This window comes from Coenobita brevimanus, chromosome 54 (assembly GCF_032717465.1).
Source record: "Coenobita brevimanus isolate Jiangsu-jjx chromosome 54, ASM3271746v2, whole genome shotgun sequence".
NCBI lineage: Eukaryota > Metazoa > Arthropoda > Malacostraca > Decapoda > Coenobitidae > Coenobita > Coenobita brevimanus.
The window spans coordinates 16,552,444-16,624,532 of NC_137007.1; the positions used below are offsets into that span (position 1 = coordinate 16,552,444).

The 72,089-nt window shown below is 44.5% G+C and overlaps 1 protein-coding gene and 1 non-coding gene across 2 annotated transcripts; one reads left to right on the forward strand and one right to left on the reverse strand.

Annotated features, from left to right (window-relative positions):
• Positions 1-13,823: 13,823 nt before the first annotated feature.
• LOC145401042 (protein FAM200C-like) lies at positions 13,824-15,875 on the forward strand. Its single transcript, XM_080273419.1, has 3 exons — positions 13,824-14,195; positions 14,283-15,068; positions 15,702-15,875. Exons 1-3 carry the CDS (start codon positions 13,824-13,826, stop codon positions 15,873-15,875), a joined length of 1,332 nt encoding a protein of 443 aa, XP_080129545.1.
• A 5,387-nt stretch (positions 15,876-21,262) lies between these two features.
• LOC145401146 (5S ribosomal RNA) lies at positions 21,263-21,381 on the reverse strand. The gene has a single exon (XR_013897558.1). It is a non-coding gene; the product is annotated as a 5S ribosomal RNA (ribosomal RNA).
• Positions 21,382-72,089: the final 50,708 nt, after the last annotated feature.

Consider the following 72,089-nt stretch of genomic DNA (forward strand, 5'->3'; position numbering starts at 1 on the left):
TTGGTAGGTAAATTGTCTAGGATGGATTTTACGAATCTTGTCTGTATTTTAAGTGGGGCAATTTCGGGAGAATCAAGTTCCAGTACTGAGACATTCTGGCTGGTATCATCTATGGTAGAGTTTCTTGCAAAGGTACTAGCAAAGATATCTGCTTTCCCACGTGGGTCATTTGTAATATTGCCATCTGAAGATTTTAGTGGGGGAATGGAAGATGACTTGTTAAAGTTATTATTGAAAGAATTAAGAGTTGACCAGAATATTCTATTGTCATTAGGGTTGTTAAGTAGTTTTGATGCTTGCTTTTGAAGAAAGTTTGATTTAGATAGATTTAATACAGCTTTTGCATGATTTCTAGCAATTTTAAATTGGGAGAGTGATTCAGATGTTTTTGATTTTAAGTAAGAGTTATATGCTAATGACTTTTGGGCTGTTGATTTGGCACAATTGCCATCAAACCATTTTGGAGAGTTTGATCTTTTAGTGAATTGTTGACTTAGTATGAATAAATCCATACCAGCTAGTATTAAGTCGCAAATGTGGGAATGGGTAGAATTGGGATCACTAGAGAAGAAAGACTGCCATGGAACATCAGCAAGATAATTTCTAAATCCATCCCAGTCTGCCCTGTCAAAGTGCCATCGGGTCACCCTGACAGGTTCGGAATGGGGAGGTGTAGGAGGGTTAACTAATGAGGCTTTGATGAGATTGTGGTCAGAGGATCCAAGTGGTGACAGTACCTCTATCCTGTATTGATCTGGATTATTTGTCAAGAATAAATCCAAGAGATGGGCATTATGGTCAGGATTATCAGGTATTCTGGTTGGTTGCTTTACCAACTGGGTGAGATTAAATGATTCCGCAAACAGCTCGCACTCTAGACCAGCGTCGTCAGTCCGGGCAGAATGCAATAACCATTCAACATTGTGTATGTTAAAATCACCCAAAATGGTAATTTCATTGTCAAGGGCAAGGTCAAGGTTACTCAACTGAGTGGATATGGAATCAAATACACTGGGTTCCAAAGAAGCATTGGGGGAACGATAAACTACACACATATATTTTGCAATGTTTTGGCAATTTAATTTATATAATGAGTAATCAAAACTGGATGAAGTGAAGTTTAAAATAGTATCAACTGCATATTGGGATTTGATATAACAACAAGTGCCGCCCTTGTTTCGAAAGTTTGTAAGGAGATGGTAACCGGGAAAACAAAATGGAGATATATCGGTAGAGGGTGAGATTTGTGGTTCTGTGAGGAAAAGGGCCAAAGGGGATATGGACTGAAGGAAAAAATTAACTGGACTGAAGGAAAAAAATTCTGGAAAAAGGCAGGGAAATGTAGAAGTGACACTGGAAAGAAATGTGAAAGTGTGAAGGATGTAAGTGGGAGATTATTAACCCATGGGGATGAAGTAAGAATCAGATGGAAAGAATGTTTTGAAGGCCTGATGAATGGGAATAGAGAGCAGAGCCATTGTAAACCTGATTGGTTTGGGGGGGAGGGTGCAGAGAAGGAATGCAGTGCCAGGAAACGTGACACTCGCACAGGTAAAGAACACTGTGAAGCGGCTGAAAAATGCGAAAGCAGCTGGGGTTAATGAGGTGTATGCAGAGATGATTAAGTGTAGTGGAGAGAGCGGAATGAAGTGCTTGTTGGAGATGTGTAAGAAGGCATGGATGAGTGAAACTGTGCCAGTAGAGTGGAAAAAGGCTATGACTGTACCCCTGCACAAAAATAAAGCTGAGCGAAAGTGAGTCAAGAATTATCGTGGCATAAGTTTATTGAGTGTTCTGGGGAAGCTATATGGAAGAATTATTATAGATAAAACAAGAGAGATATCAGAAATCTTAGTGAGTGATGAACAGGGTGGCTCTAGGAGTGGCAGAGGATGTGTGGATCAAATATTTGCAGTGAGTCACATGGTGGAGAAGACTTGTGAGAAGGGCTATAAGGTGTTCATGGCATTTATAGATCTGGAAATGCATACAACGAAGTTAACAGAGAAGGATTGTGGAAGGTTTTGCGCATGTCCGGTGTAGATGGTAAGCTGCAAGGTTCTGTGAAGAGCTTTTATGATGGCAGTGAGGCATGTGTAAGGGTAAATGGGCATCTAAGTGAACGGTTCACGATCAATGTGGGCGTGTGGTTGTTAAAAATATATATATATATATATATATATATATATATATATATATATTTATTCATTTATATATGGATGGGGTGACGAAAGAAATTTAAAAAAAAAAAGTAATGGAGAGAGGGATGGGGTTGGTAATGAATGGTGATGGATGGACTATCTGAATTTTATAGTATGCTGATGAGGCAGTGCAACTTGCAAATACAGAACAAGAACTTGGTAGACTAGTGCAGAGTTTTGCTGATGTCGGTGAGCGTCGTGCCTTGAGAGTCAATGCAGAAAAGAGTAAAGTGATATTAATCAAGAAAGGTGACTCCCAGTATGATGTTACAGTGAATGGGAACAGACTGGAATTGGTGAGAGAGTTCAAATACCTGAGTACAGTGATAAAAAAGAGAGGAAATGTGCAAAAGAAGTTGAATGTAGAGTGACACAAGGAAGGAAAGTAGTTGGTGCTATGACGCCTTAATAAGAAACAAAGGCTTGAATGTTGCAGCTGCGCATGGCTTACATGAAGGAGTGTTGAGTGTTAGTGCCAACTTTAACGTGTGGAGGTGAGACTATGGTGTGGCATGAAAATGAAGGAAACATGAGAGCAGTGGAGATGGGGCTATTGACGATTTTATGGGGAGTACAGAGAGTGAATAGGATACGAAATAATGTGATTTGTGACAGATGAAGAGTGGGGAAATCTGTGGACACCAGAGTCTAAGAGAGTATACTGAGATGGTATGGTCATGTGGAGAGAGTGGATAACAGCAGAGTGGTGAAAAAGGTATATCTTAGCAAATATGAAAGAGGGAGGAGGCGGGGTAGACCAAGGAGAAGGCGGAGAGATATGGTGGATGAGTGTGTGAGGAAGAGAGGTATGAAAGTCGGTGGGGCTTGGGAACTGACAAGAGATTGAGCTGGCTGCATGAATGTTGTGAGAAGTACATGATCAGGGATTTGGCACCCCTTTTTAACATGATAGTTTTCGGATTTACTCTATCAGATACGTTTATGTGAAGCTACAGAACGTGGTGAAAGTTTTTGGCGTGTTAGATAGCACCAGGATTCCGAGGGCTTGAATGATGAGTGAATGAAGGCATGGCCCATTGATTTGGGCAAGCTTGGGTTGTCTGGACGTTGCTACTCCCCACCCTGCCCTAGGGTGGGAATGGAGGTCCGGATGTGTGTGTTTGTGTGTGTGTGTGTGTGTGTGTGTGTGTGTGTGTGTGTGTGTGTGTGTGTGTGTGTGTGTGTGTGTGTGTGTATGTGTGTGTGTGTGTGTCTGCTGCTGTCTTTTTTCAGTTTGTTTTGGCTACCAATTTCCACCTTTTCTCTCTCTCTCTCTCTCTCTGTACTTCCCCTCCTGTTTCCATCACCATATCACCATCCTTGTTATTCTTTTCCCTCAATGCAGCAATCTCGTGTCAGATTCCTGCAGTCTTGTTTTTGGCTCATGTTTGGCCTAGTAGGAGGGTGCTGGAAACCTTCACATGGTGGCACCTTTATGATTGGGTAGTGGACCTGCCCGGTTATGGAAACTTCCCTTAGCTCACATATTATCACACTAAAGCCGTGTTGTCGTCCAGGCTGGAGCTTGGGATTCGAAGCGCGTCTTGGGGCACTTGGTTTCTGTCTGCAAAAACAGTCCAGGATACGTAGAACCGAAAAAGTACATGCCGATCACAAAGTAAACAGAGGGATTCGCCGAAGACGATCATCTGACGAACATGCAACTTACACATAGCCGTTATTTGTGCTGAACTGGCTTTATATGTCGTTAATATTAGATCGATCTTCTGACGAACATGCAACTTACACATAGCCGTTATTTGCGTTGAACTGGCCCTGTATGTCGTTAATATTAGCCACCTGCATCCTAATTTTATGCATATCGTGCTAATTTCATGATACTTATCATTTACGTGTCCTTGCTGGCCAATCTCACTCGCCCCATGCTACACTAACACTGCTCCCGACCACTCTTGGGTGATATACGAAGACGGTCTTGGTTTCGATGACAAACGCTTGGGCCGGCTTCGTATCACTTTGACCGACAAAAACGGGGCAGCTTGGTTCACCGAAGATGGCCTCGAATCCTATCCGTCAGCTTGAACGACAAAAACGCAGCTTAAAAGGGTATAGTGAACTGCAGGAGGAGAGCAACTTCAACCAGCAGTCCACGGGGTTCAGTTTCAGATGAACCTGAGACTACAACAGCAACAATAATCACTACTACTACTACTACTGCTACTATGGCTGTTAGTATTATTAATACTACTACTGCTGCTACTACTACTACTACCACTACTGCTGTTGCTCCTGCTGCTGTTACTACTACCACTACTACTACCATCAGTTGGCAGTGGCGATTTGCAGGTTTTTATCTTATTCTAGCTACCGCAAGACATCTGGAGATAGCAAGAACAAGTTGAAAAGGCATCATGGTTTTGAAGGGGCAAACTCATTCAACCTAGACGATTTATTCTACTTAGGAGAGATTTGGAGGGGTTTAGTAGAGCATCCCTTGACCCCTTCAACAAGAGATCATATATCAATATGACTCTTGCTCCTGCCAGACGATTTTACTCATTTATGGAGAGGCACTGTGAACTGAAGTTGGATACTAAAATGCAGTATGGTCCCACAGAAGGTGACCGGACACCCCCAGAAGGGGCCCACAGAGGAGCACCGACAGTGTGCCGGGACTCAGGGTGACAATGACACAAGTCCGCCCAGTCCATGCGCCCCTATGACCCGGAGCTTGCCTGCTGCCACCATAGCAGGAATACAAGACTACCTTCCAGGCGAACCATCCCCAACAACATCGGGGTGGAGCTGTTACTCCAGCTCCAGTCAGCATCCCTGAGACGGCCGGTAGCCGCTCAACCCTCCTACAGGAGATGGCCGGCAGCCGCTCTGGAGAAAAACAGGAGATGGCCTGTAGCCGCTCCCGCCTTCGTCAGGAGACGGTCTGTAGTCGCCTGAAGGCGCCCCTAACGAAACGGCCTGTAGCTGCTCAACCCTCCTGAAGGACGGCCTGTAGCCGCTCAACCCTCCTGAAGGACGGCCTGTAGCCGCTCCCGAGGGAATCAGGAAACGGCCTGTAGCTGTTCCCTCCTTCGTCAGGAAACAGCTTGCAGCCGCTCTGAAGGTGCCACTAACGAGACGGCCTATAGCCGCTCGACCCTCCTATAGGAGACGGCCTGTAGCCACTCCAGAGACAAACAGGAGATGGCCTGTAACCGCTCCTGCCTTTGTCAGGAGACGGCCTGTAGCCTCTCTGAAGGTGCCCCTCGAGAGACGGCCTGTAGGTGCTCAATCCTTCTGCAGGAGACGGCCTGTAGCCGCTCCAGAGGGAATCAGGAGACAGCCGGTAGCCACTCTGAAGGTGCCCTTGAGTCAGCCTGTAGCCGCTCCTCTCCCAAGGCCACAGCCAGTAGCCAGGCCTTAGCAACGGCCTCCAGCCGAGCCCCCAGAAGGCAATGGCCAGTGGCTGGGCCCTATGGCAGGAGACAGCCGGTAGCTGCTCCTCCATCAGGTGCTGACTCCTGCTCATCAACCTATGACCCAGAGGGAGCTCCCAGCCTGGAGTACTGGAGAGGCCCTGTGACTTCCACTGGGCTCTTCTCCCTCCAGCCGGATCAAGAGAGGACCCACCTGAAGGACCCCGACGTAAGCCGATGCCGCAGTCCCCTCCTGACGGCGTCTCTGAACACCGGGGACAGCAGCCCTCGGGACCTCTCGACCACCCCCAGGACCCCCAGGCGGGACCTCCCTACACTCAGACGCCGGGGATCTTTGTCCTCCTTCAGGCGTCTGAGCGAGAAATTCAGGCAGTTATTCGGCCTTAGCCCTGAGGGCTGTACTCCTGCCCCAAGCCCCGAAAGCTCAGGGCCCTTCACCACCCACAGCCCCGGACTAAAGAGGATGCCCCTACGCATGATCCCATTGTCCCTGAACACAAAGGCCCCCGGCAGTACCCAGCCGTATCAGTAGAGAGACTGGGCCACTTCCGCTGCCCTTGTACCTGACCACCATGATGCCCAGACCCGAAAGGAGTGACAGTGAAAGCACAGTGTCCGTTACTTAGTGACATGAAGGCAGAGCAGTGAATTAACCATATAAAGGCAGTCATTTAGAGAAACCACCAGTGACAATATAAAAGTGGTGGAGTACATAAAACAAGAGTGAACCCATGAACACGGCCAAACAGTGAAATACGGGTCGATTACAGTGAATACGCTACCGTCTAGTAACGCCGCATCATGCTAAGATCATACCAGACCCCAGTGTTAGAGTAATAGTTACCAACAGTGAAACAGTGCCGCCCACTCCACAAATATCTAACCTGGACCTCCTGCAATAATAATATATAAACCTCTGCCCTAAGTGCTGTTCACCCTACCCGACCTTGACCTAAGTAGTATCCTGCGCGATACTAATAACCCATATCTAGGTCTAAGAATTATAATTGTCTAGTGTATCTGTATTCGTGACATCTACTCGTTCCATTGTAGAATTTAGTAATACACATGTAAGATTGTTGCCTTGAGTGTATGTTTCCTGCCTCTCTCCTATATGTCTAAACTCCGGTCTAGAAAGAGAACCCAGCTACACACTAGGCGTTACAGTGATGGGAAGCGGACCCTAAAACCTAGCATTACAATCGTGGACAGCGGTGGTTCTTGATCCAGGCATACGAGAGAGGTAATCAGGAAATACCGGCAAAATGGCAACCAAACTGCATGTGCAATTGCCTAAATTCAACCCTGAACAGTATGATGTGCACATATACCTGGCAATTATTAAATCTTTGCTAGATATCGATTTGAGGATGACAAGCAGAAAATTGCAGTCACATTCCCCCTACTGAGCAAAGCGGCAGCTAATATAGCACCCAAGATCGTTTTGGGGCTCGCCTGGCAGAATTTCACGAAACTCATGATTCAAGCCATCACCCCATCACTAGGTAAAGTGGTGGTGCTTTCCACACTGGATAGCTTAACCTTCGATGGCAACTTGGATGATACTCTAATCCAGGCCAGACGCCTGGTCACTGCTGCCTACCCGGAGGCAGATGATGAAACACGGGAGCAACACACCTTTAATACTCTTCTGAGAGTGCTCCCCAGCATGGTCAAGGAGCACTTTACAATCCATGACCCGAAGGGAGACATGAATAAGGATGTCCAACTGATATGCCGCCTCTTGACCTCCCACCCTGCACCCCAGCAAATCAACGTGGTAAAAAAGTTTCCCACAAGTATTCCGGCTCCCCCAGTCAAGCCACGTCCACCTATACCCCGAACCAGCTCCAATGTAGCACCTAGTCCACCAAGGGCACACCCCACCCACCGGTGCCTCAGTCACAGGGAGAACCCCAAACTCATCCTGGTGAATCCCTGGGAGTTCTCCGCTTGCAGCCCCAGGTGCCCACTGCACGATATCAGAGATCAATTGAAAGCTGCCAGACAGAAAACCACCCCCCCAGGCCAATGTAAAATTTCCTTTCTAGAGAATGAGGAAATGGAGGACGGACCCGCACCTGCAGAGGAGACCGGACCCGGGGAACAGGAGCTGGAAGAAGGAGAAGGAGGCCCCAAACAGTTGGATTTTTAAGGACCACCCCCGCACCTTCCCATGGTGACTAGGGCTACTTCCCCCAAATGCTGCCCCCCAGTTTACCACAAGATGAAGCTGAACGGGGTGAATGCCAGACTTCTGGCTGATTAGGGAGCGGTCAGGTCCTGCCTGTATAGCCACTACTTCTCCCGCTACAAATCGACCTTTGGCCTGTTATTCCCAACAGCTACTCACCTTGTGGACCTGGGGGATGGCCCCCCTGCCGATCCTTGGGGAAACACGGGCCCTGCGCATCGACACCCATCAGCTGGTGTTGACCCAGCATAAGTTCATAGTATTCGACTCTTCCTGCCACAATTACGACGGATACCTGGGGTTGGACATGTTGCAGAAGTTAGCAGCCACCATTGATTGCCGCAACAGACAGCTCAGTTTCAAAAATCACCCGACCCCCCCCTCCCCCTCGGGCTGTCTGCACCTGCACGCCATGGCCCAGGCCGGAAGACTCCTACCACCCAGAATCCTCTCGGCCTGCCTTCTGTCCCCAACCTTCCTTCCCCATCACACAGCAGTCCGGATTGCCAACCTTGCCCCCTTGCCCATCACTCTCCTTAAAGGGCTCATAATCAGAGAGATGGAGGAAGCCGAGCCTTGTGTCCCCTCCCCCTCCTGCTCCCCCGCCCCTCTGCCCCCCATCCCCGACCATTTCTCCACTCACCAATCAGACACCCCCCTGCCACCTACTCCTGGATTTCCAGGATCTGTTCGCTGAAGGACCCGCCAACATTGGACACACCACCTACCTGGCTCATGAGATTTACACGACGGGTCCACCGATCCGACAGTCATCCCGGTGGAAGAATCCCAAACAGCGGGAAGAGGAAGACCAACAAGTACATGAAATGATCGAAGCCAGAGTCGTCTCCCCCTCCATCAGCCCCTGGTCCTCCCCCGTCGTCCTCGTGAAGAAAAAGGATAGCACAATGCGGTTCTGCATCGATTACCGAGGCTTAATGACGTGACCACCAAGGATACCACTCCACTCTTGCGCATAGACAACTCCCTGGATTCCTTATACAGTGCCTCCTGGTTCTCTACCCTTGACCTCCAATCAGGGTATTGGCAGGTCCCGGTGCGCCCAGAGGACAGAGGGAAAACCGCCTTCTCGATCAGCAACAGGAAACATTATGAATTTAATGTTTTGCCCTTCGGCCTCTGTAATGCCCCCGCCACCTTCTCCAGATTAATGGAATCCGTCCTCAGTGGCCTCACATGGGAGATCTGTCTCATGTACTTGGATGACGTCATAGTCTTCAGCCAGACCTGGGCCGACCACCTGCAGCACCTCTGCTGGGTTTTCACCAGGATCAGACAGGCTGGCCTCAAACTCTGGCCCACCAAGTATGTCCTGGCCGCCAGAACCGTCTCATTCCTGGGGCATGTCATCTCCCAGGCTGGCATATCTCCCGACCCAGACAAACTCCGTGCCATCGTGGACATACCCCCACCACAAGACATTCATAGGATTCAAGCCTTCCTCGGCCTGATGTCCTATTACAGCCGTTTCATGAAGGGGTTCGCCCACATTGCCAAGCCACTCCACGACGTGACCCGTAAGGGAGAACCGTTCATCTGGATGGATGAGAGATGAGCCGCCTTCCAACAACTTAAGGATAAGCTCGTTTCTGCCCCCATCGTGGCCTTTCCCGATTATGCCCTCCCATTCCGGCTCTACACGGACGTCTCCCTAATTGCAATCGGTGCAGTGCTGGCACAAGTCCAAGAGGGCCACGAGCACATAATCGCCTGCACCAGCCATACCCTTAATCAGGCAGAGAAAAATTATGCTGCCACCAAGAGGGAGTGCCTAAGCATCATCTGGGCACTTGAACACTTTCGGGCATATCTGTTAGGGACCCAAGTTACCATCATCACTGACCACCAGTCCCTTCAATGGCTGTGGCAGTCTGACACCCACAATGCCCAGCTCATACAATGGCACGAAACCCTGGAGGAGTTCAACTATAAAATCTTGTACCACCCCAGCAAACTCCACACCAACTCAGATGCTCTCTCTCGGCTCCCCATCAACGCTGCCCAGACAGAAACAGATCTCCTCCAGCAGTGGCATCACAAGGAGTGACCCCCCTGGATCCTCCTGCATCTTTTCAAGAATCTGTATCGCCAGGACGACCACCTGCTTACCCTGTCTGGGCATATCATCCTAGCTCCTGATGCCGCCCTCGACACCCTCCGCCACCTGCACACCCACGACGGCATTCACCTGGGCATAAAAAATCTCCAGCAGGTCTTTCATGACACCTACTAGGCACCCAATCCTTTCACCCTCGCCAAGGAGATTATCCAATCCTGCTGAGCATGCACCCTCGGTAAAGACATCACCCGTACCGCTGGTCCATCAGGCCATATTACCTCACACAAACCTTGGCAGCTGTTGGTGATCAACATAGTGGGACCCTTACCCCTGAAATGAGGCTATAGGTATGTGATCACTTTCGTCGACACGTACTCCAAATTCATCGTAGCCTGCCCAGCGAAGGAACATCATGCTATTGCAGTGGCTGACGCCCTGATTCGGCACGTATTCCCATACTTTGGTATCCCTCAAGCGATCCACTCAGATCATGCAACCGAGTTCACTAGTAAAATCTGGGAGGAGCTGGCCCACATATTTGGCTAAAACATCTCACACTCATCCCCTTACTGGGCCCAAGGAAATGCCATATGCAGGCAAAGCCATCGTACGCTGATGAATCAACTCCACACCTGGATAGAAGCCACCAAAGATGACGACTGGCCAGCCCATGTAAAAATCGTGCAGTGAGGCATCAACTCCTGCCCCCGAGAGGACGGAATTTCACCATACAAACGAGTGTTTGAGATAACACCCCTCCTTCTGCCCCTTTGGCAGCATTTGCAACCCCCCACTTTGATCCCCACATCGGACCCATTACACCATCTCAAACGTCAGCTAACCCACCTCCAAAATAACCTGGATCTCCACCTTGATACCGCCTCCAACCCCAACAAACCAGGCAACACTGTTATGATAACGCAGCTCCTCACCCCACACAAGCTTGCACCGCGCTTCATGGGGCCTCACACCATCATCCCCGTCCCTAACCCCTATCAGGTGACCATTGAGTACCACAGCACTCCCTGCACTCTCCGAAACCGGCATGTACGCCCTTTTCACACTCCTGTCTCCACCGCCCTGGCCCTGCGCCCCACCCCACCCACTGCCCCTGTGACACTTCCCTCTGCCTCCTATGACTGCTACATCTCCCCCTCCCCATCTCTCTCTCCCTCCCCCTCCCTGCCGTCTCTACCTCACCTCCCGTCATGCCGCATCATACCTCACCTTACAACCCACCAACACCACCAACTCCCCGCCACTCCCCCACCTCCTCACCACCTGCCGCCTCCTCTCCCACACCCAGCATCGTGTGCCCTGCCCACACCCCAGCACCTCCTCCTCCCACCACACCCCCACCCCAGCCATCACCCACCACTGCCACTGCTTCTCCCAGCCCGCCACTAGCACATGCCCCCTCGACCCCGCCTGCCCTGTCCTCCACCCCTAACTCCACCTGCACTGCCCATGCCCCCACGATGCCACCACCCACTAACCCTACACGCCTCTCCCTGCGCCGTGCCGCCCACGCTCTTACCACCCCACAGCCACCCTCGCGTGTCCTGTGCACCTCACATGCGCTCCGACACTGCACACCTACATCACTGCTCACACACACCCTTAAAACAACCATCACATGCTCCGGTTGCCTCTCCTGCCCACCCACCCGATACACCCATTCTCCCACCCCATCCACCTCACTGCAAAATCACACCCCTACCCCTGCCCTAAATCATATCACACTCATGATATACCAAGCCCAAATCCCGGCCACCTACACTCCCCAGAGACGCCACGCCACATTACTCTGGCATAAAACCCCACACTCACCGTCCATCTCCAGCATTCAGCACAGGCCTGACAGAAGATAACACCTAGCACCACGAGAATTTGACGAGTCATATGGGTGCCGCCCTTTGGACGAAAACAACGAGTCCGAGGACCTCACCACCTCCTACGATTCCTCTGCTCCTCCACCTACCCATCCACCCTCTCAACCACCTGCGATGAAAAGCTAGACAAGAACTCAGCCACCACAGTCTGGCAAGCCCTCCTCCAACACCTACAGCCAGTCTACCACACCTACGACACCAAAGTTTACCACCTACAGTCACAGGGACATGTCTTTTTCCTAGCAGACGGTGATAAAATGCAGCATAGTGCCACTGAGGGCGACCTAACACCCCAAGAAGGAGCCCACAGAGGAGCACCAACAGCGTGCCGGGACTCAGGGCGACAATGTTATAAAGTCCACCCAGGCGGCGCGCCCCTATGACCTGGAGCTCGCCCGCCGCCACCATAGCAGGAATACAAGACTACCTTCCAGGTGAACCATCGCCAACCAACATCGGGGTGGAGCTGTTACTCCAGCTCCAGTCAGCACCCCTGAGATGGCCCGTAGCCGCTCAACCCTCCTACAGGAGATGGCCTGCAGCTGCTCTAGAGCAGGGGTTCCCAACCCGGGGTAAATTACCCCAAGTGGGGTAATTTGGCCATTTCTGTGGGGTAATGGGTGACAAGGCGGCCAAAAAAAAAAAAAAAAAGTAAAACCGTGCCCATTGTGTTACGTTATGTAATATAGAGTGATAAAGACAAGCTGAAGCTGTCCTGTTTATTCAAAAGTTATTTACTTCTCTGCAAAATATAAATAATATAAATGTATTGATGAATGGTAAAAGTATGGGTGATACCGTGATAGCGTGTTAGACGTGTGAGGGACCGTCCGCTGATTTGTCTCGTACAAGTATTGGACAGGTCACAGGGAGTGGGAACTCCAGAGATGCGAGCTCTTGTCTGCCTGTCTGCTACTGTGTGCCAGTAGCAGTCAGTGTTGGTGAGGGTGAGGTTGTGTGTTCAACTTGGATGCGGAAGGTAAGTTTGGTCACTTTGTGGTTACTTTCTTTTCTGAAATATTAAATAGTGAATGCTGTGTCGATTTGATTAACATTATTAATACAAAATGCGCGGCATTACTAAGGACAAAGACAGATAAATGGCCCAGAATCATTCTTAAAGGAAAAATTTGATGTAATAGAACATTATCGGCACCTGTATGTGTAAATTGGTGGTATATGTAAGTGTTTATTACTACACTACATCTAGAGATGACATATGTCTGGTAAGGTGTAACACGGCGTAGTGTAGTGTGATTGAGTTTAATGTAGTGCAGTGTGGCTGTCTGTTGTGTGGTGTGGCTGGGTGTGATGTGTAGTGTGGTGTGGCTGGGTATGATGTGTGGCATGGTGTGATGTGGTGTAAGGCAAGGCTGGGTGTGATTTGTGGTGTGGTTGGTCAGGTTCGTTGTGGCTAGGTGTTATGTGGGATGTGGTGTAGCTTGATGTGATATGTCTTGTATTGTGGTTGGGTGATGTGTGGTATGGTGTGACCTTTTGCATTATCTTAAGTTCTAATTTTATGTGTAGCTTAGTGTGGCGCAGTTTTTTTGTGTCCATTTCGTTAGCTGATGAGTGATTTTAAGGTAGAGTTGTGAAATTTGTCTACTATGTGAATGATTGGCCAATTTACAATGGTGTGGTGTGTATGTGTGTCTGAAAAAAAAAAAAACTTTTCTTTTCAGATCGATGATGTCTTCTCGTAAGCGGCCTTACAGTGTTGCTTTTCTGCAATATGGCTTCACAAAGTTTGTAGGCAGAGATGGGACAGACAAGCCTCAGTGTGTTATCTGCCAGAAAATATTAGGTAATGAAAGTTTGAAGCCTGGAAAACTGTCTGCTCACCTACAAACTCAGCATGCTGAATTTAAGGATAAAGATTTATCTTTCTTCAAGCAAAAGGAAGCCATATTGCAAGGTTCTAGGATTGACAGTAGTGGTCACTTTGCTAGGCGGACTGAAGCGGCTGTGAGGGCTTCTTTCCAGGTAGCCTATCGAATCGCTCAAACAAAGAAACCACACACAATTGCAGAAAACCTCATAATGCCCTGTGCTTTAGACATGGTATCGACCATGTGTGGTTCAAGTGTGGCTGAAAAATTGAAGATGGTGTCAGTTTCAAATAATACAGTCAAACGACGCATCACTGATATGTCAAAGAATATATTAGATCAGGTTATAAGTGAGACTACTCAAAGCAAATTTAAATTTGCACTGCAACTGGATGAATCATTAGATGTTTCTGGATATCCCCAGTTACTTGTGTATGTCAGATATGTTGCAGACACTGATGTTAAGGAAGAGTTTCTGTTTTGTGAGGCTCTTAGCACAACTGCAAAGGCTAAGGATATATTTGAAAAAGTGGATGCATTCTTCAGTGCAAGTGGATTGGAATGGGAGCAACTTCTGGCTGTATGCACTGACGGTGCACCAGTAATGACTGGTATTCGTTCAGGATTTCTGATGCTTGTCAAAGAAAAATGTCCTCATGTAATCAAAACACACTGTATGATTCATTAGCAAGCTCTGGCAGCCAAGACCCTTCCAGCATCTCTTAACTCTGTGCTCAATGACATAATTAGGATAGTGAATTACATAAGAGGCAATGCTGTTAACCACAGAATTTTCCAAGCTTTCTGTGAAGAAGTTGGGTCTGAGTTTTCCATACTTCTGTATCACACAGAAATTAGATGGCTGTCCAAAGGGAATGTGTTGGAAAGAGTGGCAGCGATGAGGATGGAAATAGAAGTGATGTTGCAACAACAGCAGAAAAATGACCTTGCAGAAAAGTTTAGCAATGAAGAGTGGGTACTTTCTTTGCTCTACCTTAGTGACATCTTTTCAAAGCTGAACCAGCTGAATCGAAATCTACAGGGACAATTTATGACAGTCATACAGGCAAATGATCAGATTGTGGCTTTTCGAACTAAGCTTGAATTGTGGAAAAGGTTGCTGGCAAAGAAGAATGTGTCAATGTTTACTCAACTTCAAGAACATTACCAGTTAAGCTCGAGTGTCCCACAAACTGAATTTTGTGATTTGATGATTCAACACTTGGATGCACTCCATGGTTCTTTCAATAACTACTTTCCACCTGAAGTCGAGGGTAATGCATGGGTGTTGAATCCATTTGGAATGGTAGGAGATGTAATCCAAGACGAAGATTTGGCTGCAAAAAGTGAGTTCATTGATCTTCAAAGTGATTCAGTTTTGAAGACACAATGGGGAGAAACCACACCTAGCAAATTCTGGATTTCTCAGTTTGAAATTTATCCAGTTCTTTCCAAAAGAGCATTGAGTATGATTGTACCATTTGCAACTACATACCGTTGTAAGTCTGGCTTTTCTACTCTAGTTTCCATTAAGACTAAGAGCAAAAATCGTCTTGATGTCACACATGAAATGCGTTGTGCTTTATCAATTACCTCACCAAGAATTGATTTGTTGGTAACCCAGAAACACTGTCAGCTGTCCCACTGAGCAGTGACAGGGGCAAATAGTGCTACAACATTTAATTTTTTTTATAACCAATACACGTTATTGTAACATGACAATTTTCTTTTCATAATTATATACAATAAATATTTCAGGATGCTACATCTTGCTATATTTTTTTTCCTAATCTGAGGGGTAATGAGTGAAGGTAGGTGTGGAAAATGGGGTAATGGGTAAATAATTGTTGGGAACCCCTGCTCTAGAGGAAAACAGGAGACGGCCTGTAGCCACTCCCGCCTTCATCAGGAGACAGCTTGTAGCTGCTCTGAAGGTGCCCCTAATGAGACGGCCTGTAGCTGCTCAACCCTCCTGCAGGAGATGGCCTGTAGCCACTCCCGAGGGAATCAGGAGACAGCCTGTAGCCACTCCTGCCTTCATCAGGAGACGGACGGTAGCCGCTCTGAAGGTGCCCCTGAGTCAGCCTGTAGCCGCTCCTCTCCCCAGGCCACGGCCAGTAGTCGGGCCTTAGTGACAGCCTGCAGCCATGCCCCCAGAAGGCCACGGACAGTAGCCAGGCCCTACGGCAGGAGACGGACGGTAGCTGCTCTTCCGTCAGGTGCTGACTCCTGTTTATCAACCTACAACCCAGAGGGAGCTCCGAGTCTGGATGAGTACTAGAGAGGCCCCGTGACTTCCACCGGACTCTTCTCCCTGCAGCCGGATCCAGAGAGGACCCACCTGATGGACCCCAACGTAGGCCGACACCGCATCCCCCTCCTGACAGCGTCTCTGAACACCGGGGACCGCAGCCCTCAGGACCTCCAGACCGCCCCCAGGACCCCCGGGTGGGACCTCCCTACACCCAGACGCTGGGGATCATTGTCCTCCATCATGCACCTGAGTGAGAAGTTCAGGCAGTAATTTGGCCTCAGCCCCGAGGGCCGTACTCCTGCCCCAAGCCCCGAAACCGTGGGGCCCTTCATCCACAGCCCCAGACGAGAGAGGACGCCCCTACTCGTGAACCCGTGCCCCCTGAGCACAGAGGCCCCCGGCAATACCCAGCCCTATCAGTAGGGAGACTGGGCCACTTCCGCCGCTCTTGTACCTGACCGCTCCGATACCCAGACCCGAATGGAGTGATAGTGAAAGCACAGTGTCCGTGACTTAGTGACATGAAGGCAGAGCAGTGAATTAACCATATAAAGTAGTCAGTGTGAGAAAACACCAGTGACAATATAATAGTGGTGGAGTACATAAAAACAATGGTGAAACCGTGAACACGGCCAAACAGTGAAATGCGGGCTGATTATAGTGAATATGCTACCATCTAGTAACGCCGCATCAAGCTAAGATCATACCCAGACCCAAGTGTTAGAGTAATAGTTACCAACAGTGAAACAGTGCCACCCACTCCACAAATATCTAACCTGGACCTCTTGCAATAATAATATATAAACCTCTGCCCTAAGTGCTATTCACCCTATCCGACCTTGACCTAAGTAGTATCCTGCGCGATACTAATAACCCATATCTAGGCCTAAGAATTATAATTGTCTAGTGTATCTGTATTCGTGACATCTACTCGTTCCACTGAAGACTTTAGTAATACACATGTAAGGTTGTTGCCTTGAGTTTTTGTGTCCTGCCTCTCTCCTATTTATCTAAGCTCCGGTCTAGAAAGAGATCCTAGCTACACACTAGGCGTTACAGGGACGGAAAGCCGACGCTAAAACACCTAGCATTACAGATACATTGCCGTGTTCTAAGCGGCAATGGAGGCTTCATTGCACTTCTTCCACTATGATTTATTTGGCATATTACACCTTATCATTCTCCTTTATGTTGCCTGTGTCGTTTAATCATGTACAAACACCCAAAGATGACCCGATTCCCGGTGCCTTTCGCTCAGAAAGTGGTATCTGGCAGCTGCCGCAGCCTAGCTATATTTCCTTTATTCCACACCGGAATGAGCTGCATTTTAGTAAACAACAACAAAAAGCAATATATAAGCATTATTACCATGTATATCTCGCATTACGGAAAAGGAAACCACAATATACTAAAGTTGAGGCTTAGCAAGTCGAAAGAATGTGAAACGCACTGCCTATCGCTCAACGGTTTCATGATTAAAATGCGGGGAAACTCTCGTAATATTCATTTTAGATCCTGAATCAACAATACTGAAGGAAAAACGTTTCATAAAAATAAATCATTTAGATAACGGTAATGTCGAAATCACGAACACCAACTCAGAAAAGTAAACATCTAAAAAGATATTATTATCCACATTTCATTCTCTATGTAGGGTGTTGTTTACGCAGGAAAACCCATGAAAACTCCTGTAGCAAGATGGATCGTCAACACGATACTATGACCTGTCAGTTCAAGCAGATTATTGCTCTTTACTTAGCAAATATTCCAGCAAGACAGATATCCCAGCAACTTAACATAGAGGAGGACAGTAAACGGATAGATAAGTGATATAGAAAGAGGCAGAACAGAAAATATGCCAAATGGAGCCCCTCCCAGCACAAGACCAAGACAGACAAATTATTGAATGTGCCCAAGAATAACCCCTACCCACTTGTGTTGGTATCAAGAAGCAAAGTAATCTGCTGGTATTCAGTTAGTGAAACCAATGCAATTACTTGGGAGAAATTGGTCAATGATTCACACGATGAAAATCCAACACGTAATTAAATACGTAGAACAGTTTCATGAAAGAACTAAACAGGGAGAGGATGACAGTCGAAAGTAAGACTGCAACAATGAACAAAACTTCAGACAAAAAGGATTATATAAATAAAAGGGGGGGGGAAAGGGGATAGTGACAAAGATCGAGTTATCCACCCACTCCCAAGACGTAACACTGACTGTCTAAGACTAACGTAAGGCTTTCCGGGCAGTGTTGCCAAAGGAAAATCATAGAAATCCGCTAGATTGGTGTCAAACGTAGTAAAATCCCACCAGACTGAAGGAAAACAACGTTAGACATGGCTTTAAAAGAGCGCTAGATAAACGGAATATATTAAAAATTATTTAACCACCTAGATTGGTCTTAAAACCTTTAAATTCAGCGGGAAAATTGCTACATTGGTAACACTGGTGGCATGAATCGTGACGGAGTGTAAACGTGCCAGATGTCGCTTTTTACTTAATTATTTTTATTGGCCTTAGAAGAAATAAACGCTAAACTTAACCAATATTTTCGCATGATTAGCTTTTTTTACACCATAATGTTTGCAGGGAAGGCAAAGATTGTTTCCGTCTCCTAACTCGCATTCAGGTGAACATTGCCAGACCCAGGGAGTTTGTCCGAAACTTAAAGAAAGCGAGTCATCACTTATTTGGGCGATTGTACATAAAATAAATCATTTGTATATGTGAGGAAACTGAAAAAGTTTATGTGCAGAGGGAACCACTGAGGAAGACATGATATAAAACAAAAGGAAACTGAGGTGTTATGGGCAGTGTAAATCGCTAAAGAACAGGTGCTACAAAATAAAAGGAAACATGTTTTAGGTATAATATAAATCGTTAAGGAATAGGTGTTAAGAAATGTGCAAATCGCTTAAACATGACCAGCTGTCCTCCTTAAATCGTTGACCACCAGGGGACTTTCTTTAGCTGAATATAATCGTCTGATGGCAGCAGGCATCAACAATTAGGAAAAAGTAGTAACGCAATAAAATTCGTAAATAAATAGCAGAAGTACATCACTGTTGAGAAGCGGCGGGAATAGATGCAACACCACGTTCATTTGAACGTGATCCCAGTGAATGGCAGGCTGAACTTACCCGTCTGCAGTTCATTATCCTCCTTTAGGGGGATAGAGGAGATACTTAAGGACGGTTCACGGTCGTGTACAAGTTACATAAAGTAATAAAATACTCATAATCATGGGAATATCATTATTTTTTCTCTTTAATTTAATATTTATGAAAAAAAAAAAAGTCAATCAAATTTGGAGATTGTCATACCTCGCGCGAAACATGCACCCTCCCTGTGACATCGCGACCCATACCAGGGCCACAGCTGACTGCCGCTCACAACAATGTCTGGGAATCATACTCCAGTACAGGTAAGATATCTGTGATATTCAGCTGTTATAATCATGCTAGGTATATAAGACTTTGTGTGATAGCTCTCTTAAAGATGCAGTATGCTGTACTTGTACTTTAGTGAAGAGTTTTGTTGTTTTAGGGAAACTAGTAATGATGGCGAACCTTGCGACAACCAGGGTACCTGTGGGACAACTCGGTAGCACAAAGATTTCATTTGATAAAGTTATAATGTAATGATTTATGAACCATATCAGTATATATATTGCTCGGCCCTGACTCCAGGTGCATATAGACCTGAAACTGTGCAGTAATACATTGGGAAGATGTCACAGAGACCGAAATATTTCAATGTTTTTTCCTCCTAGAGAGGTCTGACTCACTGAGCTCTATAGTATGGAGGGGCTATCTCCACAGCGAGCATTTGACTTTGGCCGCCACATTGAGACACCCACACTCGTCGCTTCCACCATGGTAATGCAATTGGAACACTGTTCTGAGCTTGCTGTTTCAGTTTCCCTGCTGCTTACATAAGCTGGGCAGTAACACATGGCAATATATTTTAGCTGCACAGTGGACTATGGCACTATATTTTCTGAATTCATTGGCTGATTTCAAAAGGCGAGGGCGTAGTGTACAAACATCATTAGCTCCACCCTGGGCCCATGGCGGTGGGCACGCAAACTACGCGGCTTTACTTATGAGAAAGCCTCTGTATACTCTAGAGCTCATTGGTCTGACAGCTAGACCTCTGTGGAGTATTTGGTTATCTGATTTCTTGGTCTTATGTATTGGTAACAGCCAGTCTAATCTGGAGAATAAGATTTTCACATCCCTGCTATAGTGACTTAAGCCAAGTTACAGTAGGGTTGGTTTTGTGTGACAAGTGACTGTTAGGTTTAGCTGTATATGTTAGGCCATAACAATTTTTTCACCATATAGCTTCACACATACCTAATTATCTGAAATCTGATAAAAAAAAAATTTGTGTTAATTGACGTAAAAAAAAAAAATCAGCATTCAAAGCAAACATTTGCTAAAGTTAGTGGGTGTTTCACTTCTAGCTTGACAACTTGACTTCTGTTTTGTCTAAATGTTGATTTACAGTGCACATGTGCTTTAAATCAATATTTGTGAAAAACAGAAGTCTGTCAATGCGTGTTGACAATCTCAAGGGTAACTATCCCTAACTTTAGCATGTTTTAACTCTGAGACCTGGGGCCGGATACTCAAAAAGGCCCTAACTTAGGTCAGCCAATCCGCCCTATCTGACTTAGGGCGTCCTAAGATAGGAACTGGCTAGGACATCCTATCTCGTGGCTTAAGATGGTATACAAAAACTTTTTTAGGGCGCCCTAACCTGTTCCTAAATAGTTAGGGCGTCCTAAATCATCTCTGACGTCATATACCCCTCAGCCAATCAGGTTGAGTCTTTCAAGTTATTCCAGCCAATAAGAAGGAAGAATCCGTGAATCCGTGTTTAGCTGTATGAACGTCAACATAGGAACGTGGGACGCACGCTGTGGAAGAAAGAGGCACGATTAAAGTTTGTTGTTTCATCCTGTTACACTTGCGAAGTCATGGCTGACATGCCACCACCAGAAAAGAAAAGACGAGCAGCAAATTTCAGTGAGGAGGAACTAATAACACTCAACCGAAGTTGCACAAAAACGTGAAGTGATACTAGGAACACTGTCAACAGAAGTGACGGCCAAAGCAAAAGACAGTGCAGGGAGACAAGTAACGGATGCTGTTATTATTCACCTGTACCATGCTGGTAAAAGAAAAAAAAAAAAAGACGCCTTTATGCCGGCCAATTTTGGATTTATTTTTTCTAGCTAAATGGGCGTAATACATCAATATAAGATCCTTGGCTGTAATCATTCATTCATTCATTGCCAGACACCATGTATCCCAAACGGGGTGGCCAAGGGCTTAGAGTTAATTGTTTTACAGGTACAGGAAGGGGCACTAATCCTCCACCAACCCCACTTGACGTAGGGATGCCAACAGCATCTGGTGTTCCCAGGCGGTCACCCATCCAAGTACTAACCAGACCCAACGTTGTTTAACTTCGCTGATCGAACGGGAAGCGGTGTACTCGACGTGGTATGGCCGTTTGCTAGGTGAAAAAGGCCCAACTTCTCGGTACTAGAAAACCTAACGTGTAGCGGGGTCCTCTTTCGAGACCAGGGCTTAGTGCAATGAAGAGAGGCAGGACACAAAAACTCCAGGCAATAACCTTCACACGTATATTACCACAGACACAGGACAAAGACAGCAGATATTACAACACAATATATGGCAAAGAAATAAAACCTTAACTAGGATATTAGTATCTCGCAGGACACTGGCTTAACTGATACTGATGCCAACACAATTAATTCTAGTGCACAGGTGTATAGGGAATACAGGCACGCATGGAGGAGCGGGGAGTGAGGCTCACAAGCGGGGGGGGGGGAGGGCGAGGGGAGTGACTCACGGCGGGTCAAATAGTAATACTGGGAGAGAGTAAGTATTATTAATTCAAACTTAATATTTCTAATAGCAAAGGGGTTTTGACAATTGATTCTATTTCTCGTTTACGTTCACGCTAGCTGCTGGGAGGAGATTTGTAAAGAGAGGGAATGACACTGGGAATTCACTGTGTTTACGATAATACAAGTGGCAAAATATTATTAACACTTTCTCTACTGTTTTCTTACAACAAGAGGCATTGGAGTATTTCGCTGCAGATGATTTCTCGGGAGGAATAGTCTTACTGGTTTTCTGCAAGGGCGTCACTCGTGAGTCTGATCCACCAGAACATAGTTTCTGCACTCGTCCTTACTCATTCACCCGTGATTTCACTTGCCCCGATATTCAACACACACATGAAGTCACTGTATCATTATTGCACCAGTTTGGGCAATGTCACACTTAACCTAAGTCGATTCACCAGTTCTGGGGCAACACCACACTTATCATGAGTCTCTCACATCGTGGGGGGATGGCGGGGTGACACGCCGGTGACAACTCGGCCGGGATGGGGGCACTGCCAAGGGGGGGTGTGCCGAGAGGGCACAGGACGACTAGCAGGGGCGTCCTCTCGCTTCCAGGGCAGCAGGTGGTGAAGGGGCCTGCAGTCTCCGGGCTAGGCTCAGGGATGTGGCCCTCAGGACTGGGGCTGAACAGGTCCAGAAATCTCTGGCTCAGGTCTCGGCCGGAGGTGGAGGCCTTACGCCGCCTCATGGGCGTGGAGACATCACGCCCGGGCGTCCTGGGGAGGGTCCGGAGTGACTGAGGACTGTGGTCCCCAGGGTCGAGGGGTGCCTTCAGGGAGGGGCTGCGGCACCGACCTGAACTAGGGTCCATCAGGTGGGCCTTCTCCAGAGCCAGGCGTAGGAAGCGGAGGCCAGGGGAGACCGTAAGGTCTTGCTGGGGCACTTCGGTACTGAAGGTCCTGGCTCTTGTCTCCTGCTGGGGCGATGACTCTATCAACACCTCCCTTTGGCTGTGGGGCCTGGCAATTGGCCGTGGGTGCCCAGGGGCGCAACTATAAGGCGCCAAGGCCCGGCAATTGGCCGTGGCCTGAGTTGGGGAGTCAGTGTGCCTCTGGACACCTTCGGAGCGGCAATCGGCCATCTGATGAAGGTTGGAGCGGTAGTAGGCCATCTTCTGCCAGAGGGAGGAGCGGCAATAGGCCGACTTGGGGGCAACACCTTCGGAGTGGCAATCGGCCGTCTGACGAAGGCAGGAGCGGCAGTAGGCCGTCTCCTGCCGGAGGGAGGAGCGGCAATAGGCCGACTCTAGGGCAACACCTTCAGAGCGGCAATAGGCCGTCTGGCGAAGGTGGGAGCGGAAGTAGGCCGTCTCCTTCTGCCGGAGGACAGAGCAGCAATAGGCCGACTCGGGGGAAACACCTTCGGAGCGGCAATAGGCCATCTGGCGAAGGCAGGAGCGGTAGTAGGCCGTCTCCTGAGTGGCGCTGTCTGGAGCTGTATGAGCAGCTCCACCCATAGCTGATCTGGCAGTCCCACTCCCCGAAGGTAGTGTCCTCCTCCTGCTATGGTGACGGTGCGACGGATGGGTGTTATAGGGGCGCACGGCCCGAGCTGACTTATGCTGTTGTCGCACGGCATCCCATAGTTTGGCTGCGGCTGCTCTGTGGGGTCTGGGTGGGGGTGTCGGTACGTTCCCGAGGGCACTGGGCTGTACGCCACTCGTCTCGTTTTCGGGGGTACTATGCTGTTCCTCACTTGTCTTGTTTTCAGGGGCACCATGTTGTATGCCACGCATTTCACCACTCTCTCCCTGGGAAAAGTCATGTCCCTGTGGCAGGAGGTGGTATACGTGCATGTCGTGTGTGGCGTTTGCAGGCTGGAGGTGTTGTAGCATGGCCTGCCAGGCAGAGGGGTAGGGGTTTTCTTCCTGGTCCGCGTTGCAGGTGAGGAAGAGCGTGGAGGTGGTGGGGGTGGAACGGAGGAGGGTTAGCAGGTGGTGTGGTCCGCGGAGCCGGCGGTTCTTGCCGAGGGTAGGTGCCCATATGGCCCGTCTCACCTTCATCTTGCTCGATGTTGTTGCTGGTGTGGTAGGGAGCTGAATGCTGGACACCGAGGGACGGGGTCGGGTTTTGTGCCGTGGTAATGCGGCATTGAGTCTCTGGGAAGTGTAGGTGGAGGGGATTTGGGTCTGGTGTATCATGATACTGTGAAGTTGTGGGGAGGCGGGTGGTGTAGGAGTGTGGGTGTATTGGGCAGGTGGGCATGAGAGACGGCCTGAGCGGGTGGTGGTGGTTCTGAGGGTGGGGGTAGGTGGGGAAGCGGGCATGTGGGGTGGGCGGGGTTGGGTAGTATGGGCTGCTGTGTGCATTGGGGGGCAGTGGGGGGTGAGGCCGTCGGAGTGTGTGTAAGCAAGGGTGGTGGGTGGAGGGTGTTGGCAGCGGGTTGTGGTGAGGGTGTTGCGGTGTGGACGGGGCACGCGGTGAGGGGGGGGGCAGCGGAGGGAAGGGGTGAGGGTGAGCGAGGGTAGGTTGGTGTGGCGGGGGAGATGCCAGGTGAGGTGCAGGGGATGGTGGCGGCCGGGGAGGCTGAGGTGGTAGGGGGGGTGGAGAGGGAGGGCGAGGAGGAAATGTAGCTTTCGTATGTGGAAGTGGAGGGCGGCGTGGGAGCAGTGGGGGGGGTTGGGGTATGGGGTCGGGGTGGCTGAGGCAGGCGTGCGGAAAGGGTGCATGTGGCAGTTTCAGAGGGTGCGTGGGGTGCCGTGATAATCTACGACAATCTGGTAAGGGTTGGGGACGTGGGTGATTGTGTGGGGTTCCGTGAAGCGGGGGGCGAGTTTGTGGGGGGTAGGGAGCAGGGCGATGACGACAGTGTCGCCTGGGCTGAAGGGGTTGGATGCTGTGTTGGGGCTAAGGTCTAGATTTCTTTGTAGGTGGTGCAGTTGGCCTTTCAGAAGGTGTAACGGGTCTATAGTGGGAGTGGAGGCGGGTGGTTGCAGGTGTTGGTGTAGTTGTAGTAGGAGGGGGGCTTCGCCGAATATCCTTTCATGCAGGGAAACCCCGTCCTCTCGAGGGCAGGAATTCATGCCCCACTGATCGATTTTCACATGAGCCGGCCAGTCGTCGTTTTTCGTAGCCTCGATGCGTGTGCGTAATTGATTCATAAGGGTACGATGGCTAAGTTCACATACTGAGTTCCCCTGTGGCCAGTAAGGTGACGAGTGGGAGATTTTATACCCAAAGATTCTGGCGAGATCCTCCCAGATCTTTCCAGAGAATTCAGGGGTATTATCAGAATGGATGGCTTGTGGGACACCAAAATAAGGGAACACGTGTCGGAGAAGGGCATGGGCGATGGCGACGGCATGATGTTCTCTCGCCGGACAGGCTACTACAAATTTCGAATACGTGTCCACAAAGGTGATCACATATTTATATCTAGATCTGGGAGGGAGGGGGCCTACTACTTCTATCGCCAGGAGTTCCCAGGGCTTTTGGGCGGTGATGTGGCCCGAGGGTCCAGCAGTCCAGGTGGCATCTTTTCCCAGTGCACAGGTGCGGCAAGTTTGAATGATCACCTTCACCAGGGTGGAGGGGTTTGGCACCCAGTGTCGTTAAACACTTGCAATAACTTCTTAATGCCCAGGTGGATGCCGTTATGGGCATGAAGGTGGCACAGGTGTCACGCACCACATTGGGGGTCAGGAGGATATGCCCGGATGGGGTTAGGAGGTGGTCACCCTGTCGGCATAGTTTGGAGAACAGGTGGGTGGGAATCCAGGAGGGCTGTTCCTTGTGGTGCCAAAGTTGTAGGAGGTCTGGATCGGATCTGGCTGTACCGCACGGATGGGGAGGTGAGAGAGGGCATCTGCATTGGTGTGGAGCTTTCCAGGCCTGTAGGAAATTTCATACTGAAACTCCTCCAGGGTTTCGCGCCACCTGACGAGTTGGGCGATATGTGAGTCAGACTGGCGTAACCACTGGAGTGACTGGTGGTCAGTGATGATCGTGACCTGGGTCCCGGAAATGTAAGCCCTAAAATGTTGGAGGGCCCAGATTATGCCGAGGCATTCTCGCTTGGTCGCGGCATAATTCTTCTCGGCTGGATTTAAAGTGTGGCTGGCACATGCAATAATGAGCTTCCGGCCGGCTTGTACCTGGGCTAGTACGGCACCTATTGCGGTGAGGGAAACATCGGTGTAGAGGCGAAAAGGGAGGGCATAAATGGGAAAGGCCACGATGGGGGCAGAGATGAGCTTGTCTTTTAGCTGTTGGAAGGCTGCTTGCCTTTCTTCGGTCCAGATAAATGGTTCCCCCTTCCTGGTCAGATCGTGAAGAGGCTTTGCAATTTGCGCGAACCCCTTCATGAAGCAACAATAGTAGGACGTGAGTCCTAGGAAGGCGCGGACGCCGTGGACGTCCTGTGGTGGCGGTATGTCCTCTATGGCACAGAGCTTGTCGGGATCCGGGGAGATTCCTGCCTGGGAGATAACATGTCCCAGAAACGAGACAGACCTGGTGGCCAGGACACATTTAGAGGGGTGCAGCTTGAGACCTGCATGGGGAATTCTAGTGAAGACTCGGCGGAGGTGCTTCAAGTGGTCAGCCCAGGTCTGGCTAAAAATGATGACGTCATCCAAATAGGCCAGACATATCTCCCAAGTGAGGCCGCTCAGGACAGATTCCATTAGCCTGGAGAAGGTGGCAGGGGTGTTGCAGAGGCCGAATGGCAGGACATTGAATTCGTAATGTGTGTCATTGCTCATGGAAAAGGCCGTCTTGCCTCGGTGTTCTGGATGTACAGGGACCTGCCAGTACCCAGACTGGAGTTCAAGGGTGAAAAACCAGGACGCCCCGTAAAGGGAATCTAAGGAATCGTCAATTCGTGGGAGGGGAGTGGCATCTTTGATGGTGACGTTGTTCAGGCGGCGGTAATCGATACAAAATCACATTGTGCCATCTTTCTTCTTTACTAGAACGATGGGGGAGGACCAAGGGCTGGTGGAGGGGGAAATGATGCCGGCCTCTATCATTTCACGTACCTGGCGGTCCTATTCCTCCCTTTGTTGGGGGTTCTTCCGTTGGGAAGGCTGTCTAATGGATAGGCCTGTCATGTGAATTTCATGAGACAGATACATGGTGTGCCCTGTGTCTGCCGGTCCTGTCACAAACAGATCCTGTAAATCCAGGAGGAGGCAACATAGGGTCTGACTGCTGGTCAGAGAGATGGTCGGGAATGGGGGGTAGGGGGGCAGGGAAGTGGGAGGAGGATGGGGCACAGGGCTCAGCTTCTTCCATCTCTCCAATAACGAGCCCTTTGGGGAGGGTAAGGGGGGATGGAGCGAGGTTGGCTATGCGGACGGCGACGTGGTGTGGAGGGAGAAAAGTGGGAGACAAAAGGCATGCAGAAAGGGCTCCCGATGGGAGGAGGGGGGAGAATAAAACAGAGGGGCCGTAGGGCCTGTTAAGGGGCACCCAAGCCTTCTGGTGGGAGGGAATGGTAACAGTGGCGGAGACGGTGGCAGGGAAGAAAGGAGCAGGGGTGGTGGGAGGGGCACTGGAGGAGGAGGTGGGAAGGGGGGCGAGGGAGGGGGGGAGGGGACGAATCCTCCGGCCGGGGCCGGGGCGTACAGGTGCAAACGGCCTGGGTGGGGTGGGGTGGGGGACGGAACTGGAGCTGTCGGTGGCGGCAGTCATTTGTAGCTCTGAGTTTTTGGAGCAAGTCCAGTCCTAAATACCCGTCGTAGCTCTGGCAGGAGGAGTCAGAGATAATGAATTGATGTTGGGTGGACACCGGCTGGTGGGTGTCGACCCGTAGGGCCTGAGTCTCCCCACGGATGGGCAGGGGGCCATCTCCCGCATCCACAAGGTGACTGGCAGTAGGGTGGAGTGGGCCAAAAAGCGATCTGTGGTGGGAGATATAGTGGCTGTAAAGGCAGGACCTGGCTGCTCCCGTACTGACTAGCAGTCTGGCCTTCACGCCGTTTAATTGCATCTTGTGGTGCACTGGGGGGCGATACTTAGGGGTAATGGCCCCCGCCACCGTGGGTTGGTGCGGGGGCGGGCCTAAAAATCCAGCTTCTGGGGCTTTCATTCTCCTGTTCCTGCTCCTGTTCTCCCGGATGGGGCTCGTCCATGTGTACCAGTTCGTCTTCTGGGGCCTCGCCTTCTAACAAGGACATGTTACGTGAACCCAGGGCTGTGGTTCTGCGGCAAGCAGCTTTAAGCTGGTCCAATATGTCATGAAGGGGACAGCGGGAGCTGCAGGCTGTGAATTCCCATGGATTCACAAGAATCAGATTCGGGTTTCCCCGCGGGACGGGATGCTGGCGGGAGGGGTGTGCCCTAGGCGGACTGGGTGCCGGGGTAGGGTTGGTGTGAGAAAATGCAGTCGTGGCATGGTTGGCGGAGCCGAGGGTTGAGTGGGAAATTTCTTTACCACATTAATTTGCTGGGGAGAAGGGCAGGCGGTCAGGAGGCATCGTATGAGCTGGATATCTCTATCCATGTCTCCTGTTGGGTCATGAATAGTGAAGTGTTGTCTGACAACACTCGGAAGCCCTCTGAGCAGAGTGTTAAACGTGTGCTGATCCCGGGTTTCCTCATCTGCCTCTGGGTAGGCAGCAGTAACTAGGCGTCTTGCCTGTATCAGGGTATTATCTAAATCCCCCTCAAATGAACAACCATCCAATTGGAATAGAGCCACCACTCTCCCTAATGATGGAGTGATGGCTTGAACAGCGAACTTTGTAAAGTTCTGCCAGGTGAGCTCCGGGACGATTTTCGGTGCTATGTTCGCTGCAGCTTTGCCCAATAGTGGGAGTGTGACTGCAATTTTCTGCTGGTCATTTTCAAAGCCAATATCCAGTAAGGGTTTAATTATTGCCAGATACGTGTGTATATCGTACTGGTCAGGGTCAAACTTGAGTAACTGTACATACGGTTTAGTTGCCATGTTGCTAAATATTTCCCCACTACCTCTCTTCAACACCCGGGTCAAGAACCACCGTTGGCCACCAGTGTAATGCTAGGTGAAAAAGACCCGACTTCTCAGGCCTAGAATACCTAATGTGTAGCGGGGTCCTCTTTCGAGACCGGTGCTTAGTGCAATGAAGAGAGGCAGGACGCAAAAACTCCAGGCAATAACCTTCACACGTATATTACCACAGTCAGACACAGGACAAAGACAGCAGATATTACAACACAATATATGGCAAAGAAATAAAACCTTAACTAGGATATTAGTATCTCGCAGGATACTGGCTTAACTGATACTGATGCCAACACAATTAATTCAAGTGCACAGGTGTATAGGGAATACAGGCGCGTGTGGGGACGTGGGGAGTGAGGCTCACAAGGGAGGGGGAGGGCGAGGGGAGTGACTCGTGGTGGGTTAGAACAGAGTTATAGTAATACTGGGAAGGAGTAAGTATTATTAATTCAAACTTAATATTTCTAATAGCAAAGGGGTTTTGACAATTGATTCTATTTCTCATTTACGTTCACGCTAGCTGCTGGGAGGAGATTTGTAAAGAGAGGGAATGACAATGGGAATTCACTGTGTTTACAATAATACAAGTGGGAAATATTATTAACACACTCTCTACTGTTTTCTTACAACAAGAGGCATTGGAGTATTTCGCTGCAGAGGATTTTTCGGGAGGAATAGTCTTACTGGTTTTCTGCAAGGGCGTCACTCGTGAGTCTGATTCACCAGAACATAGTTTCTGCACTCGTCCTTACTCATCCACCCGTGATTTCACTTGCCCTGATAACACAAACATTAAGTCACTGTATCATTATTGCACCAGTCTGGGCAACGTCACACTTAACCTAAGTTGATTCACTAGTTCTGGGGCAACACCACACTTATCATGAGTCACTCACATCGTGGAGGGGCGGCGGGGAGACACGCCGGCGACAACTCGGCCGGGATAGGGGCACCGCCAAGGGGGGGTGTGCCGAGAGGGCACAGGACGACTAGCAGGGGCGTCCTCTCGCTTCCAGGGCTGCAGGTGGCGAAGGGGCCCGCAGTCTCCGGGCTAGGTTCAGGGGTGTGGCCCTCGGGACTGGGGCCAAACAGGTCCAGAAATCTCTGGCTCAGGTCTCGGTCGGAGGTGGAGGTCTTACACCGCCTCATGGGCATGGAGAGATCACACCTGGGCATCCTGGGGAGGGTCCGGAGTGACTGAGGACTGCGGTTTCCAGAGTCGAGGGGCGCCATCAGGGAGGGGCTGCGGCACCGACTTGAACTAGGGTCCGTTAGGTGGGTCTTCTCCAGAGCCAGGCATAGGAAGCGGAGGCCAGGGGAGACCGTAAGGTCTTGCTGGGGCGCTCCGGTACTGGAGGTCCGGGCTCTTGTCTCCTGCTGGGGCGAATACTCTATCAACACCTCCCTTTGGCCGTGGGGCCCGGCAATTGGCTGTGGCTGCCCACGGGCACAACTATAAGGCGCCAAGGCCCGGCAATTGGCCGTGGCCTGAGTGGGGGAGTCAGCGCGCCTCTGGACACCTTCGGAGCGGCAATTGGCCATCTGACGAAGGTGGGAGCGGTAGTAGGCAGCCTCCATCTGGTGGAGGGAGGAGCAGCAGTAGGCCATCTCATGGGCAACACCTTTGGAGCGGCAATCGGCCGTTTGGCGAAGGTGGGAGCGGCAGTAGGCCGTCTCCTTCTGCCGGAGGGAGGAGCAGCAATAAGCCGACTCAAGGGCAACATCTTCGGAGTGGCAATAGGCCGACTCGAGGGCAACACCTTCGGAGCGGCAATCGGTCGTCTGATGAAGAAGGGAGCGACAGTAGGCCGTCTCCTTCTGCCAGAGGGAGGAGCAGCAATGGGCCAACTTGGGGGCAACACCTTTGGAGCGGCAATCGGCCATCTTACGAAGGTGAGAGCGGCAGTAGGCCGTCTCCTTCTGCCGGAAGGAGGAGCGGCAATAGGCCGACTCGGGGGCAACACCTTCAGAGCGGCAATAGGCCGTCTGGCAAAGGCAGGAGCGGCAGTAGGCCTTCTCCTTCTGCCGGAGGATGAAGTGGCAGTAGGCCGACTCAGGGGAAACATCTTCGGAGCGGCAATCGGCCGTCTGACGATGGCGGGAGCGGCAGTAGGCTGTTTTCTTCTGTCAGAGGGAGGAGTGGCAATAGGCCGACTCTAGGGCAACACCTTCAGAGCAGCAATAGGCCGTCTGGCAAAGGCAGGAGCGGCAGTAGGCCATCTCCTTTTGCCGGAGGATGGAGCGGCAATAGGGTGACTTAGGGGAAACACCTTCGGAGTGGCAATAGGCCGTCTGGTGAAGGCGGGAGCGGCAGTAGTCCGTCTCCTGAAGGGCGCTGTCTGGAGCTGTATGAGCAGCTCCACCCCTAGCTGATCCGGCAGTCCCACTCCCCGAAGGTAGTGTCCTCCTCCTGCTATGGTAACAGTGTAATGGCCAGGTGTTATAGGGGCGTACGGCCTGAGCTGACTTATGCCGTTGTTGCACGGCATCCCATAGTTTGGCTGCGGCTACTCCTTGGGGTCCGGGTGGGGGTGTCGGTACGTTCCTGGGGGCACTGGGCTGTATGCCACTAGTCTCGTTTTCGGGGGCACTATGCTGTTCCTCACTCGTCTCGTTTTCGGGGGCACTATGTTGTATGCCACGCATTTCACTGGCACTAATAAAAGTGATCACTAAAGCCACATAGTTGGTTGAATCGAGCCAGATTGGTGCCACTCTACCTCTGAAATCTTCAAGGTTACTGAGATGGCAGAGCAACTGTGAGCTTGTAAATCGATTTTGGATAATTTTTTCTGGCTAAATGGGCTTAATACATCAATGTAAGATCCCTGGAAGTAATAAAAGTAATCGCCAAAGTCAGAATTTTGGTTGAATCGTCAGGTTGGAGCCACTCTGCCTCTGAAATCTTTGAAATTACTGAGAGAGCAGAGCGTCTGTGAGCTTATGAACTGATTTTGGATTTTTTTTTTTTTATAGGTAAGTGGGCTTATTACATCAATATAAGATCCCTGGCACTAATAAAAGTAATCACCAAAGCCAGGAAGTAGGTTGAATCGAGTCAGGTTGGTGCCACTCAACCTCTAAAATCTTCAGGGTAACAGACAGAGCAGAGCGGCTGTGAGCCTTGAAGACTCACTCACCTCCCGTGCTCCTAAATCAGTTCATTCGTTCGTTGAAAGATCCCCTGCACATATAGTGCAGGCCGGGCCATACATTAGCCAGGTCAGTGGTGTATGGGCTGATTAAAAAACAGTAAGTGGGGAGGACAGGACCTGGGGATTGCCCAGCACACACGTCCTGTCTCCTGACTGGCTTTGTGGTGTGTGTTCCTAAATCAGTGTTGCAAACGTAGCAGAGATATGTCTGAAGTTAGCGAGATACGTTATTACCTTCCATTTTACTTTGGTTGCTTGCAATGATTTCTCAGTGCTGCGGGATGTAGATTTACATCACTGGCATTTTTGAAGGGGACATAGATCTACGTAGCTAGCGTGATATGGGTTAATATTCACAGTAAGCACCAATTTTTGACCTGATTTCAGATAATTAGGCATGCATGTATCTATATGGTGATAGTTATAATATTTTCCATTTTAAAGTACCGATTCAGTAAATGACTGCCATTTCGGTATTCCCTGGCACCGCTTCATAACAGCAAGAGTTGCCAGTTGTGATGGGGTACTCTCAATGCACTGCACGCCACCACTTGTTCATGGTTTTCATCTCTTGAAACAGCAATGAATCTTTTTTCTGGTGTGATAGTAATTGTGTTCTTGCACAGTGGAACAAATCACCAATGGTGGTTTTTTGCTGACTGAGTCTTGACGAAGCAAAGCTTGACTGATCAGCAGAACCACAGTCTTACAATTTAGATAAGGATCAGTCTTGTTTTGTCTCCCAGCTTGGCGGGTTTATGACATCACAGTCACTCAAGGCTCGTCTGCCATCAACCTCTTTTTATGCAACAAAGAAGACTTATATCTCCAAATTTTTACTTTGGTCTCTTAAACTAAATATATAATGGAATAATTATTCAACACAATTATCACCCAAATAAATTATTTACTTAAAAAAAAATCCACCGTCAATCCGTCCATTGTGTAGCCTACATCGGGGCATCTCCACCAGCCTGTCGTATCAGTGCCACAACATTAACCCGAGACGTCCCGTCGACATATGGGTACGTTGCAACATTTTGCATTTGCCAGTCCCGTCGACGTACTGGTACGTTTTGCAATTGCAAGGTCCCTAATTTGCACAATTTTCAATTTTCGCGTGTGATTTGTCGTACGTATACACCGGACACCTTCCTCTATTCCTCTACAAGATGCCAAGCAGGGACAATGCCTTACACCGCATAACCTCCCCCCCCCTCGCACGCCATTGTCTCGGCAATTCACCTGTTACCAGTGACCTGGCCAATAAAGACATTCAGGGCCAGAGTGATTCCCCAATCGATGACAATGTGGAGGACAAAGTTCACATAGCATTAAAGGAAGAAACAGTCAGAAATGATGATCAGATAATGTGGCAACAGAAGGTCATGAATGGTGATGAGTTAGTGAGTGAAACAATGCTTATAATGCCTATATTACTGTTTGATAACCAATATACTCTCATACTACATATAAATTCGTATCAAATAAATAAATAAATACCGTTTAGGAGTGGTGTGAAATAGTTATCCTCCCATAGAACTCATTTTCCTTGCAGCCAGCCTGATAGAAAACCCCGTGAGGTAAGGAGGTACTCCTACCTCACAGGTAGGAGTATTTTAAATCTCAGGTGAGCGATTTCTCTATGAATTTTCGATGTTTCTCACCAAAAGCGGAGGTTTTAGCCAAAAAAAAAAAAAATCCAAAAATGGTCGGGACTGGGGGGGTGTCGGAGGTGCGAAAGTGGTCGGGATGTCACGGGTTAAGGCGTCCTCCTTCCAGCACCAGCAAGGCTGTTAAAGCCTTAAAAACGAATGCTCTTTCCACGGTGAATAGAATCGTCGGGAAGCAGAGAGAAGGGAAAATAAGACGTCACTGTACTGAAGTGCTTAAGTGTTTAATTCCAAATTATTGCTTGTACATCACACACACACACACACACACACACACACACAATTAATCAATCAATCAATCAATGAACTCTCTCTCTCTCTCTCTCTCACACACACACACACACACACACACACACACACACACACAGAGTCAATCGAGGCAGACGTGAGACATCGGCCCTCCGTACCGAACCAACACGGCCAGTGGCATACCTAAATTAGTATCTTTGTATGAGTCAAGCTCTGTACCTGGTTAGACTAAATTATTTTTCATTATGAAAAGGAAAAAATAATAAGTTTAAACAAGACTTGTTCAAACAGGAAAGAGAACCAAGACGAAAGAATGCGCTGAGTCAGCTGAGGTTTGTTTAGACTACAGCAACACGGGGATTGTAAGTACATACTCTGTACTTTTAGTATTGCAAAATGGATACATACTTTAGTAAAGCAAATTTGGAAAAGAAAAGGAATAAAGGAAAAAAGCAAAATGATGATTTCTACCAAGAACTGGTTAAAGTGGAGACTCACAATAGACTGGTTGAACGTGTACACAAACAAGATATGGATTTCAAAAATGAAATTGATGAAATAAAGAAGCAGATGCACTTGCAAAAGGAAGAAATAGAAAAACTAGGAAGGGAGGCCAACAAGAAAGACACAACCATCAGTGAACTAACAGTGGAAGTGAGTACACTTAGGAAGAAAATGAGTGAAATGGCAAGTACAGGAGTCAATCACGAGAGTGTTATGGAAGAGTTCAAAAATGACACAGAGACAATTAGGCAAGTAAGCAGTCTTATAGACCAGAGCAGTGATATTGAGGAAAATATAACACAGGTGAATGAAGCTGTGCAAAGCTACAAAAATGATGTGGAAACCACATATGCTGAAATGGTGAAAGTAAAGAAAGACTTAGAAACAAGGGTGGAGGAAAAAAGCATTAAAAAGGGAGTGAAAAGAATAATCCAAAACAAATCAAAGTTAGTCAGAGATTCAGTAGATATAAACAAATCTATAGTAATCACTGGTATAGAAGAGGAAGAAGTAAAAAACAAGATCACAAGAGACAAAAAGGAGATGGCAAATGTAATGAGCTTACTGAAAGAATTATCTGAGGAAATCTGTGGTAAAGACATAGAGGAACACAAAAGGTTAGGGAAATATGAGAAAAGCAAGACAAGACCTCTAAAGGTGACTTTCCAGAGTGTAAACACCGTGGAAGAGATGCAAAAAAATGCAAAGAATCTTATAGAAAAAGAGGAGTTCAAAAATGTATGGATAAAAAGATGCCTAACACAAAAGAAATTGAATTACTGAAAGAGAAATGGGAGGAAGCAAAAATATAAAATGAGGGAAGATCAGAAGAGGAGAAGAAGAAATTTTTTTACAAAGTAATAGGATTGCAGGTACGAAAGTGGTACACAAACAGGATGGAATAAAAAGGAGGAAGGTAGTAGAACCATGTCATGACAAGTATATAAACAAGGTGATAAAGTTGATGTACTCAAATGTGGATGGAATGGTATCTAAATTACTAGAGATGAATGATTATGTCAGAGAAAATGAACCACAAATAATATGCCTAACTGAAACAAAATTAACACCAAGGATATCCAATGACATACTAAACTTAGAGGAATACAATATGTGGAGAAGAGACAGAAATTTAAAAAAAGGAGGAGGAATTATAATATTAACTAAGAAAAATCTAGAAGTCAATGAAATAAAACTAGATATACCATCACAAGTAGAACTGATTGGAGTAGAGATCAACACATCTGAAGGTAAAGTAATTGTAGCCAATTTGTACATGCCACCCAGATCAAACACATGGGAAAGAGATGAATATGAGGACCTGGCAGAGAGTACAATTCAGAGTTTAAAATCATTACTACATAAAATGGAAGAGAAATCGGAAAGAATTATACTAACTGGGGATTTTAATACAAATATAAATTGGAATACTCTAGATATAATTAGCCAAGAAAGCTGTTGAGACCAAAAGCTCCTGGATCTCGTACAAGAGTTTTTCCTAACGCAACATGTGAGGGAAACCACCAGAAAAAGAGGACTTGATGTACCTTCAGTGCTAGATCTAATATTTACTAGGCAAGAAAATGATATTGACAGTTTAATATATCACCCTCCACTCGGCAAAAGCGATCATGCAGTACTAAATTATAACTTCAGGATAACATATGACATAGTGAACAGCAATGACAGTTACAAAAAAGAGCCTAAACTATAAAAAGGGAAATTATCAAGACCTAAAGAAGTATTTCTTAGAAGTTGATTGGGAAAATGAGCTTAGAGGACAAGATTTAAATGCTGTATATAAAAAATTTTGTGAATTTTATGAAATAGGAGTCCAGAAGTACATCCCACAGCACAAAGAAGCAGATAAGAAAATACAGAAATGGTTCAATACTGAATGTAAAAAATCAAAAGAAAGAAGAGATTTGTTGTGGAATAGATACAGAAGACACAATAGTGAAAGGGCGTATAATAATTACAAACAGGCAAGAAACGATTATACAAGAATAAGGAGGGAAGCCCAAAAACAGTTGGAGGAGGATATAATAAATAAAAGTAGTGATCAACCAGAGCTGTTTTACAGCTATATCAGAAGCAAAACCAAAGTAAAAGATATAATACAATCCATTACGGACGATGGAATCATTATACACAAGAGAAAGATATTTGTGAAGCACTAAATAAGAATTTCCAATTAGTTTTTACAGAAGAAAAAAATTTTGAGAGGGACTATGTGGAACATGCATGTCCACACATACTACCAGATATACAAATAGCAGAAAAAGTAATACAGGAGGAGTTAAGTAGATTAGACAGAGGAAAAGCAAGTGGTCCTGATGAAATTTCATGTTGGGTACTACGACAATGTGCAAAGGAGTTAAGTAAACCATTATTTTAAATTTTCAAGAAATCCTTCAGTCAAGGTAAACTACTTGATATTTGGAAAAAAAGCAAATATTGTCCCCTTATTCAAGAAAGGAAATAGACAAAATCCACTCAACTACCGACCAGTATCACTGACCACTGTTGTAAGCAAGGTATTAGAAAAGCTTATAAGAAAAGCTTGGGTAAATCATCTAGAAGAACACAGTATGGTAACAGAAAGACAGTTTGGTTTCAGAAAAGGAAAATCATGTGTTACTAATCTGTTGAGCTACTATGACAGAGTAACAAACACAATACAGGAAAGGGAAGGATGGGTGGACAGTATCTATTTAGATTTCAAGAAAGCTTTTGACACAGTACCACACCAAAGACTTTTATGGAAACTGTACCATCAAGGAGGAATTCGAGGCAAACTGTTTTGTTGGATGCAAGACTTTCTCATAAAAAGAGAAATAAGAACAGTACTAAGAGGAAACTACTCATCATGGAAAGAAGTGACTAGTGGAGTGCCACAGGGTTCAGTGCTGGCATCAATCATGTTTTTAGTGTATATAAATGATATAAACAGTAACACTGGAAATGAGAGATATCTGAATATGTTTGCAGATGATGCAAAAATACAGAGAAGAATTAGTAACACAGACTCTTGTAAAGAGCTACAAGAAGAATTAAATAAACTTCATGAATGGAGTAGTACATGGCAAATGGAATTCAATGTGGACAAGTGTCATGTAATCAAGTTTGGTAAAAGTGGAAAAAGACCTGATTGGGATTATAAGTTAGGAAATAAAACCCTATACACATCAGAAAGAGAGAAAGACCTAGGTGTGATTATCAATAACAGACTATCTCCGGCTGACCACATCAGCGAGAAGGTACGGAACATGTATACACTGCTTGCAAATATGAGAATAGCATTCACATACATAAATGAAGACATGCTAAGAAGGATAATAACATCATTCATTAGACCAAAACTGGAATATGCACCAGTAGTCTGGAGTCCTCATCTCAAAAAGCACATAGACAAGATTGAAAAAGTTCAAAGGGCCGCTACAAGATGGATACCAAGCTTAAGGGACCTAAGCTACGAAGGAAGACTAAATAAACTGAATCTACCAACACTACAGGAGAGAAGGAAAAGAGGTGACATGATAATGCTATATAAGTGCATATCAGGGAAGGAGAAAATAGACATAAATGATTACTTAACATATGGAGATGCATCAGCAAGAGGACACTGCAAAAAACTGCATAAGAAGAGAGGTGAGAAAGACGTAAGGAAATTCAGTTTCCCAAACAGAGCAATTGATCAATGGAATGCACTACCGAATGAAATAGTGTGTGCCAAAACAATTCACAAATTTAAGGATATGTACGATAAATATGGTTTAAGACACGGGACAGTACGAGCTTGACTCATTCCTGTAAAGATACAATTAGGTAAGAACAATTAGGTAAGAACACACACACACGCACACACACACACATTTTTCTTAGTCGTGCAGTTTCATCAGTAATTACAAGTGAATGAGCGAAACGAGAAAGCCATATTTACTCTCAGTTGTCTTTGGAAATGAGCAGTCTGGCCCGACCCGGCCCGGCCCGACCCGACCGTCACGTTAAGCAGAAGTTAAAAACTTTACTGCTGTGTGAAGTAGAGTTGAAATTCATTCTACACGTCGTACAATTATTTTAAAAATTTACAAAAAACTAAAAACTCACCCATAGAGGCAAAGAAACTCCCAGGAATTTCGAGTTTTTCGAGGGAGTGTTCGGCTCTAATTGGTGAATGCCCCAGTTACTAAATCTGACTGAAATGGACATTCTGTCGTAACACTATGTTTTTTAGCATCAGCTCAAGCAATGAAATATCGCAGATTCTGCCTAATATTTTATATTAACGTTTTTGCGATGTTTTGGTGGTGAAATCACCAACGGCAATCACCCCATTTCTGGTTCTAATAATCTCATCAATAGGACACTTTTCATTGTTTAGCTACCATCATGAATAAGTAATATAGAGTCAAATTGGTTTTAACATGGCCCTCGCTCGCTCGTCACGAGCTCACAAAGCGCACTTTATTGGTTTAGTCTCTCTCTCTCTCTCTCTCTCTCTCTCTCTCCGTACACATTATGTATAGAGAGAGAGAGAGAAAGAGAGATTTATAGTCATGTATCTACATATCTGTCTTTGTATATATTTATCTATATCTGCCTGCCGGTCTATCCATTAGTCAGTCAGTATATCAGTATATCTATATTTGCCTACCTATTCGTCCAATGGTCTCATTATCTATCAGTCCTCTCTCTCTCTCTCTCTCTCATATATATATATATATATATATATATATATATATATATATATACAGAGCCTCTGTGGTACAGTGGTAGAGTGTGCGTTTCGCACGCTGGTGAACGAGGGTTCGCCTCCCGTCAAAATTGTAAAAATTTGAGGAAGCGTTCACCAAGCCATTTGTTACTTTGGCGGACACAAGAGGTGCTGTGGTTGAACCAGTGTCGCATACTGGTATGCTTTTTTTTTCATCTGAGGAAGAAGAAACCAAAGGCAATGAGCCCGCAAAACTGTTCCTTCCAAGAGAAAAACAAAATACAAGAGAGAGCCAAATTCAAGATCCGATCATTTCGAGATGCCTGGACACACTGCGTTTGAAAGACTGGAGATCATAGGAATCAGGAAATACAGACAGAGGGAGACAGTTCCAGAGCTGACCTGTTGCATAAATGAAGGACTGGGAGTAACAGTTAACTCTTGCATTAGAGAGTTGGACAGAAAAGGGATGAGAGTTTGCTGCTAGACGGGTGCTACTCGCCTTTTGTAGAGGTGGAGGAATGCATGCAGACAATTCAGAGGAGCAGTGACCATTGAAGTAGCGATAGAAAAGGTGGGCCAGTTACACTTGGTTCACAGACTACACACACATCCAAAGCCACTACAACACTACAATCACACTCACAAGCACTTCTCACCCTACATACAGTCTCTACCAGACAGCCTAGCCACTGGGTAGAGATACATTGGCTATATCGTCCCTGCTTCGGTAGGGATAGGCCGGTCCTGCAGTAGATATCAACGGCTGATGATGATGATGATGATATATATATATATATATATACATATATATATATATATATATATATATATATATATATATATATATATATATATATATATATATCGTTTCATTCGTTTCATTTTTAAAGGCTCCAACATGCTTGCATGTGTCGGCTTTGGTCACCTAATGGCGGCTTTCCACGCTGCACGATCCATTGCAGCCTCCCTGTTCAGTCTCTTAACCCTGAGGTCACACTTAATGACCTCGTCCCATGTCTTTCTCGGTCTACCCCTCATAACCCCATCCCCAATATTAACACTTCTCACCTTCCTCACCCAGTTATCATCCCCCATCCTCTCCACATGTTCAAACCATCTTAATCTACCTCTCCTCATCACAACACCAATACACTCCAGTCCCATCCTACCTCTCAACTCTTCCATCGTAAACCCAGCCCCCCTGGACCTTGCATGCAGGGACACACTACACATCCACCTAATCATTGCATTTCTGTACTTCTGAGCCGGCGAATATCCTCCTCCTTTACTGCCCTGGTCTCACTACCATACAGCACTCCACTCCTAACACATGCTGCATGCAAAGACCCCTTAGCACGTAGGAAGAGCCCTCTCAATGTCAGAAGAGGCAAGAGCTCCCTGAACTTCTTCCAACCACTTCTCACCCTAGCCACAGAGCTAGCTCCAGCCCCACCTCCAGCACGCAACATGTCTCCCAAATAACAGAACTCTTCCACACACTCAAAAGATTCACCAGCAAGTTCAATCCTTTCACGCCTGACAATCTCCACCTGCTCTCCCCAACACACCATACACATAAAATCAGCATTATCTCGCAGTCTACCTTTGATACCACTACATCTCTTGTGCACCCATTTATCACAAACACCGCACAATATAGAATTACTTCCCAAGCCCTTGTGGCAAACTACACATGGCCACTCTCCCTCGTCTTTGACAGTACCGCCACCAACCCTAGATATTATCACTTTTGTTTTATCTGCATTTACCCTTAAGCCCTTGTGCCCCATACCATCTCTCCACTTCCTAAAGCTTTCCTCCGCTTCAATTTCGTTCTCTGCAATCAACACCAAATCATCAGCATACAATATCTCCCACCGGAATCCGTTTCTAAAGTCACGTGAGAGGGCTGCAAGTACCATGATAAACAACATGGGACTCAAAACTGACCCCTGATGCACACCAACGTTCACGGACAAATCATCACTCAAATCTCCATTCACTCTTACCTGGGTGCGAGCACCCACATGCATAGCAATAACAACGTTAACCATATATATATATATATATATATATATATATATATATATATATATATATATATATATATATATATATATAGATAGATAGATAGATAGATATAGATATAGATATATATCCGTCTATCTATCAACTTATATCGCCCATTCCCCCAGCCAATCCGGTGTGGACAACAAGGCCAAATTGCGGTGTTTACGTCCACCTCTAATTAATCACCAGTGCAGCCAGGTGTCATCCATTCATATGCACCTGTTACCAAAGTGTTAATAACAAAGGGTTCACTCACTAACTCTCCATCGAATTCCTTTCATAACCTAACCTAATCTAACCTCACTTAACCCAACCTGACCAGACTTAATCTGACCTAACCCAAGCCAACCTCTCCTACTCTTATATAACCTAACGTGACCAATCCTAATCCATTTTAAACTAAATTAACCTAACTCAGCCGAACCCATTCAATCCTAACCCATCCTATCCTAATCCAAGCTAACTCACCTAAGCCTTACCTAACCAAACCCAATCCAGTCTAACTTTACCTAACCTAACCTATCCCAATCCAGCCTAACTCATCCTAACCTCGCCTTAACATTATATTGTACCTGTCCTTACCCAGGCCAACCTCGCCTTAACGATATCTAGTACATCATTAATATAGCTTTTATATCTGCCTAGTTTGCATCAGAATCGCACAGGAAGATACAGAGGTGTAATGCATTGAAAAAATCTCTTTGGAAGAGGTGTTATTAAATCTCCACAGTCACTCTGGGTACGATCCCATGGATTATTACTCATACAGTATAATGGTAAGAACACACTGATGATCAGGGTTGGAAGAAAATTACAGATCTTTTAAAAATTAAAAAATCAATTTTTTAATTCAAATTACGTTTTTTTTTACCAGATTTTTTTTTAATCTGTGATTTTTTCCAATCCTGTTTATGCCTTTGGGAATTCTGTCAAAAAGTACCACACTGGGTCTTTTTTCCTCCCACTTGCTGCAATGCATCCATTAGGCATGATTATATATCACTGTTCAAATAAACAGATTTACAAAATTAAAAATAATAATGTGAACGGGAAGTGGGAGTAAGGCAGTGCACCACAGGTTAGCACTTCTTGGTATGGGGTAGGTTACTCGCACTCAGGGTTGGAAAAAATAGCATATATATATATATATATATATATATATATATATATATATATATATATATATATATATATATATATATATATATATATACATAGAGAGAGAGAGAGAGAGAGAGAGAGAATCTGTAGTATTTTATTTAAATCAGATATTTTAATTTAAATTGATTGTTTTTCGTATTTGGATTTTTAAAATTATTTTTTTTTACCTTCATGATTTTTGTTTGTACTAAGCCTTTATCAGTGTTAAATGAAATCATATTTTGGTGTCATACATTTATTACCGAAAAGTTTCTATACGACTTGAAAAGTCCTGATGCATCAAAGGCTTTCCCAACCAAATCATTTATTGTTATTATCAAAGAGCCTACTTTTCTCTGTTTTTTAACATTTGCCTTGTAACAAAAGGCAATCACTGGTGCCTGACCTGATGAAGATCCCAAGCAGACTTGATGCATCTGTACAATACACATCCGTTGCATTCTCTGTCTTCTTCATTTTTACTGAATTTATATTTTTAAAAGTCCATTTTGATTTAAATCATGATTATTTTTGCTCTGATTTAAATCGATTTACTATGAATTCCAGAGGCAGTGGAACAGTGTTTTTCGGCAGTGGAACAGTGTTTTACTAGGGTATGTTTCAGACCCCGACCTACCTGGCGTCAGTATGGATTATTACCAACTGTGGCACTTATATGAGTAAAATAGCATGTAAGACGACAGAATGAGCCATCGCTCGTGCGAGGCTGGCGTGACAAATTATGACGTTATGTAGCCACCGCAAAGGCTGGATACTCAAAAACTCACAGTGGTTGTATTCTTTGGGTGAGGTAACAACGCAAACACTGACTTTTCTCGACAATTCATATATAGGTAACCTTATTAAACAGTTGTCGCCTTACTCTCTCCTCAACTGTATATTTCACTGTGACGATAACAGGCAACATATCATGTGTGCAATTTCAGACTATCATGTTACTTATATATGACACGTTTTGTCACGTATTTGTAATGTTGGAAGTGTACTTCAGTCAGGGGATATAGGGAGTTTTACTCCTCAAGTGGATGGTATTTCCATATATGATGATAACATTACAATAATTCACATCCCTGCGCTAAAAATAGATAACTTCCTAATAGGCCTATAAGAAAAAACCAGGCTTATTCTTCAAATATATGCAAAATTTTCCGTCTACCAAAGCAGACACCCACCCTTTCCAATATTTCACCCATACGATGATTAGAGGGCGGTCTATATGGACAATCAAAGTGACGTCACAATATGAGTGAGGGGGCGGGGCATTTCCCCGCTAGCCTCGCTCCAGCAGTGGGTAAAACAGTCGCCTCACATGCTTATTTTCCTCTCATACGTGCCTTAAATCTCCACATTTCTTAATAAACCATATTGACGCCAGTTAGGTCGGGGTCTGATACATACCTTGGCAAAATATCATCGTAATCCAACGCTTTGATAAAAAGTAATTGCCGAAAAACACTGTTCCACTGCCTCTGGAATCCATAGTAAATCACACGATTTAAATCATTCGATTTATATCATAACCCTGCTGATGATACACCTTTCTTATTATGGATTACTAGTTGAGATGGAAGGATGGGGTGGAGAGGTTTGTTAGAGAGGATGAGAGAGGATGACAGCCTGATGACGGAAGACAGGGTGGCATGGAGGCGATTCGTTTTTGGCCACTCCTGCTGGGATTCAGGCATCTGGTTACAGATAGATTGATAGATAGATAAATAGACACAGATAGATTGATAGATAGATAGATACATAGACACAGATAGATACACAGATAAGCAGATAGATAGACAGGACAATAATTTGTTTTATCTGATGGTACTTGTGTACCAGAAGCCCTTCATTTCAAACCTATTGTAAAAATACTCTTGGTTTTCATGAACTTATACCGTTAAAAGAACCTAACCTAAGTATTTTCATCAACAGTTTCGAACACTTAATTTCATCATCACCACCATCATCATAATTAGCCAAGCCTCATTTCCCACCTATGAATGTGTGAGAGGGGGTCCTGAGAACAAGAAAAAACTGACAGAAGGAGAACAAGCAAAGCATGCACAGTTAAAAGGGACACACTCATTCACACCATTCAGTTACATAGAATTATTATATTCTCTTTACATTAGCTTTACCAAAGATTGCCATCTCTCCAACTTGAAGGCTGAGTTGTCACGAAAAAGTGTTACGGAAAGGATGAAGAGGCATTTTTCTGCTACTCAGCTATTTGAAATCAGCTGCAAAATGGCAAAAAAACTGGAAGTTACGACAAATAGGATATGAATGAGACGCAGTATGTCAAATAAATACCGCTAATGTAGTTTTACTTTGTGTCATTCCATTTTTTTAAATTCTAGAACTCATCCTTCCCAGCTAAGCATTCATATATTTCCCCCACATTCACTTAAAAAAAAAATGCCATCAGATAAATGAGTAGTGTGTAATCGCCCACCTTATATATTATTACCTCCACCCACGGAAGCTGAAGAAAGTTTTGTATTCACCCCTGTTTGTCCAGAAAATATCTATAGAGAAAAATCGATGGATTTCAATGAAATTTTGTGGATATGTGGACCGTAGGCCACGGAATACTTGACTGAACTTTGGCTGTGATTTGAGGTAGAGTTCTGGTTAAGGGCTTTTTTTTTTCTTTTTTTTTTTTCTTTTGTTTGCCACAAAATGTCTGAAGAGGTTACTGATGAAATTTTGTTGGTATGTGGGTCATGGGCCAAGGGAGAGTTGACTGATTATTTATGGTGATCTTCTCATAAAGGTGTTGGAGGAAGTATGAGCTCTCTGAATGCTGAAGAGAGAAACATGTACTTTACACAGGAAAAATCATCCAGCATATTACCAATATGCCGGGAATCGAACCCGGTACTCTCAGGTGAGAGCCAGGCAGCATACCACTACACGGCCAGGTAAAAGATACCTCACATTGTCACAATCTTGTAACCAATGTCCCTCCGCCCCCACTGTGGCCTGAAGAGGATGAGATAACCCCCTGGCACTCGGCCAAGTAGATGCTTTTAATCTACCCCAAGGACTACAAGTCAGAATGAAGAGAGAAACCTGTACTTTACACAGAAAAAATCATCCAACATATTATCAATATGCAGGGAAACGAACCCAGGACTCTCAGGTGAGAGGAAGGTAGCATACCATTACACCACGACCAGGTAAAAGTTATCTCACATTGTCACAATCTTGTAACCAATGTCCCTTCACTCCCACTGTGGGCCTGAAGAAGATGATATAACCCCCTGGTACTCGGGCAAGTAGATGCTTTTAATCTACCCTGAGCACTTATGGGACGTCGGGATATCTCTCGTGGTGTAGTGGTATGCTGCCTGGCTCTCACCTGAGAGTCCTGGGTTCGATTTCCGGCATATTGTTGGAGGATCTCTGAGTGCTGTCGTTCTTGTTTCCTTTCTTATACTAATACACAGCATATGCCTGATAATAGTCTCTAGGGATATGAGAAATCAGTAAGGAGAATTTGTCTTCTTGTCTAATATCTCTCTATGCAGGACGTCTCTCGAGGTTACTGGGAAACATCAGGTTATTCCGCGGCTGATTTTGAGCTAAAAAAATAAAAAATCTTGGATCCAGTTCTCACTCTCTACAGAAGCACAGGTACTAATGCTGTTATTACTGAAAATGGTCCTTCTCATAATTGCCCCATAGGGTCACCGGCAATTGTACCTCCAAAACGATTATGAACTGGATGCATTGACTTAGGATTTTTCACTCAAAATTAACCATACAAAACTCCCCTGAAGTTTCTCAAGAACGGTGTAGAACACTCTGTATAAGTATTGTGTGGGTATCCTCAAGAAATTCTATGGTAGTAATGCCATCTGCATAGATTTCTTCTTGCATCTTTACACACTGGCACCGATATAACGGAGTGGTGGAGCTACCTAGTTATGCAAACGTCCTCCCTTTCCCTTCCTATTCTTGGATATGATGGTGGACTGCAGGAGAAAGGCGACGTTAACCTGCAGCCCACCATGTTCATTATCCAGAAGAGCCTTGAGTAACAACAGCAACGTAAATAAATGCACAGATGCTGAAATTCTGAAGTATTCTCAGTTACTTCTTTCGTAGTCTGACTCTCCTGTGAGTGTGAAAATAAGAGATTGCTTGTCTCTGCCTCCGCCTTGGAATAAATCGCCTCGTCTGGACAGTGGAGTCTCTATCACTCACGATCCAGCTTCCACCCTCCTCCTTCTTGGTTACTAAGGCCGTTTTATTATTTCACCCTTATTTGGTCCAGATTTTCGTCCTTTTGTAGCTTATTTCACAAAACTCAGTGACAGAAAAATGTGTTAATAAAGAGGTAGTACTGCAAAGATTTTGTATGTAGAAATATTCTAAATGAATGATCTCGTTCTGGCATCATCAACAACGGCGAAGATAACACCAACCATTATTTTTTTCCACAATTTAAATCACCTTCACTATTCATTTCTGCTATGTCTTATGGTTAAAAACACCATGAAAATATTTTCGTTAGGTACAAAGGCAAGATATCTCTGGTCTCCAGCGCCATTCATTATTTAGTACTGTTCTCATTGGTTATTATAACAGTTTTCTATATATGACTTACAAAGTAAATTACTGCAGAAAAGATACTAGAATGCATACTCGTAAAACGGCAAATGGTCCGTTAGCATTCATCACATGATTAAAGTCTCGCTGTATGTTCCGTTTGAAACACTTGGTGTATATATATATATATATATATATATATATATATATATATATATATATATATATATATATATATATATATATATATATATATATATATATATATATGAAAGCATTAATTTATGAAGCCAAAATCATGCGAAAACAAACCCGCTGACCAAAATCGCAAGTACTGGGGCTGGATTTACTAACAAGGTCGTAATTTGAGGCACCTAATTGAGATATGGCACTTCAGACTACACGGTTCTGTGGCGGCATACCTCTCGCCAGAGTTTGGTAATCACTAAATTTTTTTATGGCACCTTACCCCGGTCTGAAGCCCCTGTCACACACAGACAACTCAAGGGCTGACTGCAGCGCAACTCAATATCATAACGCATTTTTTCATCGATCGTCCCTTGATTCGCCAACAAATCCTGGACTCTTTAGGGCACTTGTGAGCCACTGGGATGACTTATCAGGCCTCATGATTTTTTAACGCACACGTTAAATAATCGTGGCCACCTCACGACTTGCCGAAAGTCGTGTCACAGTTACGTTGCAGTCGGGAATGTTGTGCATAAGTCGTGAAACAGTCTTAGCTCAATTGGATGCATCTTGATGCGGTCATTGCGTGTCATGATGCTGTCGCCGACAAAAAAAATTTTATGACTGTGTGTCCCTCATCACCTGACTTGACACAGGAGAGGTCCATAGTGATGCTGTGGGGTTCATTGGTGATCCAGTTGTGATGCCCTGCCCCACATTGGGTGTCATTGGTAGTCTAGGTGTGATGCCCTGCCCCATGCTGGGTGTCACTGGTGGTTCAGATGTGATGCCCCGCCCCATGGATTGGTTGTGGTGGGGCCTCGGGGGGTCCTGGAGGATCGGGGTGCATTCCCCAAACGCATCACGAAGTCGTCTTGCGTTCGTAGGCGGTCATGTCATGGTCGTGGCTGAAAAAAAAATCGTTAAATTTCAAATTTGAAGACTTATAGCTCCCTCGCCTTGTGGTCACTTCATTATCTTGTTGCGTTCTTGAAGACATCACGACTGACCATGAGGCAGTCCTGACACAGTCGTTAGGCATTTATGAGCAGAGCAGATTCGGGTCCAGTTAGCAGGCGTGGGAGCCAACTAGGACACGACCTTGAGTTGCGCCGCAGTCGGCCCTTGAGTCGCGCCGCAGTCGGCCCTTGAGTCACGTATGTGTGACAGGGGCTGTAAGTTGAACGTGCCTTAAATCGGCTGTCATCAGCTGATTTCTGCTCACCCAATGACAGGGAATCTTACAAGTGAGGCTTTGTCACGATCAACCAATCACATGTAAGTAGACGTAGCTGAGGAGTGCAATTATACAGAGAAGGTTATCTGGCCACAAATCTCGATAGCATAGTTTTAGGTACTTGTGGGGAAGATAGTGCAATCGTTAAGCTCAGCTAGAATAAAGTAGTGAGATGCAGTGTCAATGAGGTGAGTCACAGCACTCTTGGGTTACAAAGTTTATTGCACACAGTTAATAAAAATGAGTTACAGTTTTGCGGAGTGTGACCCTAACGTCGGACCTTCTCTCTAGCCCTACTCTCCCCTTTCTCTCCCTAACCTCCTCTCTCTGTATCTGACCCTCGTGTTAACGGGCCTACTCTCCAACCCTTTCTTCCGATCTGAAGGGAATCTCTCCGACATTATATACAGCGTGTGGAGGATGTGTATGGTAAATTTCCTATCACATGGACTGACTAGGGATGGTTACTCCACGTGTTTGGATACATCATGGAATTCTTGGTCGTCTGGCCTACAAGGAAGTTTGAGATACATCGTATGGTTAAGGATTCTTGATGGTCCGGGACAACAAAGGGTGTGGATATATATTATGTAAATGGACATTCCTGGTTTGTCTAGGCAAGGAAATGTGTTCTAAAACTCTTCCTGGAGGTCTCAGACATAACTACCTGTTTTACATATTGCTACCTATAAAGCAGAAGTTATTCATAACCTTTGTGGACTTTTCCCAGGCGTACGACATGGTACCTCAAGGTTTATTGCTGCGAGTGTTGCAAAGGCTGGGTTGTGGGTCAGTGATGTTTGGGGCCATAGCAGCCATGTACTGTGTGACAGAGTGCTGGGTACCACCGTGTTCACCATCACGATGGGGGTGCATCAGTGGTCCCTGACGTCGTGCATACTGTTCATCATATTTGTGAATGTGCTAATTAAAGTTATGAAAGAGAGGTGCGAGGATGACAGGTTTCTCTCCTGGCTGCACATCCTCGTCCTGATGGATGACACAGTTCTGCTTGCCACCACGAGGGAAAGAATACTTTATAGGCTGGGGGTTCTGAAGGCCTTTTGTGATGAGTATGGAATGAAAGTTAACGAGAAAATGACCAAATTCTTCATAGTGGGTGGTAGTGTGGTGGATATGGAGCCACTACAAGTGGCGGGGCTGGAGGTACGGTGGTGCCAGCGGTACATGTATCTTGGGGGAGTCTTCACTGCTGATGGATTGGCGCACCAGGCAGTCAGGGTTCATGCTGAGGCCAAGGCAGTACATGTGGCTAAGTTTGTGTCATTCATTAAGAAAAACAATGATGTGCCTTTTGAAGTAAAAAAAAAAAACGTGTATTTCATGCCGCGTTGATGTCTGCTGTCCTCTATGGCTGTGAATCCTGGATGAATGCAGACTTAAAATCAATTGTTAAAATCTATAACTGGGCCCTAAAGACCATATTAGACGTCAGGATGACGACCTGTAATGATGTGTGCTGCCACGAGTCTGGGTATCCACCTGTACATTCCTTTCTAAAGAAGAAACAGAGAAAGTTTTTAAGGATCATGTGGAGGGAAAGGTCACATTTAAATGATGACCCCTTGATGCTGGCTTTGAGGATAGTCATGGGTGCGAGGTACAACACCAAAGATTATGTACAAGAGCTTATATACAATGAGGTAGATGATGCTGAGGTTGGGATGAGAGATCTGGAGCAGGCGGTGCTACGCTCCTCGACCTCCAGGCGTTGTACCTATAGGGAAATAAATCCAAGTTTGTCAGTCCGTGCAGTCTATACTGCACAGGAAAATGTGGCTGAAAGTGACCGCGTAGCAATTACACGTTTTCGTGTGTCGAACCACTCTCTAGCTGTAGAAATGGGCAGGTGGAATAGGAGGGGGTGCGGCCGCTTACCAGTAGATTAAAGATTGTGTGCTTGTGGTGAGATACAGACGGAGGTGCACATAGTGGAATACTGTACGCTCACTCAGCATTTACATAACTCCCACATTTCTCTAGAATTCATGATCTCTTCGATGGTACATTTACTCATGAATCCTCCTGTAGAATCATAAGCCAGATCCTGGATATTTATGCGTGACATGTAACATGTTTTATGCGTGTGTGTATGTGTAAATATATTGGTGCATATATGTATATACTTGTATGCTTATGGTTGTATGTGTGTGTGTATATATATGAAGCTATGTGGGCTGTTTATGTCTGTATTCATGTATGTCTGGAACTGTGTGAATGTATGAAATACTGTATGTGTGTTTTCTTTTATTTTGGTATTTATTGTTAACATGATTATAATCTCAGATCTTTATGTTTTCACATTTGACGCTGTTTGAGATGGCGTTTTCTTGTTTTATTATTTTATTATTGTAGACAAGTACCCGTAATGATTGCTTCAGCTATTTCATAATTTACATTACCATGTAATACATTCAGCATTTTTATCAGTTGAATGGAAGGAACTAGATAGTTGTATTTTCACTGGACTAGCAATAAGTGTTTATTCCTGTATTATAAATTTGGGTTTATGTTGGACCAATCTTGTAAAAGTTTATGTATGTAACAAAGTGTTGCTGTGGTCAACAAACTATCTATCTATCTATCTATCTATCTATACAGTAGTTACAAATAGTATCGTGTTATGTTATGCCTACATATCGCTCAGTCACGCGAAAATGGCGTACCATCGACAGTTAATAGCCATAACATATTAATACATATTATATACATATTTTAATGAACTTATAAGCTAATTAAGTGAAATACATAATATTGTAAAAGTAACATAATTGTATGAATATTGTATGATTGCAGTTACATCATCATAATGCTATTGTGATCGTATCATTTTAATGCATCTGTTACGCAAGTGTTACTGTAACATAACATTGTGTTACTGCAACTGTTGCCATAAAATTATAGTTACATTTTGTTAATGCAACTGTTACATAATTGTGTTGGCCATAAAATTATAGTTACATTTTGTTAATGCAACTGTTACATAATTGCGTTGGCCATAACTGTAGTAATGCTATCTTTTGTAGGTACATAAGTGTAGCAACTGTAATTGCAGTAATGCAAGGTAATGCAAGCGTTTGTAATCACATAATTGTAACAAGTGTAACATAACTGTAGGAATCACAAGTGTGGTCATTGTAGCTATATAACTGATACATACGTATAAAATTAATACAATAACAGCAATACAATCATCTTATGAATCAGCCATAATTGATGTAGTTGTTCATTTGAGACACCACAGATGTATTGGCTTAGTTATGTGAGACACCATAGGTGTATTATCTTAGTTATGTGAGACACCACAGGTGTATTATCTTAGTTATGTTGCACAGTTTATTTGAGATGCCATGGGTGCATTAGCTTAGTTATGTGAGACACCATAGGTGTATTAGCTTAGTTATGTTGCACAGTTTGTTTGAGACACCATGGGTGTGTTAGTTTATGTTGCACAGTTTGTTTGAGACACCGTGGGTGTATTAATTTAGTTATGTTGTACAGTTTGAATAAAGATTGCATTATACCTGTGTGTAACCCATATTTTGTTATTTTATATAAAATTATATATACAATTTCTACAATATCTTCAGTGTTCACTTAGTTTCACATATCACTTGACACTGTAGTCCTCCAAAGGTTGTGAAGTTAGCTTAATATGTTTGCTCATTTTAAAATTCATCTTTAGGTATTGGTTGCAAGAACTAAGGTGTGTGGTTGTGTATAGAACACTGTTGCTAGGTCCATTTTTGTTAGTCATTTTCACTTGATTTTCTTTGTCACTGTAATATGAAGGATAAATGTGAACTTATATTCTGATTCTCTGGTCTTACTTGATTTTCATATGTATATAATATATGTTGGTGTAAGGATCTTGTCTGTCTCTGTGTATATATGTAAGATTGTATATAAATGAAGTAGTACTATTAAAATAATAGAGTAAATGTTCGACTCACTGATATTAACTGTGGTGCGAATACTGGCTAGGATGCTGCTGCTGATGATAGTGATGTTGAATGAAGAGTGTTGGTAAGATTTGGTTGTGGTTCGTCAGGGTCCTGGCATGTCTGCGTCAGCACTCGGTGTCATTGTCCCCACTCAGCTGATGATGACACACTGCTGAGTAGCTGTCTCGCTCTGGTAGTCGTGGTGGAGATGGTGGTGGTGGTAGTGTTGAGAAGGTGGAGGTTGTGGTGGAGGTTCAAGGAGGGAAAAAATGTGTCGATGCTACATCACCATGTCGGCTCAACACACAGATGCACTTCCTCCTTTCCTTGTTCAATTTTTCATACTGTAGTGTTTGATTTTCCTTACCCGTTGAGATTAACTTGCAGGCTTGTAGAGTTGTCGATAGACGTAGTTTATCGTTGATATTGTTTCTCATAATCGTGGAGTTGTGGTTTAGGAGCGATTAGGGACGAAGTTAAGCTGCGTTGATGCGACGCCAGCTCTCGCTCTCTGCTTTGCTTGTTTGTATTGTGTTTGATTGCGTGAAGTCGCCAAATTGAGCGTAGTCGTAGATTGCTGTGATTGAGATGCTAACTGGCTTCGTTTACAGCTCGCAACCACTCTCAGGGAACGTAGTGAAATAAACTCGTAAGGCGTAGCTTGATTGTGATTTGTTTTCGCCGCTCGCCACTTACAGTAGGCCGGTCCCTTCCACCATTAATGTACTATTTTTTTCCGATCAGATTGTCATAGTCATATTATGGTTATTATTCATTTGTACAACAAATGAGGCCTCAAAACACTCAGTGAACTAAAAAAAACTATGAAATCGACCAAAGAAAAACAAAAATAGGAAATAGCAGTAGAGAAAATATATACCCTCTTGGTTTTGATTAATGATGTCTCCAAAACAAAAACAATTAATTTTTCCTCACTAGACACAAACATTACAAAGCAAGCAAAGATGCTAGCATGGGAAAGTATCACCTATAGGGTGAATGGTGTTAGCAGAGAGAAAAAGGAGAGCAGTGAAGTGAGGAAATTTCGTGATTTTAGATCACAAGTTAAGGGGAAGGCAGCCAAGGCAATGAGGGACGCAAAGAAAACTTTAAGTATTTAAAAAATGCATATTTCTGTTGTTAGTTACATAGTGCCTGCGAGAATGTAAGCTGTTTGTTCTAACTTTCCATATCAAAGAAACCTAATCCATCCATGAGGCGTTACTGGTAGAGGTAGGGTTTGATTGTAACACTTTGGTTAGCTTGATCATACAAGTCTAAAACTAGGATGTCATTTCCTTTTTCGGGGGGGGGGGGGGAGGGAGATAAGGTTGTGCTTTTGGCACTGATGACCAAGAATCGTTTGGTATTGTACAAAGCAATTACCTTAGACAAATTTCCTATATGCCAATGGTTAAAGCTGATCCCATCAATTAGTAATAATTAAGTCTTGGTCTTATGTTGAGCATTTATATGGTTATTTGTCATTCCTTTTGATTTTCCTTATTACCTTATCCAGTATATTGATGCATGAGATGGTTTGTATCGCATAGGCTTGGTTTAGGTAATGTTTGTTAGGTTTATTTAACACCTTCATTCCCGTGCCATGTCTGAAATAAAATTGTTGTCTTCATATAAGTTTAATCACCCTAGTATATCAAATTGTTTAGCACAGCCATTATCAACCCATGAACTTCCGGAAGTCTGATTTCATGTCGTGGAAACCTATAATGCCGTAGCAAATGCTCATCAGGCACATGGAGAGGGTCTAATGGGTCTCTGAACATTCTTTCTCGATGTAAATGTCAGCGAGCTAAATATACAGCAACAAGCTCCATCGCTTTACTGCAAACATCAGCAACTGACTGCTAGAGCGGCCCCAGGCTTTCCAGGTGGCATGTTTATTTTTGACACATTCATATTACCCTGCAAAGAAATAAGTATTGCCAGAGTTCTTGCCAGCACTCAAACGAATATAGCACATCTTTCATTTTTCTGTCTGTTCAATTTCTTGTTTTACGACGTTGATCAGAAATGAAGAGGGCCAAAGGCAATCGTTAATCCAAAAGGTTGCATACTTGATAAACATACTGATTCCGAGTTGTGATTTAAGTTATGTCCCCCAAGCCCTTAACTTCAGGCGCCAGATCTTGGGGCAAGATGGCCTCGCCCATGCTTAGTGAATGACTGACTCTGCCTCAGCACCGTATCTTTAGGCACCGTTAGGAGATCTGGCGCCTTAAGTGTTTAGTAACAACAAAACTTGATGCAGGCGTGTGCATATAATCTTCAACTAATTCCAAATTTCCAATAGATATTTTGAACCCATACTATTTCATGTTAGTATAATATATATATACATATATGTCTGAAAATTTTATTTGATTAAAACTGTATTAAAAGATAAAGCTGAGAATGCAAATAATCGGTTTTAAGCTATGAAATGAACAATACTTGTCCCGAGGTTTAGAAGTATTAGGTTCAGTTTGGCGATTCCTTCAACATTCTGATACTGAAGCTTCTTTTCCTCATTTTATTAAGTAAATTATACTTATGAACGGAGTGAAAAAAGAAACACCTACTGAACCGTAGTTTAGTTGACTGCATTTTAATTTTTAAAATTAAATGATCAGGTGAAGATCACCAACTTTTGGGAGTTTGTGTTCGCTCCCATTGTGTGATGTGCGATCTATCACTTAGTGTTCCCAGTTTAGCATTGTTTTCACTTTATTTAAACACAGACCACTATTTTTTTTTTTTTTTTTTTTTATGCGAGGAAGAAGGAACCAAACGCCAAGAGCCCGCAGTAACAGTTCCCTCCAAGAGAAAAACAAAATACAATAGAGAGCCAAATTCAAGATCCGATCATTTTGAGATGCCTGGACACACTGCGTTTGAAAGACTGGAGATCATAGGCAGCAGGAAATACAGACAGAGGGAGACAGTTCCAGAGCTGACCTGTTGCATAAATGAAAGACTGGGAGTAACGGTTAACTCTTGCATTAGAGAGTTGGACAGAAAAGGGATGAGAGTTTGCTGCCAGACGGGTGCTACGCGCCCGTCGTAGAGGTGGAGGAATGCAAGCAGACAGTTCAGAGGAGCAGTGACCATTAAAGTAGCGATAGAAAAGAGATAAAGATGCAACGGTGCGGCGAAGAGACAGAGTTTGAAGGGAGTCAGTAAGAGGAGGAGAGTTAATGAGACGAAAAGCCTTTGACTCCACCCTATTGAGAAGAGCTGTATGTGGGGAGCCTCCCCACACATAAGAGTTGTACTCCACACAGGGGCGGATAAAACCCCTGTTTAGAGTCAACAATTGTTCAGGGGTAAAGAAAGAGCGGAGTCGGCTTAGCACACCCAATCTCTTGGAAGCAGATTTTACAAGAGATGTAATATGATCTTTCCAAGATAAGTCCCGAGTAAATGAAACCCCAAGCATGTTCAAGGATGATGCAGGATTAAGCTGAATATTATTAAACAGTAGTGGGTATACCTGTGGAAGATTTTGTCGGGTTGATAGGTGTAAGAACTGAGTCTTAGATGCATTAAAAACAACAAGATTATTTTTACCCCAGTCAGAGATACGAGCCAAGTCAGACATTAGGTGTGCCATAGCCTCATCCCTTGTTTGTTGAAGTAACTGTTGAGATGGGCGTTGCGGGAACCGAATGGAAAGGTGAAGGGTGGAGTCATCAGCGTATGAGTGGATAGGGTTAGATGTACAACTTAGAAGATCATTGATGAATAAAAGGAAGAGAGTTGGTGATAGGACAGAGCCCTGAGGAACACCACTGTTGATAGATCTAGGAGAAGAACGATGGCCGTCTACAACAGCGGCTATAGAACGACCAGAAAGGAAGCTAGCGATGAAGGCACAGATAGAAGGATAGAAACCATAGGAGGGCAGTTTGGAAATTAAAGATTTATGCCAGACTCGATCGAAAGCCTTTGAGATGTCAAGTGCAATGGTAAAGCTTTCGCCAAAGTCCCGAGAGGATGATGACCAGGAGTCTGAAAGGTAGGTGAGAAGATCGCCAGTGGAGCATCCCTGACGGAACCCATACTGACGATCGGAAAGAAGGTTGTGATAGGAAAGATGCCTTAAAATTTTTCTATTGAGAATTGAATCGAAAACATCTGAAATACAGGACGTTAAAGCAATTGGACGATAGTTGGAGGGTTGGGAGTGGTCACCCTTCTTTGGGACTGGCTGAATGAGAGCAAACTTCCAGCAAGAAGGAATGGTACAAGTTGACAGACAAAGGCGAAAGAGTTTGCCTAGGCAGGGTGTAAGCACAGAAGCACAGTTCTTGAGGACAACAGGAGGGACCCCATCAGGCCCATATGCCTTGTTAGTACTGAGGCCAGTGATGGCAGAAAATACATCAACTGAAGAAATTCTAATGTCAGCCATGAGGAAGTCAGAGGGGGGAAGTGATGGAGGAACAGCACCGGAATCGTCTAAGGTGGAATTGGAGGAGAAAGTCTGTGCGAAGAGATCTGCTTTATCAGTAGAAGAAATAGCTACAGAACCATCAGAGTAGAAAAGAGGAGGGAAGGATGATGAGGTAAAGTTGTTAGAAAGATTTTTGGCAAGGTGCCAGAAGGAGCGGGAAGAATTCGAGTTGGAGAGTTGAGAGCATTTAGTATGGATGAAATTATTTTTAGTAGAGCGAAGAACAGACTTAGCACGATTCCGGGCAGAAACGTAAAGATGATGTGATTCAGGGGTGGGTTGGCTCCGGTACCTTTTGTAGGCCCTCTCCTTGTTGCGGACAGCATTAGAACAAGCGTGATTAAACCAAGGCTTTCTTGCGTTAGTCAAAGGATATGAGAAAGGAATGTATGCTTCCATGCCCGAGAGAATAACCTCCGTAATGCGCAAGGCACACTCAGATGGCTCCCGGCCATGGAAGCAATAATCATTCCAGGGAAAATCAAAGAAGTACTGCCTGAGGGCCTCCCAGTCCGCAGCTCCAAAATGCCACAGACAACGTTTCCCTGGAGGGTCCACAGGCTTTACCGGAGTGATAGGACAGGTTAAGGTAATAAGGTTGTGATCGGAGGAGCCCAACAGAGAGAAAAGATTAACAGAGTAAGCAGAAGGATTAGATGTGAGGAAGAGGTCAAGTATGTTGGAGCTCTCTCCAAGGCGGTCAGGGATACGGGTAGGGTGCTGTACAAGCTGCTCTAGGTCATTAAGGATAGAAAAGATGTAGGCTTGTTCACCAGGTGGATCCGTGAAAGGAGAGGAGAGCCAAAGGTGGTGGTGAACATTGAAATCTCCTAGAATGGAGATTTCAGAGAAAGGAGAAATGGATAGAATGTGTTCCATCGTAGAAGTAAGATAGTCGAAGAATTTTTGATAGTCAGTAGAATTAGGGGATAAGTAAACAGCACAGATATATTTAGTCAGAGAATGACAGGAAAGCCGAAGCCAGAGTGTAGAGAATTCAGAAGAATCGAGTTCAGGAACGCGAGAGCAAGATAAGTCGTTGCGTATATATACACAATAGCCACCCTTGGCTTTGAAATGAGCATAGAGAAAGTAGGAGGATACAGAAAAGGGTTTGCTGTCAGTTGCCTCAGACAGCTGAGTCTCAGTTAGAAAAAGAAGGTGAGGTTCAGAGGAGGAGAGGTGGTGCTCAACAGAGCGAAAGTTAGAGGAAAGGCCGCAAATGTTGCAGAAATGAAGAAGAAGAGAGTCAGACAGTGGTTCCAGGCACCTCGAGTCGTCATCGGAAGAGGGGCGGATGGTGGGGGCATTTATGGTCCTCCCCCCCTGGGAACTCCGAGGCCTGATGAAGAGACGCCATTTTTGTTGAATTTTGAATAGGAAGTGTAGTGTGTACTGTGCATGTAGTTTGGTGTAGATAGTTAGAGAACTTTGTACTGGAGAGCATGCTGGCCTACTCTCTGTGTAACTGAGACACTGAAAATGTTCAGCAAAGGGGGATGGTCAGGAACTAGTCCTGAGGGCTGATGAAACGGGAGCTCCAGCACTCCCTGTCATCAGCTTTCCATCCACCTCGGGAGTACTGCCCTGCTCGACTGGTGCTACAGTCTACTCCTCCAAACGACTACTTTTAACATTTATCGGCAAGGAATCTGGCTATATTCTTGATGCTTCTACAAAGTTTTACCGATATTATAGTCCCATTTCTTGTGATTTTCTGGAGATTTTTGCACGTAACATAATGCTAGCGGTTTGGGGGGCATTTCTGCTATATTCGTGGCTTTGCATTTGGTAACCCGATGCAGTAGCTGTTGGGGTAATTCCAGGAAAAGCCATGAATGAATGTCTGGTGTTTTGAGATAGATAGAAGTGGGTGTCTTTCCTCGTGCTATTTAATTTTGCTGGCTGTTTACGACATTATCACAAAATTTTGCATGCGTCTGCGTGCGTGTTCGTTGCTGGAGTCATTAGGAAGCTGGGGAGACGATAAGGCATCGGATGCAGTGTTGGGGTATTGGTGCAAAGATAAAAAGTGTTGACGCAGGGCCATGCTTTTCTTTTTTATTTTTTTTATCAAGTTAATGGTGGCCGAGTTACATGTCTATCCCTCTCTCTTTCCATTTAAGTATCGAACACCGAAGACAGCACAGTTGACAACACCTTCATATTTATATGGGAAATGAAGGACATCGCAGTACTGATCTCCTGAACCAGCACCAAACACACAAGGCAGGTTATTTTTTAGTACTACTATACTTCAATGCACTGCAGATATCATCCAAGCAAGCCAGTAATGCCCACGACTTTCACTTTCCGTGTAAGTTACCTATAGTACATTAATACACATTTACTGAAGTGATAATACCTTAGTTACCTACCATATATATATATATATACTGTATATATATATATATATATATATATATATATATATATATATATATATATATATATATATGTAGGACTACATATTATATTTACAAATCATGATAGATAGATAGATAAATAGATAGATAGACAGCTCTCTGCGAGCCTGGGAAAAGGAAATGAGGTTTGCAAGTTACACTGAGGAAAGCTGACGACAGCGGCCAGTAAGGAGATGATGCAGTTTGCTGTCAGCAGTCCTCTCGTGAACAAAGACCTGGTGACCATACGCACATATACACACATACTCACACACAGGCTTCTTTAAACTTTCCATCCACGAGGAATACACGTAATACGTCTCCTGTTTCACCAGAATTTAGGAAAGAGAAGGGGACAAGCGATACTAGAGGCAGGTCGAAGGGGAGAAGGGCTTGGCAATTTGAGAGACAGAGAGAGAGAGGGACGAGACTCTATACTTACGCTCTGTGTGAGAGACTTGTTAATATTTCCAAGACAAATAAAAATAGTCCCATACTATTCTTTACCTCTCCTGTCACTACATGACAAATGGGAAGCTACTACAAGATATAAAAGCCGCTCGACCACAAGTCTAAAATATATATATAACTCAACTACAACTCAACCACAAAAGAACCACAAAGTATTTTATGACACAAAGTCATTCATGACATATATATATATATATATATATATATATATATATATATATATATATATATATATATATATATGAGTGCTGAAATGGTGATTCCTTAGTTACCTACAATATATTAATATACATTTGCTGAAATAAAAATACAATAGTTACCAACGATATATTAATAAACATTTGATGAAGTAATAATGCATTTGTTACCTACAGCATTTTAATATACATTTTAATGAAAATGCATTGATACTGAGTGATAGTGGATGCAGCCTATGGAGGAGTGCGCGTCCAGCTGTCCACCTTCCCCTTCCACTTGAGCACGGGGATGCACATGTCATCATTCTTGATGTGCAAATGCTTATACTTTTCTGTATGTATTCACAGGTATATGTTTTGTTATTCTTTTTTGTGATGTTCGTATCATCTGACTTGCTGTGTATATAGATAGCTTCTTAATGCTTTTGTTTATATACTGTAGGTGTTCACTGATTTGCATCATGTAACTTTCTCTTTATGATGATGTTATTGTTCTGGCTGTGAATGTATTTAGCTTTTTTCGTAATTTTTTTTTTGTATTCAGGTCATCACAGATTTCTTTAGTATTTGTTCATGGTGGTTTATGTCCATGGCCCCTCCTCCCCCCTCCCGTTTCTCTCTGCCATTCCAAATCACATGCTGCACATGCTGATAAAATCGAGCTCTGCTCAAATTTTCCTTGTAATTCACCGGGTCGGTCAGGATCACTTGATGGTCGTGATCGTCAGCATTTTACCCTCCCGGAAGGGAGCTGAAAGCTCATATAGTCCGATCTAAGGGCAAGGCTGTGACCTTCACACACGCACACACCCGTCCCCTTGCTCAAGGGGGACAGTAACCACCCACTTCGTCAGTGAAACTTTTCGCAACCTGAGCGAGGCGCGAACTCCCGTCCACCAGTTGGCAAGCGGGAACGTTGTGTGTGTGTGTGTGTGTGTGTGTGTGTGTGTGTGTGTGTGTGTGTAGGCTACATACCGTACTGCGTGCTGCTGAGTCAGTCTCTTAGCAAAGCACCAATGGAACAGCATGCCAGGAAAAAAAAAGAAAAGTGTCTTTTTGGTACGCATCTAATGAATATACCAAAAGTTGAATAGTAGTATTTTACACACACACACACACACACACACACACACACACACACACACACACACACACACACACACACACCTTCCTCCTTCCTTTTTTCCCTTCTTATTCTCTCTTCCCCTATAGTGTCCCTTTTTTTCACTGTCATTCTCTCTCTCTTTTTCCCACATCTTCTCCCTTTTCTCTGTCCCCACTATCATTCCTGCTCCATCACATCTCCCTCCCACTTTTCCTTCTTTTTCTCTTTTCCTTTTTCTTCCTCCCATATCCCTTTCTTTCTCTTCCCATCTTCTCAGTCCCTGTCCGCTTTCTCTTTCCCTCTTTTCCTTCTTTTTTCCCTCTCTTGCACCTCTCTCTTTGCCTCCTCTCCTTTTATTTTTCTCTCATCCATATTATTTTCTCCTTGTCTCTTTCACACTCTCTTCTTCTGTCTTTCCCTATTGTCCTTGTCCTTTCTTCCCTTTTTCTTTCCTTTTCTTTACCTCTTTCCCCTTCCTTTCTTTCATTTTTACCCCTTAGTGTTCCCTTCTCCTCTTTTCTTTCCCTCTTCCACTTTCTTTTCCCTCCCATCTGTAATTCCTGTTCCCATTCCCCCACACCAGTTATTATATTTTCATCATTCCCTTCTTTTTTCTCCTCAATGATTCTTTTGTCTCAGTTTCTGGTACTGAATAGGGATGCCTTCTTGTGGTGGCACTGATATAGCCGCCCGGCTCAACTTCATAGTTATATAAGAATCCTTTACTTACTCCCTCGAGAGGCGTAGGATGGACTAAAGGAAAAGGGTAACTTAAGAAGCAGTCCACCGGGTTCACGTTGCAGATAAGCCTGGGGTAACAACAACAGCAACAACAACAACAACAACAATCATCCTTTTATCTCTTTCGTCCTCATCTTCCTCTTCCCCTTCTCCCTTTCCCTTTCCCTTTCCTATATCCCTCAAATCTATGTTCCCCTCCCCCAGTTGATGAGATTGAGACGCGCCTGGCTGATGGGAGATTTAGTTAGGGTGCTGGAGATGCACCTTGGGAGTCTATTTCTGGCCCTTGAAGATTTGTCTGGCTCTATCTGGATCTGTGTCGTTCCCTGTGTGGAATAGGAGGCTTCGCAGCACCTCTTCCCTAATGACTTATTTTGCGAATTACATCTAAACATTCTCTGGTATAGACTGGTGTTTATTTTTGTCCCTTGGAGATCTGTAAAATCTCCGAAGAGTGACGTCTTCATATCGTGGCATTGCTATAACTGGAGTGCTTCACTACCAGGTTGCACTAGTGTCCCTCAACTCCCTCCTTGTCCCCACTTCCAGAAAGGAGGATGGTGGATTGCAGGGGGAGGGCAACCTCACTCTGCAGTCAGCCAAGTTCATGTGCAGATGACCCTGGGATTGCAGTTACTACTTCTTGAGATCTAACTCTCTCTGGATCTGTCTTGTTCCGAGTGGCTTAGGAGGCTTCGTGGCACCTCTTCCTTAGCGAAGTATTTTTCGTATTACATTTAAACATTCTCTTGTATGTAATTGTTTTGACATCGACACAGTTTGCATTCATGATAAGCTAAAGGACACTGAAATTAGTGTGCTAAATAAATCGCTAAGGAATAGGTGTTATGAAATATCAAAAGTCACCTAAATTACGAAGAAGGTTGGTGTCTATTTCTGTCTCTGTGTGGATTCATTACTGTTTCAATGGCTGTCAGATGAGTTTGGAAACGCAGCAGCAGCAGCAGCAGCAGCAGCAGCAACAACAACAACAACAACAACAACAACAACAACAACAACAACAACAACAATACAAATAGCAGGAAATCGTGTTAATGGTACTCGTGGTTCATAAGTCAGAGCTGAACCCAGGTCCAGGTGATTCAACTCATTTGGCTCGAGTGAGTCTCTGTGAGTGTACAGTCACTCATAAAAGTTCGTGGGGGTTCGGATGTGTGTGGGCCTGTGCAGTCCCCACCCCTTTCTGGACGGCGAGTCTGTATAACGACGTGACTACGCACACACCCATACACACGGCAAAACTGTGACGTTGATGTAATAAAGTAAGAAAGGATTATGTTTGTCAGTCATAACATATTCAGTGTTCTATGATAAGATATGGAGGTTAGGGGCTCTTAAATGTCTAAGTTTTTTATTACGGAAGTGGGCAGTGACGACTGTAGTGCAGGTTAGGATGCATTTGAATCCTTTTGAAAATTTGCTTCGTATCCACATGAAGTAAGAGCTAAACGCACACAGTATCTACCATTAACGTTGTTTAGCATATCTTCGTCATACCATATATTCTTCCAAATATCAAATGAAATCCAATTCTGAACAACAGGAAATAAAACATTATGAGTAGACCAAGACTCGGAACAATGAACAATGAAGCAGTCTGAGTTGGCCAAAGTCGTAATGGGACAGCCCCTAGTTTAAGGCAGCACTGCTGAAGGAAGAACACGAAGCAGGTAAGAAACTATTCACGTAATAACTACGGGAATCTATTGAAGTAGGTCAATAGTTTCCTGTAGTTATTACGTGAATAGTTTCTTACCTTCTTCGTATTATTCCTTCAGTAGTGCTGCCTTTGACAAGGGGCTGTTCCACTGCAACATTGGCCGGCTCAGACTGCTTCACTGCTCATTGCTTCCAGTCTTGGTCTGCTTACAGTATTTTATTTCTTATTATTCAGATTTGGTTATCATTGGATTTTTGGAGGAATATATGACGAAAATATGCTAAACGACATTAATGGTAGATAATGTGTGCGTTTAGCTCTTAATGGTTTACATTATTCATGAGGATACGAAGAAAATTTTCGAAACGTTTCGGATGCGTCTCGACCTGCGCTACAGTCGTCACTGCCCATTTCCTTAATTGAAACTTAGACACTAAAGGGGCTCCAGCCTTCATGTCTTCCCATACACATTGCATATGTAATTGATTATGACTACTGACAAAACATGATTGACAAACATAATCCTTTCATACTTTATTACATCCGAGTCACAGGTTTGCCATGTGTGTGGGTGTGTGCGCAGTCACATCGTTATACCGACTCGCCGTCCAGAAAGGGGTGGGGACTGCACAGGCCCACACACACACACGGACCCCGACGAACTTTTATGAGCTAGTGTACTTATTGTTTTGGGCTAAAGGGCTAAAGGTAAGGTGGTTGGTTTTCTTTATAATCAAAATGTTTTCGCCTGGCAAACATCCGCATCCCTTTACGGCTTAGTTGATGACGAAGTGTAGCCAGATTGGTGGGTCGCTTTGATCAGTAACCAAGGAGACCGTTTCTTACTTCATAACTCAGGAACATCGGATTTCATGCAACCACGACTGTGTATTTAAATTGTCATTGTTCTGTCGGATGAAAACAGGTAGACTGTAGTTGACTGCACTCTGACTGATACTGTACACCACACTCTGTTCACATAGTCTCCATCACTGTTTCCATCACTGGGTTAATCCATATATTTCATCAGTCTCTCCATCTATGTATTCCATCATTGTTCGCATCACTAGCTCCATCCATTATACTCCATCACTTCATCAATCTGTTTAATTCATCATTCACTCCATCCATGTATACCATCACTCTGTCCATCATTCCTTCCATGCACACTCTCCATCACTGTATCTGTTTATACGTTTTCTTGCCATTCACTTATTCTCCTATCCTGTTTTTGTACCACTGATGGTCATATGTCTTTGGTTTGAATTAATGTCATTCGATCTTTGCTACCTGGTGTACTAGAACCCGTTATTTAAATCTCCATTATCGTCGTCAACCTTATACTCAGTCTCTGACTTTATCCATACAGTATAAATAATATTGTAAGATTTCCCTACCGTCCTTCTCTCTCTCTCTCTCTCTCTCTCTCACACACACACACACACACACACACACACACACACACACACACACACACACACAGTCGTACAATCAGGAACCTCGAGGTAAACCGCTACTGAGGGTCGTACTCTTGGGTAAGACTTGGACTTAACAAAAAAACGACTGTCAGCGTTAATGACCATCGTGTAGTCGACAGGCTTTAATCTAAACCTGCTCATGCATCTCGCATAAAACATGGGATATATCACATCGTAAATTTGTTGAGAAAGGAAGGTTGTTGGTTCACTGAAAGCAGTGATGAGAAATAGGGAGGTGAATATGGAAGTTAAGAAGTCAATGCATTATAATGTTGTGATCCCTACCCTGACGTATGGAAGCGAGGCATGGACCTTGCTTGAGGGGAACAAGTCAAGCCTGACAGCAGTGGAAATGAGTTACTTGAGAGGAACATGTGGAGTGACATGGAGGGACAGGTTGACGAATGAAGAAGTGAAGGAACGTTGTGGGGTGGATGTGGATGTGGTTGAGAAAATTAGGAGAAATACACTGAGGAGGTTTGGACATGTGGAGACTTTGGAAAATGAAAGACAGACTAAGAGGGTGTATGTGGGTGAAGTGGAGGGAGGGAGAGGGAGGGGAAGACCGAGGATGAGGTGGAGGGATGGAGTTGAGAGGTATATGAGGGAGGGGGGAGTGAGTTTGGGGGAGGGCAGTCAAATGGTGGGTGACAGACGTTTTGTCTGCGGCCACCCATTGCGGGATTAGGGCGTCGGGCTATAGATAAAGATAGATAGATAGAAGTTTGTGACAATTTTATAGTCATCTTCGTCAGTTTGATGCTGTATTTTTTTGTGTTTTTGCTACGTTTACACCAGTATAGTCAGTTTAGAAGCTTTTAAGACTGTAAGGGTTAGGTACAGCCTTTATCATTATAACATGTACAGGACGAGAGTTCTTTGGCAAGTTGAATAAAATTGTCTGGGTATAGTCAAAATAAACTACAAGAATATGCCATCAGATTTGAAGGGTTTAATACTCGGACGACGATTCATTACTTAGCTTTATTTGGTTTGTTTACTACCAGGCAATTTTATTTATCTTAAGAACAAAGCCTAGTACGGGAAATCGGAACATCATCCATTAAAGTCTTTAATGCCAAACAGTCTTTTTTACAATGACTGGGCATGGAACGGGCTTTCTTTACGAGGAGGAGGAGAAGAAGAAGTAACAGGTTCTAACAGAATGCTTTGCCTAGCAACGGGGAGCATCCGGGAAGGATCGTTCAGGAAAGTTAAAGAAAATGTTTTAGGGATGACTAGTAGGTTTTCGGAAAGGTTTTAAGGGCTACCTATGGTATTATTTGCACTTACCGTGAGACTTTAGGTTTCACACCGTTTACTGTTGGGGAGTGGAGCTGCATAGTTATGCTGTGCTTGTGTTTTAATCTCCTGCTAACACCAGTTTTATTTAACTTTGGGACTTCTCGTAGTGAAGGTTTTAAACATAACTATCTAGCTGAAGAAGAAGGCGGAGAGAGAGAGAGAGAGAGAGAGAGAGAGAGAGAGAGAGAGAGAGAGAGGAAAAATTCCTACAACTTTTTTTTCCCTTCCCTTTCTATAATGTCTCATACCTCTTCGTGCTGTCGTCATCAACTTCAAGGTGTCCTGCTCAAACCCATCCCCTGAATCACATCTCCTTATTTGCTGTATTTATTTGAACTACCTCCACATTACTTCTCCTTAAATCCAGTATATATTTCATGAAACAAAAAAGCATTCGGGGGCCAAATGCTTACCGCCCGCCAAACCATGTTGACTAAGGTAAAAGATACCTACACACCATCTTTGAAGAAAATTCGCCAAACTCCCAGAATTCAGTCCTCATGTTTCACAAAAAGCCAGTCCTTATATTAAAAATATAATCGGTGACGGCCAGCATTCGGTCGTCTTTGATCAAATTCTCACCAAACGTTGTTCACTTCTGCCCATCCACATAGTTGCTATTTCCCGAAGGTTTGGTGAAAATTCGTCTATTCGTACAACTTTTCGAAATATACTGTACTGGCAACACACACACACACACACACACACACACACACACACACACACACACACACACACACACACACACACACACACACACACACACACACAAGCAAGCAATTTAACATCACTGAGGTGATGATGCGGGTATGCTAGGAAGCATCAGGAAAAATTCTTTGAGATGGTTTGGCCATGTGGAGAAAAGAGAAAGAAACACTGACTAGAGGAGTGTATGTTAGTGAGGTGGAGGGGAAAGGGGAAGGAGAAGGCCGAGAATAAGGTGAAGGGATGGGTCAGGTAAATGAGGGAGGGGGATGGGAGCTGAAAAAAAGGGTAGGGCGCAAGACAGGATGGCACGGAGGCAATTTGTTTGTGGCAACATGTTTATGAGACCGGGCGTCTGACTGTATATAGGTAGATTAATATCCTCTTAATAAACACAATATCAGTAGATCATGTAACCTCAGTTCTCCTCTAATTAGAACCTGCTATTTTGCTCTCAGACAATGAAAAGAATCATTACCATTTTCCTCATCATCTTGCATCCCAGTCGCACCTGCTATTTTGCTCTCAGACAATGAAAAGAATCATTACCATTTTCCTCATCATCTTGCATCCCAGTCGCCTCCCTAATGCAATAACATACTCAGTTTATTTACATTCTCCTATACTCCTCAGCCAGTCAATTAATTCTGTGTTTCTTTCATATTCTACGTACCTTTATACTGTACATATCTGCCAAAAAACGAGAGAAAATTATTACATGCAATCTTTCACAAATACAAGAAAAATACTTCACATTGATTTTCCCCAACCCTCTTGCCCTCAGCCTCTTGGCAAATACTCCTCACATTTCAGAACTTTATGCCGTTACTCCTACACGTTCCCCTTGGCTCTGAACCCACTTGTCTTTATTCCGATGTCGATATATTCCTTGGAGGCAAAGCTGGCAGCATATATTCAAGACTAAGGAAAATGTATGAGAGTTCAAGTCCCGGGACGTTGCAGAATTCCTATTGCAATACTCGGAAAATACTGAGGGACCAGCTGATGAATTCTGTTTTATTTTATTTGATGTTACCTGAGTTGAGCAACAGGACAAACGACAAAGAAGAACGTAAATGAGAAAGCGAATATTAACGTTGAGATTGGGTGAGATGGTAATTATAGCGAGTTGTGAGTGTGTCTGGCCTTTCATGAATAAAAATCATGAAATCATTGAAGGCAGACAACACATCAATATAAGAGAGAGAGATGGAAGGAAGGAGGGAGCAGGGGAATAGGAAAGAAGGACAGAAGACAATGCAACAGGACTGAAGGATAGATGAAATAAGGGTTGCCGAAAGGAAGGAGGGCAGAGTAATAGGACTGAAGGAGAGGGGAATACTATAAATGAATAAAAGAACAGAAGAAATTTTGAGAGAAGAGTAAGAGGACCAAAGAAAACAAAGAAGGTAAACTGAAAACGATGCGTGATATGGTCGAGAGTGGATGAGAGGGTACAGTACCTACGGAGGGCTGAGAGTGTGTCTGCCTTTCTTGTACCCAGACAATGAAATCACTTAAGCCGTACATGTAGACTAGGAACCCAGTCTAACCTACTAAAGGATGAAGTGAACCAGGGGATGCAGAAGAGAGAGAGAGAGAGACAGACAGACAGACAGAGACAGAGACAGAGAGACAGAGACAGACAGACAGACAGAGGCAGAGGCAGAGACAGAGAAACCGAGTCCAGCTGTGTTTTAGAGAAAGGGGGTGTTCTGGTCTCGCTGGGTACACTCGTTAAACAAGGCTAAGTTGGCATTATCTTTTCAGCCTGCGTTGTGGGAAGGAACGTGGGATGAAAAATTATCAGTGCGGACATGACCTAAGGTTCTCCTGAAGGCTCTTCTCGACTGTATTCTCGTGGGACTAGGAGGCTCTCTGGTACAGTTATTCTGTTGGTCTCGGAATGATGTGGAGTTAGATTAAATTCAGTGTGGTGGATATGAAGCAAAGCCACACTTCCTTCTTATTCTTCTTTATTCGTGTAAATACAGAGCTAGAAGGTGACTGCCCTCTCTCTCTCTCTCTCTCTCTCTCTCTCTCTCTCTCTATCAAGCACCTTTTCTTTGAGAATTTAAGTTCTGCTCTTCTACAGTTCTCACGCGTACCCCTGTGGCAAGAACAGACAATCTATCTACGCTATTCACCTCGTAGCAAATATCTCACTGAATAATAATCCTCTGGGCAATAATAAAACAACACAAAACTGTTAACTTACACCTGTTCTGCCTCATACACATATATTCCGAATCTTTATATGTAACATTACCAAACTTGCTGCATGGTAAAGAAAAAAACATCGAATAAGTCTATTTTCCTATTATTTTTGCATATGACGGACTAATATTTTCCCGCATGCTTCTGACACAAATTACGGCAGTATAATAAATATATATACCTCACCCTTCATTACACTAGGCTTTTTATAGCAAATTCTTGCTACTGCTCAACAATTTTATTCAGTTCAGGAATAACCTCCTATACTGAAGAAGTTAAGAGAGACTGTGTCCTATCCCCTACACAGTAGCACAATTATACACAAGGTATCATAGCAGTCAAGGGTTAACATAATATGAAATAAAATATTAATTCCCCCACTCAAATGTCGGCTCTTTTGTATTCTGCATATTCAGATGATGTATTTAAACAAAATAAAAAAATAAAAAAATAAGAATTTCAACTAAACGTCTTTCATCAGTTCTATCACTACTCTGAAATGTTTTACTTACTTCTTCTTCTCCCGTCCTCACCAGATGATTCTAAGGTCAGGAAGTGTCTCCCATACTGATGGAGTTCAGGAGCAACTTGCAAATATGACGCTAAGGGAGAGATCGCTGGGAGCACACACACACACACACACACACACACACACACACACACACACACACACACACACACACACACGAATACTTCCAAAATATCTTCCCCTTAGGTCTTTTGAAATCTCTTAGCAATTTATTTTTCCCTCCACTTCCGTCAGTGTTCCTCTTTTCAAATATTTCTTTAGATTTTACAATGTTCCTCTCTCCTTAATAATAGTAGTAGCCATAGTACGAACAGAAGTAGTAGCAGTAGTAGTAGTAGTAATAGTAGTAGTAGTAGTAGTAGTAACAGCAGAAGTTACAACCGCAGGCTCATCAGCAGGCCAAGCTGCCCGCCCGTCTTCTGCAATCTACCATTCTCTTGTCGGTGGATAGAAAGGGTTTGAGGAACGTTTGTATAATCACGCAGCTCCACCACAGTCATATCGGCGCCACCACTTGAAGGCATCCCTCTCCTGTATCCTCCCTTGTCATAACTCTTTTTTAATGGCAGGTTTTCGAGTAGTATACTCGTTAAGAATGGGGACTTCTAAGCGCCTCTTTCAAGGTGGTTTAGTCTCCATACTGCACGAAAATATTTACTGTTATTCATAGACCAGTAAATACCAATTCAGCCTGAATCAGCATCATGACTGGATATTTAGGTGTCGTATGCATGTAAATAGCTGAGAGAGACGTGCTACGAAATATTTTAAGGCAAGAAGAAATTACCTCTTTGCCACTACGAAATTTTCTTAGCATTGTTCACACGTGGAAAATATTTCGAATTTTATAATTTATTCATTTTTTTTTTTTGGACATAAATGACGCGGTAGATAGTTGGTTCGTCGCCGCGAAAGGACGGGATGAAAATGGCTTGTAGTATTAGAAAGAGAGGGCGACTCAGATATCAATAAATTATGAGAAGCGAAGGGAAGGAAGAAGAGTCAGACCTGAATACTGTTAATGGAGCCCGTAGGGAAGATTGAAACAAAAATATACCAGGAAAGAGAGTTTTAACAATGAGATGGCGCAAATAAATGAACTACACTTTTTGCTTAAACTAGCGGAAAATTGCCACCTTTGTCTTGAATGCTGTACCAGAATATAGTGTTAGTCAAGAAGAAGTGTGTTGGAGATGAAGAACTACGCGATATAATCTGCAAATTTACTAACCGCCAAGTTAAAGTGAATGAACTATAGGAAGGAATATATGAAAGAAATAACACTGAGAGGAGAATATGGATTGTGAAGATTTGGTTAGGTTGGGAAAAAAAAAAAAAAAAATTAGACACTTCAGGAACCAGCATGTTTTTAAATACCATTAAGACAAGAATTTTATGACAAACTTTTTTCGGAGTGACGAAGGGATTCGAACGGGGTCCTTTTCATCTTTTTTTTTTTCTTTTACGAAATTGCAAGTAATTCGAAAATCAGAGTTATAAGGTGAGATTCACGCGCTGGGAATCTCGTCCTTGGTACAGTTAAAATTTGAAAGCACTGAAAGAGCGCATACCTCCGCCAAAGCCATTGCCATTAAGAAGGATCCGTACCTGGATCAATGGAGATAGGATCCGGATCAAGATCCTATCTCCAGGGATTCTGTGTTGGCCCATTGCCCACCCTTCCATAAAATTTTATTGAAATTAAATGAGAACTTTTGGAGATATTGTGCGGGTTACTCCTGATCCGGATCCGGATCCGCCCCAGAATTTAATCACTTCCTTGGCCCATGGCACACCATGCAACAAAATTTCATTGAAATTCACTGGGAACTTTTGGAGATATCGTCTGGACAGCAGACAGACAAACAGACAAACATAGGTGAATACATAACCTCCTCCAACTTGTTGGGGGAGGTAAATGTGATAAACAGAAATGTTCCGATGCTTGAGTGGGTTGGCAGGAACAGAAAAAAGTGAGAATCGAAAGGATGAGAGAAATGTGAAAGACAAATCACAGAGACAGGAAACCCAGGAATCGGAAACGACTGGGATACAGGACAAAGCTGGAATGAATGAATGAAATTAACAAAGGAGAAACATGACTTAAACATAGGCTAACTGAATAAAACATGGATAGAAAGGAATATAAACGGCGGGATGAATTGAGTAACTTCAGTGACAATTGTGTATCAGTACTGGGGTGAGAACTGAAATGGATGAGAGGATACGAGGTAAATGGTGCTAGAATACGAGAATACTAATGAAAGGTAAAGAAGTACAATTATATGAAGAGGCAAGATTAAGGGAAGAATTTATTGTCGGAAACAGAAAATATAAAAGCAAAGACTCATGCCAGCAGCTCAAGCGTTAATAGCATACCGGCATGTATAGCAGGCTGATGTAGTTAGTATTACAATGTTTTATTGAAATTTACTGAAGATTTGATATTACTCTCTAACCGTAGGGTAATGAACGTTACTTATAACCTCAAAGTATAATTTAGTTTTCTCCAGATTATATGTTAATAGATCTTGTAACATCGTTAACAGATCTTGTAACATCACGTACCGAGGAACTGTAAACACCTGTACTCTGAGAAT

Excerpts from the sequence above, each read along its gene's own strand:
- LOC145401042 (XM_080273419.1), top strand. The coding sequence starts at position 13,824 with ATGGTATCGACCATGTGTGGTTCAAGTGTGGCTGAAAAATTGAAGATG. Across the intron at positions 14,196-14,282 it reads TATGCACTGACGGTGCACCA|CAAGCTCTGGCAGCCAAGAC; the intron begins GTAATGACTGGT and ends ATGATTCATTAG. Across the intron at positions 15,069-15,701 it reads AAAGAGCATTGAGTATGATT|GCCACGGCCAGTAGTCGGGC; the intron begins GTACCATTTGCA and ends TCCTCTCCCCAG.